At 43.0% G+C, this 72,089-nt stretch overlaps 2 protein-coding genes and 1 long non-coding RNA gene across 5 annotated transcripts; 1 reads left to right on the plus strand and 2 right to left on the minus strand.

Annotated features, from left to right (window-relative positions):
• The first annotated feature begins 11,586 nt into the window (after positions 1 to 11,586).
• On the plus strand, positions 11,587 to 19,001 carry LOC127327091 (uncharacterized). Its single transcript, XM_051353874.2, has 6 exons — positions 11,587 to 11,851; positions 13,516 to 13,897; positions 14,308 to 14,504; positions 14,590 to 14,731; positions 18,203 to 18,362; positions 18,446 to 19,001. Exons 1-6 carry the CDS (start codon positions 11,769 to 11,771, stop codon positions 18,472 to 18,474), a joined length of 993 nt encoding a protein of 330 aa, XP_051209834.1. The 5' UTR covers positions 11,587 to 11,768; the 3' UTR covers positions 18,475 to 19,001.
• Positions 19,002 to 19,328: 327 nt separating this feature from the next.
• Positions 19,329 to 23,600, minus strand: LOC127327090 (polygalacturonase At1g48100-like). The gene is made up of 6 exons (XM_051353873.2): positions 22,396 to 23,600; positions 22,106 to 22,273; positions 20,682 to 20,726; positions 20,307 to 20,514; positions 20,133 to 20,214; positions 19,329 to 20,052 (listed from the first exon to the last, which is right to left on the minus strand). Exons 1-6 carry the CDS (start codon positions 23,590 to 23,592, stop codon positions 19,491 to 19,493), a joined length of 2,262 nt encoding a protein of 753 aa, XP_051209833.1. The 5' UTR covers positions 23,593 to 23,600; the 3' UTR covers positions 19,329 to 19,490.
• A 35,590-nt stretch (positions 23,601 to 59,190) lies between these two features.
• LOC127326978 (uncharacterized) lies at positions 59,191 to 61,089 on the minus strand. Of its 3 annotated transcripts, none has more exons than XR_011755473.1 (4): positions 60,840 to 61,089; positions 60,244 to 60,693; positions 59,627 to 59,958; positions 59,191 to 59,487 (listed from the first exon to the last, which is right to left on the minus strand). It is a non-coding gene; the product is annotated as an uncharacterized lncRNA (long non-coding RNA). The 3 variants fall into 3 exon arrangements; XR_007868289.2 differs by having other exon boundaries at positions 59,627 to 60,452; positions 60,602 to 60,693; positions 60,840 to 61,088; XR_011755472.1 differs by having other exon boundaries at positions 59,627 to 60,693.
• Positions 61,090 to 72,089: the final 11,000 nt, after the last annotated feature.

A 72,089-nucleotide genomic window follows, 5' to 3' on the forward strand; every position in this document is an offset into this window, starting at 1 on the left:
TGAAGTTTCATCAGAAAAAGGAAGTAAAGTTGTGGGAAGTAACCACAATACTCTGAAGGAAGTGTCATTTAAAACTCATGCTTAGCCTCAATAGAAGAGTACTTTAGTACATAAGAAGCATGAAGGTAAAAAAATCTGGTGATTAGGGTGAAGCTGAAGCAGATCCATAGTCAACATAGAAGAGGGAATGCATGAGAAATCACTTCGAATACTATAATCATAGTGTCAGCTAGTGGTTTTCTTGCAACAATAAACCCTCGAAGAAAGAAAGATGACCTATGAACCCATAGCAGATATAAGAAGACCATAGTTGATATCAGAAGACCACAATTGGTATAGGATCAATACTGCGAGATAAAACAGAAGATATCTCGTTCAGTTGATCAGAACCTATAATAGAATCCATTTTTAGATATCAAATAGCCACAGTTGGTATAATAACCACAGCTGGTATTAGTTGGTATTACAAATAGTCCACGATTTAATTACTTGTACCAAGAAGTTGTGAACCAATAAAATTTTGTTAGCCAAATAACAATGACTTATAATCATTTAGTCGAAGGATTCACATTGGATGTCCACAACTGTGTGGATATACCACAAACATTCTTCATGAGATCTTAGAAGAAGTACAAACCAAAGCTAGCCCAGACCAATATTCTAACCATAAGTCCAATGGTTGGAAGAATAGGAGTTGAAGACCATAAGAAAACTCTAAGGGGTAGAGTAAAGATTGAGTTGGATGTACAACAACTCCACACTTTAAGCTAGAAAGAAGCAGAAGGACTAAACTGAGAGGAAGTTCGATCTTATTTTCATAAGATTATCGAACAATACTTTCAGAAGGATGTCAGACCGGAAGTCGAGGTTCATACCTCGAGGAAGAAAGAAGTGGACCATAACTTGAGAAAGTGAGTAAAATTTACTCAGAAGTACGGAAGCTCAAGTAAGCTAAGTATAATGAAGTTGGACGAAGGAAATACCGTAGACCAATAAAGCCCAAGATGGTCAAAGAATGAAGAAGATTGAACATACTAATATCAAGGACTAATAGAATGATTCCTTTCATGGAACCTAAATAAACCAAAATAGTTATAGGCATCAATTATAAACTCTGAATGGATGGACTAAATGAGTCTAATCCATTCCTAGGGAAATAAACCATCACAACCATTTCCATGGTAAGTGCCTTACCAAGTACCATTACTGCACTTTTGGTAGTAAGGGAAAACAAAGACCTATTTTTTCAAATAGGAGATTGTTATCCAATTAGTCCTCAATTAAGACTGTCAGGACCAGAAGAAGTCCTAATCATTGAATATTCAATGAGAAAGGAAACAAGATTATAATAGTTGGAAGAAATCAATGAATCAAAGTAAGAGCCATGGTTCAGAGACAGGTATTATTAGATTCCCGGAAGAAAATCATAGAACTGGAGTTAGAAGCTAATGTTCAGAGACAAACCCTAATGGATTCCAGGAAGAGTCTGGACAAGGGATATATTCAATTATATCCAGTGAGATCACCAAGGAGCTTGAGAAAAGATGTAGTGTGCACAAGTCAGATCCACACTCCGAAACGTGAGAGATATCAAACTTCGAGGACGAAGTTTAGTTTAAGGGGTAGAGACTGTAATATCCCAGGTAATGGGGTTACAGAAATAGAGGAAACAGATGTGTGCATTGCATCCATGCATAGAAAATCTGGGGAATTTTCGCGCTTTAAAGTAAAACAGTCACAGTAACTGAAGTTTCACTTGACCTTGGTGGAATTGAAGTAGCTCATCAAGTCAAGCGCTATAAACCTCAAGGTGACTTTGATAAAACCTTGTTTTGGGTAGAGATGATTTGATCTAAGGACTTAGATCAAATGGAATTACATCTAACACAACAACACTTAAATCAATGATCAACTACTTGATCCTATTAAAGACCACAACATGATATTCCTTGCCATAACATATGAACATTCATTCAATTGGAAATCAAGCAACAATAATTGGAGAAACTAGTCTTCACTTATCTTTTCCATGTCTTAAACCAAACCATGATCCTACCATGAACCCTATGGTATTCGTTCTACTTAATTCTTGGAAACATAACAAGGAGATCAACTCTAGAAATATATCTTTCTCTATACCAAATAGTTAGGCATCAAACCTAGAAAGGTGAGAGTTCTATTATAATTATTAGAGAAGCATTAACAAACCTTGAGTTAAATCTTGGACATACATCCAAGTATTCAAATCATTATCTTTAAGAGTAGCCTAGGATATTATTCAAGACATTCCTAGAGAGAGAGACCAGTTATTCTAAACATAGATATTGATGATCACATCAATCCCCATGGAGCCTAACCTTAGGTTAGTATTAAAGACCTTCCCCAAATAAGAGAGAGACCACTCCTACCAACCTTAGCTTTACCTATTTAAGACTCAAGGACAATCATTGAATTAAAGTTTTAGGTTGAAAACCATTTCCCTTGGAGTGGTGGGACAAACCAATATCACATGGAATAATACCATACCCCTGAATTGATAAGGTGAGGAAGAGACTAACCCAATTAAGTTAGACAAATGAAACCTTAGCCTAGATACCTAAGGAGATATTAGGAGTACACCATAAACCCTAGAATAACCATTCTTAAATGAGAAAGCTCAACCTATGGTGTTATACTCTAGATAATTGAGACAACCATAACCATGCCCATTCAAGAAACTATAAAAGAAAGTAAATATTTAATTGATCAAGACAACACCTGATCTTGGGAGTGAGAAACCCATTCAAGGAGAGATACCTTAGGAAGCCAACCCTTGATCATTATAAATTGAGTGATGATCATAAACCATAAGAACTTGAGGTAGAGATACTAAGAATAAGTTGATCATGCCTAATCCATGATCATGCTATTGAGATATGTGAGGATAAGTTAAACCCTACTAGAATGAGTAGATCTCATCCCCACATAAAATTCCAGGAAGATAACTAGTAAGCAACCCTAGGCTTATATCCTATCTTTAACTTGTGAACCACATGGTGATCATAAGTAGAACCCTGTCACATCTATATCCCAACTAGTCCCCAATTAAAGGACCTAAGAAACCTTAGAGTCAAACTCCATACTTAATATAGTGAGAAACCATCTATTCATATGACCAAAGTTAACTATAAAAAGAACTATAACCAATGTAGTTACTTTAATGATAAATTGAGGATAATAATTGAAGTTAATTGGTAGAAGATAAAACCAATTCTCAAATCCTTAGTAATTAGGGAAGCACATAAAATATGAAGCAAGTAACCATATTACCCTGGTTAGGGGAGATTAAACCCTAGCAAATGCAATATGATGTCATTCCAATTCCATAAACCAGAGTTATATCTCAACCCTAGTTTCTGTATCACTATGGTGATCATAATATAAAACCAGGCCATAATTAAGTTCCAAACCATGCATCATAAGGTGAATATAGTTAGAACTCTATAATTGCTCTCTAGTTAATCCTTATGCTTCAATTATTAAACATAAGAGTCACCTAATGCTAAATCCATAATTAAAACCTATGGTGGTGATCAACCACTTATCATTAAACCCAATATCAAACTATGATGATTGAAACACCTACTTTAGGTATTTCAAGGTGTCATTAAATTATAATACCAGTGCTAACCTTAAATAGGAGTATAGTAAGTCTTACAAGACCTTACTAAAGGAGTGTTCACATTGAATCATATGCCAGGAACCAAACTCTCAATTAAGAGAACAAATCCTAATCATCCCTTCTAAAACACTTGGAGTATAAATATTAACTCTAACCATTCCAAAAGGGAGTGGTGTTCCAAATGAAAAGGGAAATTAAAATGAGTACTTGAATTCTTGCCTAAATGAAAATTACAGCAAAAGCTCCCAAATATTTGTGTTTATTCAAAAACAATACAATAATACAATGATCCTTGAATTAGACCTCATGAAATACAAATTGATGAACATCTGCAAAACAGAAAAGAATTCAAAGCTGAATTAAAACCAGAGATTCAAAATTTGAAAGAAATATAAAACAGAAAATAAAAACAGAAAAGAGAAAAGGAAATAAAGAGAGGAGGAGGACTTACCAGAACAGGCCACCGGAGCCCGTGCGTAGCCCAACAACAATCCAACGACCAGGCCCATATGACAGCCCAATACCCCTTCGTCTTGTTTTCGCACGGTGGAGACCATCGTCTTCGTCCATCCCGCAAGCCGCTCGTGCCGACTCGACGCCGTCCGGCCACGCCAAGATCCTCGCCGCCGCTCCCCGGCGTCTATAAAGCTCAATGCGCCGCCGCCGGACAAACCCTAACCCTAGAATCCCCTCTCTCTCGCTCAATTTTCTCTCTAGGCCGAAACCTAGCTAGCCCGGCAATCTTCAACGCCGCCGGTAGGAACCTCCCCTGGCCAAGCCGTGGCCATCATCGTGACCGCCGTGCTCTTCTCGCCCAACCCACAAGGGGAATTGAACCGAAGCCTCCTGCAACGTCCTCACCAAGCTCGCCACTCCCGACGGCCGGAGGTGTCGATTCCGGCGACTCGGACCATCCCCGACCACGCCGTCACGCCCTGCGTCCTTCTGGTGAGCTGCTGAATCCCCGGACATGCCGCTTTGCTCTCTAGCCCGCCGTAGTGCCGCCGCACCGTGTTCATGTCCACGCCGCCGCTCGGCCTCGCCGGCAAGCAAGCTCCGGCGACCAATTCGGGGCGGCGCCGCCACCATCTGGTCTGCCTCGGCGTGCTGGTTCGAAAGAACCCGGTAGCCCATCCTAGCTCGCCCGGAAACGCCGTCGATCGCCGCCAAAACCACCGGCAGTGAGCTCCTCTGCCAACGTGGCGATTTTGACCCTGGTCAATGCCTGCGTGGTAGATGACCTGGTCACTGGCCCACCAGCCAGTGACTGTTTGGGTAGATAGCCGGGTGTGTTTAGCCTATTCATTTTAAATTTAAATTCCAGAAAATACTGCAACTTCAAATAATTATAGAAAAATCATATCAACTCAGAAAAATAAAAATAAGACATCAAAATTCTTATAGAAGTAAATTCTATCTAATAAAAATATAATATGAAATTTTTATTTTTAATAAAAATTTAATTGTTTAATACCTGTTAATTAAGCCTTTAATTTAATTCAAAATTTCAATTAAAATTCAATAATTAGGAAAACTATCTAAAACAAATAAAAACCAGTAAGGTAAATAAAGAAAATAGTAACACTAATTATCTTTATTTATAACTTATTAAATCCTTATTAAAAGGATTTAAACCCTAATTAATAATTACCTAAATTAGGAATTCATTAAAAATAATAAAATGTCAAATCCAATATTATTTTTATTTCAAAATTATTAATAACTTCAACTTTACAAATGAAGTTATTAATCGAAGAACTAATTGATAATTAGTAAACCCTAGTTCCACAAGGTAGAAAAACAGAAATTCATCATCTCATGTGTGAACTCAAAACCCTAATTCAACTAGAAACCCTAGCTCCACTATTTCATATGAACCCTAAATTATTCCCAAACATGAACCCTAAGTAACATGTGATCATGTTACTTCATTAGTAACCATAGATTCATAGTTAGCAACTAAATGCTTGTTCAAATCCACATAACATATGGGAACCCTATCACTACTAATTAGTATCCCATGTGTTCATCTTAATCAAACCTAGTTCCTATCACAAGGATCTCATCCTTAATTAACCTTAACTAGCATCACACCATTGTGATGAACTCCAATAGCAACCATGCTAATATTGACATCATATCCCATACACACTAAACCCTATTAGTGTGAGATAATTATTAACATCCTATTTAGGAAATCACCATTCCTTACTTAGTGAATCCAATGGCTAATACAAGACAACCTCAACCTTAATTGCAATACTTCTTATTATTTAAGAAGTATGTTCTTCAAAAGTTATTCTTTTGAAGAAAATAAGGAATCATCACCAACCCTGCTTATAAGGACCTATAAACCCTAGCCAGCTATCACTAGCAAGATAAACCAACCTTGACAACAACCTGTATAATGAATTGCTTAGGATACCTAGGATTATCTTAACCTTACAAGCCCTAGGTGTTGATGAATCCCACTTTGTTGGGATCTATCTAATATTTACTCCAGCAACTACATGAAACCATAGTCAACCATAGAAACCCAACCTAAATACCATACTTGTTCTTTATCGAAGAACATGTTCTTCAAAAGTTATTCTTTTGAAGTATATGATAATCAATCATTAACCATGCCATATAGTACTAAAACTGACCACTGTTCTTTACTTGATAACATTATGCCAACTATTATTCTTTGTGTGCTCAATGGATTACTATGCTTTATTATCTACCTGTTGATAATACCAAGTAATCACACCTGAATAAGAACCTTGTATGTGAATCACTCTAAAAGTGCAACACACCCTGAACCAATCATTACAACTCACTGATCCTAAATCATCGGGGTTAGGTCACGCTTAGAGCGATTGCATCTCATTCTTATGCATTATTGCATCCTTGCCAATCTTTTAAACATCGTCCTTACCGGACGATGATGCTATTTCAGAATTTGGAGTTATCACGTATCGAAGACCTTGCCTGCATAATCTTGCAGTCAAGAAAGGCAAGTTCATCACTTGCTCATGTCATTTGATTATTTTTATCAAATTACTTGCAAAGTATTATGGTTATCACTACTGCACAAAAATCAAAACCACTACTTTCATAACTATGAATATGACTATGTGGTGGGCAATGGAACCATGGATTGTGTTGATATGGTGGAGGTTCCATTGCACGGGCTTATATCCATCTAAGATTAAACAACAAATGTCGCCAGTGATTCTTGTGCCGTAATATCCGTGTTAACCATAAGATCCGGAGTGGGACGGAGTAGTCAAAAGTGTTTCCACCTCTCGTTCATCAACGGATGCGCTTTACCGTAGACACTTGTATCTGTCAGGGCAAGCGGTGGGCTGGGGAAGCCTTAAGTCCCCACGGCATAGTCCGTAGACACTTGTCGCTCGAAGTGCAAGCGGTGGGCTGGGGAAGCCTAAAGTCCCCACGGTATTGCGCTCTATGATGGGTTGCAGCTACCGGCGAAGGAGTTTGGTTAACGAGTCCCAAACTGTTGTCGTGGTCGGGGTCCATCCTTAAGTGGTATAAGAGGACCGACGAGGACCCAGGGTCGGGGTATGCAACAAAGGGTGGGTGTTCGAGGTAGCGGAGGAACATGATTGGCTAGACCTTATACCGGGCCTCACACCAAAGGAAGTGTGGACGGGAACAATTGCCCGGTTGGCACCAAGGTTAAGATCTCTTATGGGTAAAGCAACACACCTCTGCAGAGTGTAACGAATCGTGACCGACCACTCCCTGTTCCGGGATATGGAACTGCGAACGCGGCCGGAAAGGAGCTCCATGAAGTTCTAGTAAACCGGTGAAGGCTGACGGACATAGCTCTTCTGAATAAAAGCAACCTTTTGAAGAAATGGTTATGAAAACCTGCATTGGTATTAGACTTTCTGGTCTAATGCTGTAGCTAGTGCATTAAACACCTCTTTCCTATAATGAACTTGTTGAGTACGCTCGTACTCATCCCACTCTTAAATCCCCTGCTTAGATATGGAGGCATCAAAGGAGGATCTACAGTGCAACTCGAAGACCGAGGAGTCAATAATTACTTCACGAGACGGGACGCTGTCAGAGGAGTCAGATACCACAAGGAGAAAACCTAGTTTAGCCATAGAAGGGAACTAGCTTCCTAAACCTAGCTCCTATTTAGCTAGAGTCTATTCTTAGCCTCTGTAGTTAGTGAAATACTCTACAAATAGAGTTCGTGATAAGACTAGACTACGAGTCGTTCTTCTGGAGTTATTTGCAGATTTACCTCATTGTAAAGTAGGAGGCTGTGCTGATCTTATGTAACAGAGCCTGTATGTAATTCTATAGACATGCCTTGGACCCGCATATGTTTCTGTTGTACCACTCTGAGCGATATAATACTAGTGGAACGGTGTTTCATTGGTGTTATATCAGACTTGCATACTACACCATGCAGTGGTATGCCGGGTCACCACAATAATTTGCAAACAAAATATTGTGATATTCACAGTATCTCTACCAACAGTTATAATTCATAATTAAGTTTGTGGAATTGGTATGAGACAACCTTTAGGTTTGCAACGTTGAGGGGGAGTAAAATCCCTTGTTATAACTCGTTGATGATATCTTTTTCCCTTTATGAGTTTTCCCAAAGGTTTCTCATACAAGGTTTTTAACGAGACAATATAAATACAAGTGTGGACATATGACACATGGTTTCTCCTTAATTTTTCTCATCAGGTTTTAAAGGAGTTTTCGGTGGCATATTGTTATAATATTTCTCCTCAATTTTTTCCACATGGTTTTTTTAGGAGGAGTTTTGGATTGCAATATACAGACGACAAATTGATCAAGGGGGAGTGTTAGGAAATATAATATGTAATCAATTGTGTATGGGAGGGATGCATCTAGGAGGTGTCTGTTAGGGAAGAGGTGTCTCTCCAACACACCCCTTCAGCTAGCCTGTATATAAGCGGGTCTTACACACGGGCCACCCTAGCTGGCGCTCGACCGCGAACCATCGTCCAAGCGATCGATTTCCGACCAGGTTGATTTCCATTTCCGGCCTGTTCTCCCGCGCGGGCAGTTTCCGTTCCCGGCTCCTTCTAAGAACCTTTCCGGCCCAGGCCCCTTTCCTCGCGCTAGCAAAAACAAATATGCACCTCGCGAGATTCGAACCCGCAACCACATTCATGTCAAGCACGACAAGAACAGACCAACTCAGCTAGACCGATTTCGTGTCAAAGTAAGAGACGCACCTCTTTTCTCCTGTACAGTCTATATGATAAAATTATAAAAATGAAATTTCGTGCACTAAAAAAATACATACCAATTTCTCCTGTACAAGGATTTTTTCACTACGAGACAAAAGGACCGGGGATTAATGCATATCTTTACCAACTTTTTTAGCTTACAAGTTATCAACCCTATATCAACGGTAAACCCGAAAATTTACCGACCCTACCAACTTATTTATTTAAAATATTTTGTCGAATCATTTGGCTCACAAGTTATCAACCCGTTGCCTCGTTATCTATCAACTATAAATTTGTAAACTTAACGACCCTATCAACTAATTTCAATAAAATATTTTAGCGACCTTTTGAGTTCACAAGTTATCAACCATATGCCGTTATTTATCAGTGGTAATGCAAAAAAGTCATCTACCTAAAAAAAATAAAGTTCGGGTGCCACTAAATTTGTCAACTATATTATGGATATATTTTTAGCTCACAATTTATCAACCCCTCTACTCATTACTTATCAACGGTAAATGTGAAGAGTTATCGATCCAAAAAGCTAATTTTATTTACAATACTTTTGGAAACATTTTTAGCTCACAATTTATCAACCCCTCTATTCGTTATTTATCAATGGTAAATGTGAAGCGCTATCAACCCGAAAGTTAATTTCATTTAGTATATTTTAGAAACATTTTATCTCACAAATTATCGACCCCTTCGCCTGTTATTTATCAATGGCAAATGTGAATAGTTATCGACCCGAAAAGCTAATTTTATTTACAATACTTTTGGAAACAGTTTTAGATCACAATTTATCAACCCCTCTGCTAGTTTTTTTTATCAACGCAAAATATGAAAAGTTATCGACCCGAAACGCAAAAAAAAACTAGAAAATTTTGAGAATATTTTTAGCTCTCAAATTTATCAACCCCTCTGCCCGTTATTTATGAACGGTAAATGTGAAAAGTTATCAACCCGAAAAGTTAATTTTATTTATAATATTTTAGGAATATTTTTAACTCTCAAAAATTTATTAGGCCCTCTGCCCATTATTTATTAACGTTAAATATGAAAAGTTATCGACCCAAAAACATAATTCTTTTAGAATATTTTGTGAACATTTTTAGCTCACAAGTTATCAATCCCCTGTCTGTTGGTAAATATGAAAAGTTACAGACCTCAAAAGCTAATTTCAATAAGTACATCATAAGGTATTTATTGTGAGACAAAAAAGTGCCAAATATTTGAGTTGAAAGTGATATTTATTTGAGTAGCAAGTGGTAGTTCATTAGAGTTGCAAGTGAATTTTTCCACCCACTATTTTTTCCCCCGGAAAAAACATTGTCCCGAAAAAGGGAATAAAAAAGGTTCGTTCAAACAATATAAATTTGATACAAAAGTAACAAAAAAAAGTACAAACAAAATTGCGAAAAGGGAATTGGTAAAAGGGAATTGGACACAAAAATTTGTAACTACACCTATTGTAAGTATAGAAACTTTCATTCATATAGCACCAACGTAGGATGAAAAAGATGGTTAGCATGTTTGTGAAATGTATACATTATATAAATATAAATGGTAAGGTTGTGAGTTCAAATTCCTCTATTGCCAAAATAGTTTTTAGCCTAAAAATGGCAGCGCTGAAAAAAAGGCTCGGGATTAGCGTTTTCGAAATTAATGCTTTCTAAAAAATGCATGGACTTAATTACTGCAGCACCGGAAAGAGAAGATCCACGCACAGAAATGGGAAGACGTAAAAAAAAAAGATCCACGCGGGATTTGTGCTCGCCCGGAAAAAAAATCCGTGCGGGATTTCTGGTCCCCAATTAATACTCCGAAAACGCGTGGAATTAAAGGCTCGTATTACTTACCGCTAAGCGACAAAATAAAAAGAGATGGCGCGGAAGAAACGATCGCTGGCGCGGTCGAACGCTGTAAAGGGAATCTGCTTACACAGTGCAATGAAACAAGAGAATCATTTGCCTCATTTCTTTTTGTCTCTTCTCTCTGTAGTCTAACAGTGCCGTGCCGGGCTGATCCGTCGGCCAGGTTTGATCCGTGGGTAGAAGAAAAAAAGGGTAACGGGCTGTGTAGTGTGTACGGACTGCTTGCGACTTTCAGGGCCTTTGCTGTCGAAGAAAACTTTGAGGGCCTCGTTGTGTGTACTTCCATACGTGTAGCGCGTAGACTCTATGAGCGTGTACGATTCTGCATCGTGGTCGTAGGAAATTTTGGGTCGTCTCGTGGAGAATCTGCGATACGCGGACGTGTTAAATTAAATTAAACCTCGTCTAGAACTAGAAGTAGGTTGACCCACCACGGCAAAGCTGGACGAGAAGCAGGCACGTGGCAGTTGGAACGCCTCGCTGGCCGAGCCTCCCTCGCGTGGAAGCAGCGAGCCCATGACTCAGCCAAGCTCTTCCCATCCTCCGTGACCTTGAGACTTGAGAGCAACCAAGACCGAACTAGCAGCCACACGCCTGCCGCCGCGACTTCGCGGCCCCACCCATGCTGGGCCCCGCGTCCCAGCCCTCGCTGCTATTCGCAAAATCGCTGCGGTGTGCCGACCAAAGGCTGGAAACTTCCAACCCCCAGGTGGAGGTGCCTCCATTACTCCACCAACCCTACACTATTTTCCTTCGAATAATTTTTTGTTGCGCCGCACTGCCGGTCTCCCTCCTCCGCCCTCTACTCCCCCCCCCCCCCCGTGCGCATATTCGCCCGCATCGCCATAAAATCCCGCCGCACGGCGAGAGGGAACTGCAAGCAGCCCAGCCGACCAACAGCGCCGGAGCCTAGTCCTGCCCTCGCCCCAGCCTCATCTCCCGTGGCTGCTGCGGACCCCTGCGCCTTCTCTCCTCTCTCTACCGTGCGTGTATCGGCCGATGGCGGCGGCGACGGCGGCGGACACCACGGATGCGTCCACGGCCGGGCTCGCGCTCGCCGAGGCGAACATCAACTGGGAGAGGTACCCATCCTCGCTTCCAACTTCATTTTTTTTCCTGTATCCATTGCCATGAGGATGTTCGTGTCCTTTCTTACACTATTAGTATGAAACAGAGTGATACTCCGGTTTACCCATTCAGCGCCTTGCCCTTGCGTTTGGCCGTCACTAAATCGGCCTGATGCGGTGCCTGATGTAGGTTTACTCAGGGAAATGGGGATTCCTGGTGGCGGGATTGGTTAAAGGGAAGCCGATTCACGAGCGCATTAGCCATTAATTAGGTTGTTTCCTACATTTTCATGTTCAACTTTTCGGTACCGGAGCAGTCATGAGGATCACGTGCTTACCGCTGCCAGGAACACAAATTTGTACCTTTCTTCAGCACCCTCAAACTTATGTTCTAGGGAACGTCAACTCGCCTACGTCTTCCACCGGCTTCCTTCCTTCCTTTTGTGGACTTCTCTCAACACAAACTAGTGTGTTGAACAAATAGGAATCGACTTCTTTCTACAACATCTAGTGTAAATTTTCAGAGTCCACAAAAGTGAATGGCGGGTACCCAACAAAATAACTCTTTAAACTTTTATCTGTTATAATATGCATGGGTTGTCTTTTCTCTCTACTACCAGAATGATTCTCTAACTTGGCTGTTCCATACATTTTTCATTTTTTGGTGCTGGGTTATGGGGCAGTCATGAGGATCATGTGCTTAGGGCTGTCAGTTTGGAAAGGAACAGAAATTTGTACCCCTACCTTTCAACAGGCTGCAACTTCTTTTGTAGAGAACGCCAACTCGGCTAAACCTTCCTTTGTTCTACTTCTCTAAACACAAAGCAGTGTGTTGAACAAACAGGAATCTACTTCTTGTCACCATCTAATTTAACTTCAGAGTCCATCGAATTTGGAATGGGTACACACGATAACTGTGTAAACAGCCCCAACTTTTGCCTGCATCTTCGTGTTTCCACGGGACTAAATCGGCTCTTCGTGTTTCCTTATTAGTTATGCCCAGGTTACGGTTTCTATTCAAGGCCTTGCCTTTGGCCGGGACTAAATCGGCTCGATGCGGTGCCTCATTGAGGTATAGTCTGGGAAATGGGGATTCGTGGTGGTGGGATTGGTTACAAGGAAGTCGATTCAAGAGCGCGTTAGCCATTAATTAGGTTGTTTAGTACATTTACATTTTTAACTTTTAGGTGCTGGGTTGTGGGAGCAGTCATGAGGAGGGTCACGTGCTTAGCACTGTCAGTTTGGACGGGAACAGAAATTTGTTCCTTTCAGCAGGCCGAAACTTCTGTTATAAGGAACCCCAACTTGGCCACGTCTTCCACTGGCTTCCTTATGTGTACTCCTCTGAACAGAAAGTAGTGTGTTGAACAAATAGAAATGGACTTCTTGTCAACATCTAATGTAACTTCAGAGTCCATCAATGATTCCCAAGAATTCTGTAAACGAGCCAAACTTGTTCCTGTTAATATGCGCGTTTTTTCTTCTCTCACTCTCTATAGTACGATTGCTACCACAATGATTCCCAAGAACTCGTTCCGAAGCACTCACCAAGTAGATTTTATCGCTTTGGCTAGCTATACAGTTTTCTTCATATGCAATTATCCCTTGCTGGATCATGTACAATACCAACTTGTGAGTACATATGCTTACCGTTATAACAATTGATTTCTGTACTGAAGGTTGGACAAGACGAAGTTTCATGTCATCGGAGCAGTCCTGTTCACAGCGCAGCAAGGTGTTCTGCACCCAACAGCTGTTGTGAAGACTAGGATGCAGGTTGCCCAAGGAGGGCTTTCGCAGATGTCTGGTTTTGCCGTTTTTAGAAAGATATTGAGGAGTGATGGCGTTCCTGGTGTTTTCAGAGGTTTTGGCACCACTGCAGTTGGAGCTCTACCTGGACGAGTCTTGGCTCTGACTTCGCTAGAGATGTCCAAGGAAATGGCATTTAAATATTCTGAGCATTTTGATATGTCCGAGGCATCAAGGATTGCTGTTGCTAATGGTGTAGCAGGCCTGGTGTCAAGTATATTTTCGAGTGCATATTTTGTACCTCTCGATGTGGTGAGCATCCTTTCTACTCTTCTTTCCCATCCCTCTAAGCCTCTATCCTTGCACAGCCGATTTTTCTAGGCTTAATGGCATAACTAATATTGGAGGAAAAAGACTGAAAATTTATCGCAAATGTATCCATTTTGAAATTTGATGTATATGGTGCTACCTTTTCCAATATTTGAGGTTTTAAAAGTTATGGACCATTTTTTCTGTATGTCCTGGTAACCTTTATTCACCTGTGTACGTTTTCAATTCCCCTGTAGCTCTTGCGTTTTTTTCTGTATCTGAAACTGACGGGGTTATGGTTTGGTGGAATAAATTACCATTTAAATTAAGCACATCATATTTTATTCCTCTTAACAAGTAGCATTTTTTTTTGCTGTCTAGTTTACATGTTACTGTTTTGTATGTGCTTGTAGATTTGCCAGAGGCTCATGGTTCAAGGATTGCCAGGGATGCAAACATATAGAGGTCCATTTGATGTGATAAATAAGGTTGCCAGGACCGAAGGTATCCGGGGACTTTACCGAGGTTTTGGAATTACCATGTTAACTCAATCACCAGCTTCCGCCCTTTGGTGGAGTTCATACGGTGGTGCTCAACATGCTATCTGGAGGTGTGCTATCTAATATTTCCCTTTTCCTTTGTGTTCAATGTTTGTAGTGTCATATCTTGTTGATATTCTTGCAATCCCTATTTAGGAGCTTGGGTTATGGAAATGACACGCAAAAGAAACCATCTCAAACAAAACTTGTTGTTGTGCAAGCAACAGCTGGAACATTTGCTGGAGCTTGCTCATCGATTATCACTACACCAATAGATACCATCAAGACACGGCTTCAGGTAAAATTATTTTTTTCATCTCAATATGGATTGTTTTCTATGTTGGTAGATTCATCTTTCTCAAATATATAGCCAGTATGCTTGCCTTGCTTTTTTTTTTGGCATTGCAAGCTTCATGTTAGAAAGGCCCATGAATGCTGAGCAGGGCCGTCTTCAGGAATTTGGGGCCCCAGTGCAAAATGCAAACTAGGGCCCTAATTTCAAATTTTTATTGAATATCTTATTTGAGTAAAGCATGTTTTCAATTTATTATTAATATTAATGCTAAAATCGTAAGAAAAAGAAATGAACTAACCTTATATTCTACATGAAATCTTTTACGAGCACCGAATAAGCCGACAAGTACTTTGAATCAGTTGAGTATTCTAGTTTTACAAGAATAGATAATAGGATCAAACCTTGCTCGCCTAGTCGCCTGATCTGTCGTCACAGGGTAGATTGATTTGGTGGTTAGAAGAAACGGACTGAAACGGCGTTGGCAAAACCAAATCGGGGTAGTCTCCTGTCGATTCATCAAATGGAGCATCCTGGTAGGCTGCAGGCAGGGGCGCAGGGCGACCGGCTCTTGGCTGATGGCATCTGGATATTTTTTTTCCGATCTTGTTCTACCGTTCTGGAAGACGTGGGCTAGAGCGATTCATTTTCTTCTTTGGTTTTCAGAATAGATCGATCGCGAAACCTACAATGCGGGTGAGGCTCGTGATTCGAGAGGACTGTTTGTCGTTTCAGAACTGGACTTTTAGGTGGGCTGCTGTTGGACCATCAGGGAAATTATGGTCTGGAAAATTTTGTTGGAACACTGATAGAGTGCAGGCCTGGGCTGGGATTTGGGGGCCCCAAAATTTCAGGGGCCCAGTTCGGTCGCACGGCCCGCACTGCCCCATAGACGGGCCTGATGCTGAGTCTTGATTGTTGTCGTAGTTTTAACCTGGGAAATGAACTCAGCATTACCGCAGTATCCTCTTGGTGTGACCTTTTTATACCTTGTCAGAAAAGTCAGTTTTGTTAGCAGTCCCTTATTGGTAGGTGCAATTACATAGGGGAGGAAAAAATTGTGAGCTCTCTCTTAAGAGGAGCTCTAAAACTAAGTGTACATGGGAGAAGGTGGTTGCACCAGTGGTAATAGGCTGACCCTCCAAATAAGCAACCAACTGTGTCATATGCCCTTTCAACCGTAGGATCGACCACATCTCCTGCAGCTTTCCTTTGCTTATTTCACCACTCTCGAGAAACACAACACCATGGTTTTCCTTTTGCCTCCTCGCTCCTCACGGCCTCCACCTCCTCTATTGGTATTGATATCCTTTGCGCTGCCTCCTCCGCTAGAATGTAACACTTGCTTTCCGCTCTTCTCTCCTTTTTCCTTCAACTACCCTGACCCACCAAAGTTGTTCTTTCTTCCTTCCTCGGGGTATTGAGCGCCACATTTTTGGTCAGGGTTATTAGAGTCTCTTCAAACTTGATAAAGATCCTGCAATCTCAGGATCTCTTGCTAGTGGCGAATTGCCAAACGTTTTTGGTCAGCGGTTGTTAGTCTCTTCAAACTTTATAAAGATCCTGCAATCTCACGATCTCTTGGTAGTGGTGAATTGCCAAATGAGCGATCCTGCCTTTCTGAGTAATGTGATGGCTTATTGTTTGTTTGGATTTCCACTTGGTGATTTTAGTAGCTTCTGCTATTGTTGTGTGGCTGTGTTTGCACTTTCTGTATAGTCCACACAGCTGGACCATGGTTGATACATGTTCTTAGAGCAAGTACAATAAGGTACAATCAGCTGGCTATAAGAGATAAAATATTATAAGTTTGCTTAGTTGGAGGAGAGAGAAGAGAAGTGGGCTCTTATCTAATAGCCAGCTCTAGCACGTGCTCCTAGACACTATGTGAGACTAAAAGGTGGGTCATGTATTATAAAAGTACTACACTTTTATAGCTTACTATTGTACATGCTAGCTATAAATTGACTATAGATGATGTGGCAAATTGTTATAGCTGGCTGCCGGCTACACTATTGTTCTTGCTCTTATGTGGGTTCCAGCTGCAAAACTGGGCAAGGCTAGCTAATGGGTGACCGTGCCCCTAGTCAAATCCGGCCATGGGTGACCATGGCAGGGCTGAGATTGGATCATGACAAGGGATAGCTGACGGTGAGCGGCACACAAGGATTGATCGTGGCCACGAGCACCCGTCACTGATCCTTACTGCATACATTGTTTGCAGTTACAAAGTCCACATAGGCCTGACCCCTGGAACCATAAGTTTGTGGTATTGCCCAGTTGAGAATGTTTTGGCTGAACTCTGATCATAAATATTGTCAATCTTGGGCTATGTGTTATGGACTTTGATCCACGATTAGTAGCTTCAGTGACTGGGCTCATCCTTGACGTGGAACAGAAGCTCCAAGGCATATTAAAACTGTTTATTGATTCTTGTCTAAAATGGTTACACTCCTTAATGGACAAGCATGTCGGAGCCTTGGACATGCTGGCCGGCCTCAGGGCCCTGGCCCCATGACCCTAACAATATTGTGCACATGGAGAAGGCGCAAACTACCCTGCCCCACCTACTCACCTAGTTACGGGCATCGGATAACATAGTTACGTTGCTGCTCCTTCCTGCCCTTCGGTACGATTGATTTGCATCACTTACTGTACAGGTGGTAACTATTAGCTCAAAATGAATTGAGTTTCCTTCATAGTAGGTTTCTTGCAAGCTCATTTGTTTAGCTCTAACATGAGTGAGAAGTCGGCTCATCGTGTTCCCATGCGCAGGCCACTGATACCTAGGTTTCGCCGCAGAGCATATCTAGTGATCCCACACTTCATGTGATACCATAATACCAGCCTTTAAAATTCAAATTTGCAAGTTTTAATTTTTTTAAATATGTGAATGTTCACAGAATGTGTGTCACCATCCCTAGAATTTGGAGAACAAAATTCAACGTGCAGAGAAATAAAAAGACAAATCCAACATGAATAGTGCCAGAAAAGACAAAAACACAAAATGGCACTGTTCACATAGCAATTTGGATTTTTTTGTTTCTCTGTGTGTATTCCAAATTTGACTGAAAATTCTAGGGAATGTAAACACACAACTTGTGAACACCCAGAATTTTGTTTCAAATTTTTTTGGCATATATAAATTTGAATTATAAAGACTGTATCATGGTATCACATAAAGTGTGGGATCACTAGATAATTTTTCGTTTTGCTGTCATATTTATATGTATTGAAAGATATTTTGGAACCGAATAGTTGCTGATGTCAGCACTATTCAGATGAATTTGTCATATCACATATACAGCTTGCCTTGGAACCACGTCTTGGAAGTTGTGTATTCCTTATGATATGAACTGCTTGAGATGTCTTTGCAATGTTGCCAGTCGTCACATGTGGTTGCAGTCACACTATATTTTTCAGAGTTCCCTTGCTGACGCTTGCCAGGTGCTAACAGCGTAACATGTGTTTTCTCAGGTTATGGACAACTACGGGAGTGGAAGGCCATCTGTCGTGAAAACTACCAGGCTGCTGCTACGAGAAGATGGCTGGAGAGGTTTATATAGAGGGTTTGGACCGAGGTTTCTTAACATGTCCCTTTGGGGTACATCAATGATTGTCACATACGAGCTAATAAGTAAGCCTAGTTCTGGAAATCATCATCCATGCCCTCTTTAGTCTACCTGGTTGATTAACTCTTTTTTCCTGTGACAACTGCAGAGAGGCTTTCTGTGAAGCCTGAACAATGAGCTTTTGGGTTCTGCTCCACCCAGTTGGTCATCGTTTCCGTGTTGGCCATCTAGTGAGCACATTTTTTGGTACAGGGATTTGCAATTGGAACAGCGATTGGAAATTCTGATGCAGGAATCCCTTATGAAGCTTTAACATGTTCCCATATGAAGCAATCTTGTAAATACTTACTCTAGCTATGTAAGAGTTGAAGGTGCTCGTTTACGGATGAAATAGCCATGAATGGGGTTGAAATAGCCAGAGGCTTCGTCTGGGTACTGGAGCACGTAGTCGTTGTATGAGTTGGAAATTTTGTATCTTACTCCCTCTGTTCCATTCTATAGTGCCTATTGTTTTTTGGCACGGAAATTAGCGCAAGAGTATATCCTAGGTAGTAAACTCAAGATTGTGTTTTATTGTACTTTTGTAGCTCACATCTTGGGATGAGACGGCATAGCCAAATCAATTGAGCAGATGTATTATCATACTATTAGTTATAAGTTTGTCGCCTTAAATTTTCAATAAGCATACATAGTTTGCTGATGTATCTCTACCTGTGGATGTATTGCCTCTTCAATTTCATGCCCGCTTGTTTCAGTTATCAGCAGGAAGCATTTTGCAAGCATAGCTGTAAGCTTTCGAACTGTTGTGATGGTGCTGCCTAATACATAGTGAGTCAAGGAACAGTGTTGTCTGCTTACATATCTTCTTCTATCTCTGGAGTGTAGAATACAGAGGCTACCTCAAATGGTTGTTTGAATGAACTAGCGAGATGAAACATAAAACTGTTATGAAACAGGTGTTCCCATGTGATGCTCAGCGACAGAGCAAGTGTCGAGCTGATCTTGCACAATGGGGCGCTCCTGAGGTGCTCTAAGCTCTCGAACTCTTGTGATGGTGCTGCCTAATACATAGTGAGTCAGGGAATAGTGTTGTCTGCTTACCTATCTTCTTCTATCTCTGGAGTGTAGAATACAGAGGCTACCTCAAATCAAATGGTTGTTTGAATGAACTAGCGAGATGAAACATAAAACTGTTATGAAACAGGTGTTCCCATGTGATGCTCAGCGAGAGAGCAAGTGTCGAGCTGATCTTGCAGGGACTCAGGCCTGCCTTCTTGCAAGCAGTTAACTGGCGGCACCGTGAGCGTGGCCACCGCCCCGTACGCGTTCCAGCAGTACGGGCGAGCCAGCGTCGCCTCGCTGCTGCTGCCGCCGGCGGCTGGCCGCAGCTCCACGTCGGTCATGGTGATGTCCGTGCAGGCGACAGTGTCGCTGCACGCGAAGCGGATGGGCCCGCCACCGCCGTGCGGCTGCTGTTTGTAGGTGCCGCGGATGTCCTGGTACGTGATGCCGGCGACGCGCACGGCGGAGGTCTGGTTGGCGCAGCCGTTTCCGAGGCAGTAGTACTGGTCGATGACGATGCAGGTCCTGACGTTCTCCATCCGGACGCCGGCGAACTCGACCGCCGACACCGAGCCGGCGCCGCCCTGCCACGTCTTGATGCGGAGGCCGTTGTCGGAGTCGACGATCCGTGTGTTTCTGACCGTCACGTTGGAGACGCACGCCCGCGTGTTGCGCACGCCCAGGCTCCCGATGCTGCACGCACGGACACGAACCCAGCTATCAGCGTCAACAGCAACGATCGAGAAGTGCGACAAAAGCTATGGCTGCTTTACCTGATGCCATGCCCGTGAGCGCATGTCACGTTCTCTATGTGGACGGCGGAGCAGCCGGCTCCAATGGAGATGCAGTCGTCGCCTGCAGCGACTCAAATCACAATCACGGGTCAGGGCTCGGGACGAGTACTGTACTAGTAGTAAATAATGTTCGTACGGACACAGCGTACGCACCGTTGTTTATCCTGGAGTTGTGTATCTGGACGGACTTGGTGTTCTCGACGTGGATGCCGTCGGTGTTGGGGCTGAACGCCGGCGAGCTGATGAAGAGACCGTCCACGCGCACCTGGTCGCAGTTGTCGAACTTGAGGTGGAACTGCGGGCTGTTCTCGATCCTTAGACCCTGGACACTCACGTTGTTGCTGACGAAGAACCGTATGAGCTGCGAACGGGACACAGATAAGTGCAGGAAATCTAGCCATTTTGTTTACTCCAGGCAAAGATATGCATGACAGGGTGCAAAGGTGAAGGAGATTAATGTATCGATGATTGCTGTGAGATAAAACAGAGTGTAATCCAAGTGATTCAGTGATTGGTTGGTGCACTTACTGCAGGGCTGTCACATGGTCCGGGTAGGGTTGATCCGTTCGGGCCCTGAACATGCATAGCAATGTTACAACTTGCTGCTTGCTAGAAGCACAAATCAATTTATGAATAGATTGATTCAACTAACTAATTAAGACACAGTTTACTATGCAGCAGAACAAACCTATCAACTCTCAAGCCTAAACCTTCTAAAAAAAAACTCTCAAGCGTAAACATATTTTCATAAAAGTAAATTTTCCTATGAAAATGTATACAAAAGTAGACCATAGGAAAATTTCTTATGGTTTCAAATCCTACGAACCTAACAGCCTCTATAGGAAAAATTCCCAAGGACTGAAATCCTCCAAAATTCTGGAATTCCTTTGAACTAAACGAGCCCTACGGTCAAATAAGATTTTCTAGCAAGAGGTGAGGCTTGTTGGAAAAAATCCTATATCTATGACAACTAAGACATACACTCAACCCCTATAGTAATTTCCTGCTTTTCTCTGACATGCAGCAAAACAATTCCTATTACTGCTTCTTGCATTTATTCTGTATGATTAGAAATGACATGACATTCTACTCCTGTGTTTTCCCTATTCTCGCGTTTTTCAAACCCTAGGCACGAAGGAGGCCCTTATGCTAGTCTTATTTATGACATACTCACACCTAGTTGGAGAAGGTTCGTCATGTATCTACTTACTCAACATAAGTGGTGCTAATCTTCAAATCATGACATCTGGAGGCTACCATTTACGGACTAAAACTTCTGTTGCAGGGTTTGTCCCTTATGTGTGGGTGCACGGCTTGGTTGTACACACCATCTAAGCATAGATAAAAGTCAACTATTTATAGTTACATCTGTTATCTACATCGCTACTCTATCTGTTTCTCAATACATTGTAAACAAGTTCTAATCATAGAGGGTGGTGGTTTGCCTCCTGGGTGCATTTGCACACGGATATACACTAAAATCACAAAAAATGTTTCAGTTTTATAACATAGATGTATCATACGTGTCTGTGAAGTGTTGTGAAGAAAAGGCATACATAGTATATGATGTATTCTACGCAAAATAAACAAAAAAGGATGTCTCTAAAAAGAAATTATACAAGCACTATATTTTTTAGAGATTTTTTTTAACACGGCCCCAAGCTTGTCTTTACAAAGTTTGATCAAGTATGTGGAAATAAATATCACCAATTGCAATACAAATTTCATTCTATGTGAAAATATATTTTATGATGGGTCTAAAATATCGATTTGATTTGATATCGATATTTTTTGCTGCATACTTAATTATTTAAAGTTTAAAAAGTTCGACTTTTATTAGTACAAGTTATATGTATGCAATGTATTGTGCAACAGAGGAAGTACAGTGTGAAGAATTGATCAATAAAAATAAATATTCTATGTTCTCTTTTCAAAAATGAAGTTTTACGTACCCTATGAGGTTTGCACGGAAGATTCCACCACTCCTCCCCGTTGCCCTCAATGGTTCCTCCTCCCGTGAGCGTCATGCCATCGGTCTTATAGAAGGTTATCCATTGGCGCCGGCTATCCGCCTCCGGCCAGCTCGCTGGCCCGTCCGGTGGCATCAGCACGCCGTCAATCTAGAAGAGGCAACGCACGAATTCCCATTGACAACGTCGACGACGCCAAATTAATCAGATTCAAAACGGGTTCACGGGAGCACCGTCCATATGCAGGAAGCAGGAAGATGTGTGCGGCTTACTTGGAAGGTGAGCCCGGGCTTGCACGGCCCCGTGAACACGGTGGAGGTGACCGTGAACACGCCGTCCGACGGCACGAGCAGCGTGGCGGACTCGGCAGAGCACGCCTCCTTCCACGCCGCACGGAAGGCGCGGGTGTCGTCGGCGGACGAGCCGTTGCCTGACGCGCCGAACGCCCTCACGTCGAATACGTTCCTGCAGGAAGCTGGCGCTGACGGCGGGAGCGCTGAGGGAGGCTTTGCCTCTCTCATGGCTGGAGGTACTGCCGGTGGCTTTGGCAATGGCAGTGGCGGCGGCTGCACTGGCGATAGTGTTGGAGGCTTGGTAGGAGCAAACGGTGGTGTTGGCAACTTAATGGTGGGTGGCTGCGCCGGCGGCGATAGTGTTGGAGGCTTGGTAGGAGCAAACGGTGGTGTTGGTGACTTAATGGCGGGTGGCTGCGCCGGCGGCGATAGTGCTGGATGCTGGTACGGAGCAAATGGTGGGGGCTTTGCTGCCGCGGGAGGGATCGCATGGTGTGGTGCCGTTGGTGACTGTACTGGATAGTGTATCGGCGGCTTTGCAGAGGGGCGTGGCGGTGACTGCGCCGGCGAGAATGCTGGTGGATTGGCAGCAGAAAATGCCAGGCCATTTGAGGCCGCTGGAGGAATCGCGTTGTGTTGTGGCGTCGATTTGGCAGGAGACTGCGCCGGCGATGGTATCGGTGGCTTGGCCGGGGGAATGCGCGCTGGATTGACGTGTGGAAGCGTGGGTTGCTCGGCCGGCGGGAGCGCCGGCGGCTTAGTGAGATAAATCGACGGTGGCTTGGCATGAGAATGTGACGGTGGCTTGGCTAGAGTGGGCGACCTTGGCGCGCCCACAGGTGAGAAGGCCGGTGGTTTGGAAGGAGGGTGTGACAGCGAGCACGGCCTGGTGTTTCGAGAGCGCGGCGGAGGGGCGTCGCGGAACCCCGGAGAAAGATCCGGTGGTTTCACCGGAGAATCGCCATCGACGACGTAGGGAGGAAGCGCCGATGGGGGCTGAGAGATGTGGCTGTGGTGTCCGTGGTGGTGTCTCCGGTGCTTCCGGTGGTAGCGCAGCAGTGTCCTTGCGTTAGCAATGGGGAGGAAGGACAACACGAGGAACACCATCGATATGGCCACCGCGCGGCGCCACGGTGGAAGTGAATGCCGGTAGACCGCGCTTGCCGGTGGCCGCATCGCCCACCCCACCCCTGGCTATCAGTGGCGAGCCGGATGCTGGGAGTCTCACTGGAGCCTGGTAAGACGGCTGGAAGAGTTAACAAGGAAAAAGGAGGCGCTGCATACACGATTACACGTAGGAGTACATCATGTGGTCGCGAGCTAGCTTTAGTCTGTGGTATATATACACATATATTCTTGTTGTGGAGTGATTTCAAGTTGCTAAGATTTTCTTTTGAGAAGAGTAGAGGCAGATTTAATAATCATTGGCATTTTCTATTTAATGCGGTTATTGCCAGTTTGGATTTGAGAGAGCTTTCAATGACATAGAGGTAGTTTACTTGGGCAAACAATCTTTCGAAACCTATTTACGAAAAGTTAGATCACGTACTGGCGGATACCAATTGGGAATCAAAATACCCTATGATGTCGGTACAGGCTCTAGAACGTATAGTAAGATTGTCGAATCATGCTCCCATTCTTTACACTACTGGACTACCTAGACCGCCGTCTATTCCTCAATTCAAGTTTGAAAAAGGTTGAATGGTTACAACGGGAAGGTTTTCAGACTATGGTCAAGAAGGTTTGGGAAAGACCAGTTACTTGTAACTCTCCAATACAGAGGTGGAAATAACAAAATGCATGTTTTACGCAAACACCTGTTTGAATAGGCTCGTCATACAATTGGGTTAATTAAGAAAGAGAAGCATCGGCTTGCGTCTATTATAGATGAGCTTGAAGCTTTTGCGGAATTTAGACCCCCTAACCGCACGATAAATCGAGCTTAAAAGCCAATCGAATGCAGATATAGCTAAGCTTCTGGCAGATGAGTAGCTTAAATGGTACCTACGTTCTAAATCCTAGTTTATTCTTGAAGGGGTTTTGAATAAAGATACTTTCATAGTATTTCCAATGGCAGACACAGGAAGAAATTTATTTGGTCTCTGGTTTAGGATGAGGGCACAATTAAAAGCTATAATAAACTGAAATCGTATATTGCTAGTTATTACAAATTACTGGTCGGCGATCCAGAAGAAGGGAATTTCTCTATGGATGAGTCTAGAATAGATGACCCCCCAATGTTTTTATTGAGGAAAATGGCTTACTTATCGCACCTTATTTCGAGGACGAAGTAAGAAAAGCTATTTTTCAAATGGAACACAATAAAGTCCTTGGTCATGATGGCTTCCCGGCTGAATTTTATCAGTACTTTTGGGAAGTAATCAAGTTTGACATGCTAAAATTGTTCGGTTTGCTCCATTCTGGACAACTAGAACTGTTTCGCATGAATTTTGGTGAGATAATTTTATTGCCTAAGGTTTTGGAAGTAGAACGAATACAACGGTATCGACCTATCTGCCTTCTTAATGTTAGCTTTAAAATTTTCACTAAAGTCGCCACGATAAGGCTGAACTCGGTGGCTGACCATGTAGCGCGGTCTTCTTAGACTGCTTTTATGCAAAGACGTAACATCCAAGGTGGGGTGGTTATCCTTCATGAAATAGTCCATAGACTACATCGTAAAAAGTTGAATGGAGTCATTTTAAAATTTGACTTTGAGAAGGCTTACGATAAAGTTAAATAGTCTTTCCTCCAACAAACTCTCAGAATAAAAGGTTTTTCTAATGAGTGGCGCTCTTTAATTCATACATTTGTCTCGGGAGGAAGTGTAGCTATTAAATTCAATGATGATGTTGGCAAATACTTTTAGACGAAAACAGGGCTTAAGCAAGGCGATCCATTATCACCAATGATATTTAATATAGTGGTTGATATGCTTGCTGTCATGATTGAACGCGCTAAATCTGATGGCCAAATTGAAGGTGTGATTCCACATCTTGTAGATGGTGGATTATCCATTTTACAATATGCTGACGACACAATTCTTTTTATGGAACATGTCATTAAAAAATCAATGAACATGAAGTTAATTCTTTCAACGTTTGAGCAATTATCGGGTTTGAAAATAAATTTCCATAAGAGTGAGTTGAATTTTTTGGCGAGGCTCTAAACTAGGTCGAACTGTATGCTGAATTATTTGACTACAGGCAAGGCCAGTTTCCGATCAGGTATCTGAGTATTCTGAGTCATTATCGAAGACTTACAAACGTTAAATGGATGGTTGAGGAAAGAATACAAATTAGGTTAAGTAGTTGTAAAGGCAAACAATTATTCTTGGGAGGAAGATTAGTTCTTATCGACTTAGTACGAAGTAATATGGTATTATATATGATATATTTCTTCCAACTTCCTAAGGGAGTCTTAAAAAGATTTGATTATTCTTGATTAATATTCTTTTTCCAAGGAGATAGTGAGAAGAAGAAGAAGTATCTACCGACAAAATGGAATGTGGTTTGTCGTCCGAAAGATCAAGGAGGTCTTGGAATCCAAGACCTTGAGATAAAAAACAGGGCCCTACTTGGAAAATGGTTGTTCAAGCTATTAACTAAGGACATAATCTGGCAAATCCTCCTCCGGAGAAAGTATATTGGCCAAAATGCATTGTCTTAGGTTTTTTGGAAACCCGGCGACTCTCACTTTTGGGCTGGTCTTATGGCGACGAAGAAAGTTCTACTTCCCATATGGTTATTTTTCCATTAGGCATGGATCAGAGATTAGATTCTGGAAGGATAAATGGCCAGGAAATACGCCGCTCCGAGAAAAATATCCAACATTATATTATATACTTCGACACAAGAGTGATACGCTCGCTAAGGTGTTGGAATCTTCCCCACCGAATGTGTCGTTGAGACGAAGTTTCCTTGGACCTAGACAAGCATTGTGGAATGACTTGTTACAGCGTCCGAACTCTGTCTATCTGATGCAGTGTTCCAATGTATTTAGTTGAAATCTTACTTAGAACGGATCCTTCTTAGTAGCTTCTATGTATAATGCTCTTATTCAACGTGTTGTTCCGGTCGATAATAATAAGAAAATTTGGAATATGAAGATATCACTCAAGACTAAAGTGTTTGAGTGGTATCTTCGTTGAGGGGTAATTCTTACAAAAGATATGATACGGGGTGGCCTTCGGACACCACCGCCTCAAGACCGATAAGCCCTCCTCGTGGTCCAATGACACGAGCTCGAGCCAAAGCCCTACACCAAGAGGTGAATTCGCTCCTCTCCACGTATGCTTTTGATACCCCTTTGGATGGCTTGCTACTTCATGCAAATACCCTATGTTCAATCAGGTACATCGACCAAGACGCGAGCCATGGAGACCAAGCAAATGGAGAGAGAGCTGGAAATGATGAAGATGGAGCTACAACGCCCAGGCCGGAACTTCCGCCCCCCAGGACCGGAACTTCCGGCCAGATGCCCTCAAGATGCCTTCCAGCGCCCAGGAAAAAGGACCCAGCCGGAACTTCCGCCCCAGAGGACCGGAACTTCCGCCCGCCGGAACTTCCGCCCGCCGGAACTTCCGCCCAAGTTCCGAAAGTCCGCGAAAACCATACTGGATGTTACTGCGGGACAATGGCGGAATTCTGGAACAAGGCCGGAACTTGGCCGGAACTTCCGCCCCGACCGGAACTTCCGCCCCACAAGACCGGAACTTCCGCCCAAGATGACCGGAACTTCCGCCCCATCGAACTTCAGCACAACAGCACTTTTCAGCGTGTAACTTAACTCTTCGCCCCCACCTATAAATAGCCTTGTTGGCTCAGATCTGAGATTAGACTTGATGTGAAATTAAACCTGAGCTTAGCTCACCCTTGTGGGAACCCTACCTAGATCTTTGATCTTGTACCCACCCGGGCTCCTTATCGACTCGTGAAGATCTCTTTGGTGACTTCTACCGTTTGTTTGATCTTTTGCTTGCACTTCTACCAATTTGGTCTTTTGCTTGCACTTCTATCAACCTTTCGGTCTTTTCACCCTTCTAGATCTTGCGAGCTTCGATTTGTCGATCTCTTTGCGGGACTTCTACCGGAAGGTCTTTTCTCGCAACCTCTATCGAGTTGGTGGTTCGGGCCAACGAGGGAAAACCGATTTGTGTGCGTGTGTGTGTTATATCCCCACGATTCCCCTACGTGTTCTTCGTGTTCATCGCGTTCATCCACCTCCCCCCACGAATTCCACCCAAATCCGTAAAGATCGGGCACATCCTTGGGCTTAGCCCTTATCATATGGTATCAGCAGCTCTTTGGTTGCCACGGATTTGACCCCCACAACCCCCAATTCCACCAATTTTGCCCAAAAAAATTTCCCAAAAAATAGCCCGAAATTGGCCTTGGATCGATCTCGCGATTGGTTGAGTTGTTTGTGGTTTTGCTCCAATAGAAACTTGTCTTTGGTGTTGATCTGCAATTCCCCCACCTTACCACAGCTTTTAGTGCCAAATTTTCCTCGAATTCGAAGGATTTCGGCCCGGATTTCTGCCCAAATCGACGAACAGCCCGCAGATCTGATTGCGACCGGAAGTTCCGACCGGCAGGACCGGAAGTTCCGCCCACGGACCGGAAGTTCCGCCCCTCAGGACCGGAAGTTCCGGCTGGCCGAAATTTTGACAGCAACCTTCGTTTTTTCGTTTTGGTACTAACCCCCTTGTGTTTGGACTTCGGTTTGAGTGCCATTTCAGCTACCACAAAGCTTCCGCAACATCGACAACGACGACGGCACCCCGAGGATCCAAGCGGTTCAATTTGACACCTCCACCATAGCAAGTTCAAGATCGTCGGCCACCATCATCAAGTGGTATAACTTGCTCCTAACTTGTCGCCCTAGCCTCTTTTGCATACCTTTCCTATCGAGAGTGGCTTTCTAGTGTTGCGAAGCATTGCACAAGCGTCCCGACCGTGAGGGTGTGCGTGTGTTGAGCAAAACTACGAAGCAAGCTCGTGTGAAAAGATAAGCAAAAGAAGTGTGACATACTTACATAGATAGTAGTATCCTTACATAGTGAGAAAAAGAAAGAAAAATACAAAAAGAAAAAGTGTGTGAGTGAAACCTATACACAAAAGAGTCCAAAGCTTTTAAGCAAAAGAGAGAAAAGAGAAGAGAGGCGTCTTGCGCAAATCTTGTTGCTTCTCAATTTTGCAACCAAGCCACGGTCTCTCTTGCGTTGGCGTGACACCGAGCTAGTAGTCTTCGTTAGGACCATTTTGTTCTTGCTCATTTTCCAAGTCGCGCTAACCCCATTTTGTCCCACGTGTGTGTTCCTCCTTGTGTATGCCTTTTGTGATCACCGCCTTTGACTTGTGACTTTTGGAACTTACCCACTTTTGACAATAGACTTTTTGTTTGGTTCTTCCATTTGGCTTTCCACATCCATACCTAACACCATATAGAGTTTTTGTTTTGTGTGTGTGCATACATATCGGTTGCCCTCCGCCTTGAAACACCTTTTCGATTTTGGTTTGCAAGTTTTGACACTTTTGGTAGTCTTTCCTAACCACCCACCACATAGTTCTTGTTTTAGTTGTAACCATGTCTAGTGGAGAAGGGAACCAACTACCGATGACGCGGCACCAACATTGGATAGCTACTCAAGCCGTCCACGCCAAGCTCAATCAATTTGAAGCCATGCTCAAGGATACCAATGTCCGCTATGAAGAAAGAGCTCAAGTGCAAAGGAATGACCTCAACAATCAAGTTCAAGACCTCAATGAGAAGATTGAAACTCAAGGCAATGAGTTGAAGGCAACACTTGCCATACAAGGTCAAGAGACAAGGGAAATGAAGACGGCGTTGGACAATATCCTCCATACACTCAACCGTCAAGAAGATGGAAGACAACACTCAAGGTATTCGCGCTCTCATAGCTCAAAGTCACGAGCTCCTACACCGTCTCACCATGATTCCAATGAAGACCCATGCCACCATAATGTGGATGTTCAAGTGCTTCACCAACAAGCTCAAGAAGCGGAGCAAGCTCGACTTCGACTTGTCCAAGAACGTCAACGCCTTGAAGAAGAGCGCCTTCACCAAGAGAACCTCAATGCTCAATTCCAACAATAGCAAGAACGCCTTCGACATGATAAAGAGCTAGTTCGAGCAAGGGAACAAGCGCGTCTCCGCAATGAACAACAAGCACTTGAAGAACAAGAGCGGCAACGACAAGTACAAGAAGCTCAAGCTAGAAGACAACACCTTCATGAAGAGGAACAAAGGCAAGCGCGCCAAGAGCGCCAAATCATCAATGTTGTTCATCCTCAACGCCCTCAAGGTCAAGACAATCGCCGCCATCATGATGATCGTCCTCATGCTAGAAGACCTCCTCCAAGGGCAAGAAATGAAGAATCAAGTCATCACCAAGCATCAAGTGAAGAAAGTGTGATGCATCGACACCCCCGCAACAATGATGATCAAGATGAAGGTCATGGAAGACCACCTCCTCGTCAACAACATAGCAACAACAATAGAGATGCTCAAGGTCCACAACATCCACCTCAACAACGTCAAGACCTTGGTGAAGAAAGAACACCTCCTAGACGCAATGACCGCAATGAAGAGGAAATCTTTGGGAAGCTCAAGTTCACCATGCCTAAGTTCCATGGAGAAGAAGACCCCGATGCATACTTATCTTGGGTTCTCAAGGTTGACAAGATTTTCCGCATACACAACTTCTCCGAAGCAAAGAAAGTGGCCATGGCATCACTAGAGTTTGAAGGATATGCAAATGTTTGGTGGGAAGAAGTGAACAAGAAGCGTGACAAGGAAGATCTAGAACCCATTGCTACATGGGAAGAGATGCAAGAAGTCATGCACAAACGCTTTGTACCCAACCACCATAAACGCGACCTCTTCAACAAGCTTACTCAACTCAAGCAAAGCTACAAGTCCGTTGATGAGTACTACAAGGAGATGCATATGACCATGATGAGTGCCAATGTGGATGAGCGAGAAGAGCAAACAATGGCAAGATTCTTGAATGGATTGAACATTCCCGTCAAGAGGATAGTGGAGTTCTTGCCTTACACCAACATGGTTGAATTGCTTCATCAAGCTACAAGAGCCGAGCGCCAAGTGCGAGAAGACATAGCTGAAAGATCGAGATGTCGCCTAGAGGGGGGGGGTGAATAGGCAATTACAAACTCTTGCGGATTTGTCTTGTAAGAATGCGGAATTAAACTATCGTTTAGTTTACAAGCACAAACCCTAAATATGCTAAGCTCAACTAAGTGTAACAATAGCAACTAGAACTAAGCAAGATAGGCACAAGATATATGTAGCACAAGTGATAGCAAGATATATATACTTCAAGCACGATGGCTATCACAAGGAAAGAGAGCTCGGGTATAGAAATAACCGAGGCACGCGGAGACGAGGATGTATTCCCGTGTTCCCTTGCTTTGCAACAAGGTACGTCACGTTTGGAGGAGTGGAGGTCCCACGAAGGATTCCCCGCGCCACGAAGGCTCACCCTATTCTCCGAACCACACCCACGAAGGATAATGGCCCTTTCCTTATGGTTAGCTTTTCCTCCGCTCCGGAGATGGCAAGCTCCACAACCACTGCACAAGCTCCACGAAGGAGAAGCCCGGGCCCCTTCACAATCTTCCACGAAGAGATCACCGGGACACCAACCAAGCCAACTAGGAGGTCACCCTCCAAGAGTAACAAGCTCACGGTCTCTCACTCGAACAAATCGTGGTGGAGAGCTCAACACTATGCAATAATGCAAAGCAAGAACACCGGAGGTGTTCAAGTCCTTCACACTCAAATCCCACCAAAGCAACGAATGCTAGGATGAGATTGGAGAGGAAGAACAAGGGGGAAAGTCAACCAAAGACTCCAAGATCTAGATCCCAAGAGATTCCCTCACTTAGAGAAGAAATGGTTTGGTGGAAGTGTAGATCTAGATCTCCTCTCTCAAATCCTCAAGTATGAGCAAGAATGGTTGGAGGAATCAAGGGAGAGAGCAACTTCTTCAAATGCAACAATGGAGGTGAGAGAAAGGGGAAGAAGTTATTGTCTCAAGGTAGAAGAAAGGTATTTATAGTGGGGGAGGAAGAAATAACCGTTGGGGGGAAAAAGACAAGAGAAAGGGAAGAAAAACGGCTAAAAAAGACAGCCCAGCCGGCCAGCAGGCCGGCCGACCGGAGCCTGGGCCGGAGAGGCCGGTGGCCTGTCCGGTCGGACCGGCCCACCGACCGGGCGCGGTGGAAAGCGCGCTGGGCGGCCGACTCGCCTCAGGCGCGCGGGGGGAGCAGCAGGCCGCGTGGGCTTCGGCGGCCGAAGCGGCCCAGTCCGGATCCCGGTAGGACCGGAGGAGCAGCTGGGCTAGGCCGGCGCGTGGGCCGGTGGCCACCCGGTCCGGTTGGCGCCTGATACGTCTCCAACGTATCTATAATTTCTGATGTTCCATGCTTGTTTTATGACAATACCAACATGTTTTGTTCACATTTTATATCATTTTTATGCGTTTTCCGGAACTAACCTATTGACGAGATGCCGAAAGGCCGATTCTTGTTTTCTGCTGTTTTTGGTTTCAGAAATCCTAGTAAGGAAATATTTTCGAATCGGACGAAATCAACTCCGGAGATCTTATAATTTCAGGAAGCTTCCGGAGCACCGAAGAAAAGTCGAGGGTGCTGTGGGGCCCCACCTCACAGGCGGCACGGCCCAAGGGGGCGCGCCCCTATGGTGTGGGCACCCCGTGGCCCCTCCGACTCCGACTCTCCGCCTATATATTCGTCCCCGACCTAAAAACATCGGGCAGTTCGACGAAACAGAAAACCATCCAGAGCCGCCGCCATCGCGAAAGTCCAATTCGGGGGACAAGTCGTCGTTTCCGGCACCTGCCGGGACGGGGAATTGCCCCCGGAGCCATCTCCACCGCCGTCTTCACCGCCATCTTCACCGCCATCGCTGCCTCCATGATGAGGAGGGAGTAATCCACCCCCGAGGCTGAGGGCTCCGCTGTAGCTATGTGGTTCATCTCTCTCCCATGTACCTCAATACAATAATCTCATGAGCTGCTTTACATGATTGAGATTCATATGAGTTTTGTATCACTATTTATCTATGTGCTACTCTAGTGATGTTATTAAAGTAGTTTTATTCCTCCTGCACGGTGTAATGGTGACAGTGTGTGCATCTGTGTTAGTACTTGGCGTATGCTATGATTATGATCTCTTGTAGATTATGAAGTTAACTATTGCTATGATGGTATTGATGTGATCTATTCCTCCTACATAGTGTGAAGGTGACAGTGTGCATGCTATGTTAGTACTTGGTTTAGTCGTGTTGATCTTTCATGCACTCTAAGGTTATTTAAATATGAACATTGAATTGTGGAGCTTGTTAACTCCGGCATTGAGGGTTCGTGTAATCCTACACAGTTAGCGGTGTTCATCATCCAACAAAAGAGTGTAGAGTAGTCCTATTATGTGATCATTGTTGAGAGTGTCCACTAGTGAAAGTAGGATCCCTGGGCCTTGCTTCCAAGCATCGAATCTCCGTTTGTTTACTGTTTTACTGCGTTACTACTGCTGCGTTACTATCGCTTGTTATCGTCCTGGGCAAAGCACTTTTCTCGGTGCCGTTGCTACTGCTTATTCATACCACCTGTATTTCACTATCTCTTCGCCGAACTAGTGCACCTATTAGGTGTGTTGGGGACACAAGAGACTTCTTGCTTTGTGGTTGCAGGGTTGCATGAGAGGGATATCTTTGACCTCTTCCTCCCTGAGTTCGATAAACCTTGGGTGATCCACTTAAGGGAAACTTGCTGCTGTTCTACAAACCTCTGCTCTTGGAGGCCCAACACTGTCTACAAGAATAGAAGCACCCGTAGACATCAAGCTATTTTCTGGCGCCGTTGCCGGGGAGGTAAGGTAAAAGGTATTCACATCCTCCGACTACTAAGCTATTTCCTAGCACTGTTGCCGGTGTGTGAGTGCTCGAAGCTATCTCCTTTAGATTCTGCAATTGCATCTTTTTGTTTCTTGTTTTTATTTTCACTAGTTAGGCATAATGGAAAACAACAAAAAAATTGGTGAGCTTTTTAATCTTTTTCCTGATTTAGAATTGTTTGATGCGAAAATTAAAAAAACCTATGGAACCTTATTTGCATGCTAGTAGCGATGTTATTAGTATGAATGCAATTACTGCTAATGCTATGGAGAAGTCTAAGCTTGGGGAAGCTAGTTTTTGTGATCTTTTTAGCTTCCCATCTTTAGGGGAGAAAATTTGTTCTGGAAATGCTTTATCTCCCATATGTGATAACTCTAATAATGCTTGTGATACTTTAAACCCACCAAATGCAAGTACTTCTTTCAAGATACCCATGAAAATTATTGAACGTGTTATGGATAACCGCTATAAAGGGGATGGAACTGTCCATCCTGGAGATCATTTACAGTTTTTGCATGAATTATGCGGGTTATTCAAGTGTGCAGGTATCTCTGTGGAAGAAGTGAAGAAGAAGCTATTCTCTTTTTCGCTGTCTGGTAAAGCGGCGCATTGGTATAAATTGTTGGAGAATAGTCATTCTCTTGGTTGGGAGGAAATTGCATCTCTCTTTTATTCTAAATTTTACCCTCCTCATGAAGTGCATACTGATAGGAATTATATTTATAACTTTTATCCTCGTGATGGAGAGAGTATTTCTCAAGCGTGGGGGAGATTGAAATCACTAATGCTCAAATGTCCCATTCATGAGCTCCCCCGTAATGTTATTATTAACAATTTTTATGCGAGGCTTTCAGGACAACACAAGGACTATCTGGATGCCTGTTCGAAGGGATCTTTCACAAGCAAGGAGGTTGAAGCTAGGTGGGATCTTCTTGATCGGATTAAGGAGAACGTTGAAGGATGGGAGAACAATGAAGGTAAAGAGTCGGGTATAAATTATGATTATGAATGCATTGAAGCTTTTATGGATACCGATAAATTTCGAAATATGAGTGCTACTTATGGTCTTGACTCTCAAGTTGCTGCAAATCTTTATAAATCCTTTGCTTCTCATTTTGAATTGCCTAAGAAGAATTTTAATAAGTATCATGAACCTTTTAAAGAGGCTTGCATGAAGAATGAAATTGTTGTTAATTATTGCAATAAGCATGCTCAAACTCCTAAGAATGCTATTTCCTATAAGCATGTTAATTTTTGTGGAATGCATAGACCTTGTGGAATTAATCAAGCCAAAGATGAATATTGTATCCATCATGCTAATGAAAAAACTAGAAAGTGGTTTAGGGCTTTAGATGATCTTGGTAAAAAAGTTTGTGCCCTCTATCCTTTTATTTGTGAAGTTTGCCATGAAGTGGGTCATTTTAATTTTCAATGCTCCTCCAATGATAATTTGAACCCAATGAGTGCTGCAAATTTGTATTGTGATGATGAAATTACTCCTAATCAGCATGATGAACTTACTTTATTTTTGGGGTGTGAAGAACTGTCGAGAAAAATCTCTTTGTTACATATGAGTGATCTTGATATTGATGATGTCCTGCATGGGTGTTTTTCTTATTGCATTGATAATAGCCATACAAATACTTGCATACAAAATATTTTAGAAGATGACACCTTGCCAAAATATGATAGGACCGCTGTGTGTTTTCAGCTAATTAATGAAAAGGAGGGATCCTCCCAAGTTTCTTCTATTGTTTCTGAAAGTAAATCAGGTTATGCGGACAAGCCACCCTTCAAGCCTCTTCCTCCTAAAGAAGGGAACGAGGAGAAGGAAGAGAAGAAGAAGAAAAAGGGAACGAAGAAGAAGAAGAAGGAGAATAAAAAGAAAGAGGTAACGGCGCATCCCCGCGTGAATGAGATAACGCTAGGTAACCGTAAGTATGTTGCTCCTAATGATTATTGTGATAATGAATCTGAATACGATGATCTTCCTATGCCCTTTACATACATTAGCGATCATGATTTGAATGAGCACACTACTTTTGATATTGCAAATCTCTGGGAAACTAATTCTGAAAATGATGATGACAATGATTGCCATAGTGTTAGTGCTATCCATGCTTCCTCCCATAATGATATAGAAAGCTCTAAGCTTGGGGAAGAGGTGTTTGAAAATCCATTAGCTACTGGTCATTATGTTCTTGATACATCTCCTTCTAATAACAATAATGGTGTGAACACAGATAAACCGACTGTGAAAGATAACTATTCTATTTCCTATGACGACACTGTTCCTCCGATCTCTGATGATTATTATAAAGAATGCTATGATATAGGTTCTAACTATCCTTATAAAACTTGTCATAGTCATGATTGGATTACCAAAAACAATTCCCTTAATATGCAACTTGTTTACCATGTTCAAATTCTTGATAATAATCTTACTCCAATTACTATTAATGAGAATAACTCTTCTTATGCCAAAATTAATGATACTTCTATGCATATGAACCATGATAAGAATGTTTTAAGTAATGGGTATATTGTGGATTTCATCAATGATGCTACTGAAAGTTATTATGAGAGAGGGAAATATGGTCGTATGCATCTTAATAATATTAAGTTTCCCCTCTTTATGTTGAGAATCTTGAAGTTACTCGTGTTTTATCCTCTTATGCTTGTCACTTTGTTCTTCATGAATTCATTTGTGTACAAGATTCCTCTTCATAGGAAGCATGTTAGACTTAAATGTGTTTTGGATTTGCTTCTTGATGCTCTCTTTTTGCTCCAAATACTATTTCCTGCGAGTGCAACATTAAAACTGCTGAGCTCATCTTAATGGCTATAAAGAAAGAACTTCTTGGGAGATAACCCATGTGTTATTTTGCTACAGTACTTTTTTTATATTTGTGTCTTGGAAGTTGTTTACTACTGTAGCAACCTCTCCTTATCTTAGTTTTGTGTTTTGTTGTGCCAAGTAAAGTCGTTGATAGTAAGGTTCATACTAGATTTGGATTACTGCGCAGAAACAGATTTCTTTGCTGTCACAAATCTGGGCAAAATTCTCTGTAGGTAACTCAGAAAATTATGCCAATTTACGTGAGTGATCCTCAGATATGTACGCAACTTTCATTCAATTTGAGAATTTTCATTTGAGCAAGTCTGGTGCCTCAATAAAATTCGTCTTTACGGACTGTTCTGTTTTGACAGATTCTGCCTTTTATTTCGCATTGCCTCTTTTGCTATGTGGGATGGATCTCTTTGTTCCATTAACTTCCAGTAGCTTTGGGCAATGTCCAGAAGTGTTAAGAATGATTGTGTCACCTCTGAACATGTGAATTTTTGATTATGCACTAACCCTCTAATGAGTTGTTTTGAGTTTGGTGTGGAGGAAGTTTTCAAGGGTCAAGAGAGGAGGATGATATACTACGATCAAGAAGAGTGAAAAGTCTAAGCTTGGGGATGCCCCGATGGTTCACCCCTGCATATTTCAAGAAGACTCAAGCATCTAAGCTTGGGGATGCCCAAGGCATCCCCTTCTTCATCGACAAATTATCAGGTTCCTTCTCTTGAAACTATATTTTTATTCGGTCACATCTTATGTACTTTACTTGGAGCGTCTGTATGTTTCTTGTTTTTGTTTTTGTTTGAATAAATACTTGTGTGGGAGAGAGACACGCTCTGCTGGTTCGTATGAACACATGTGTTCTTAGCTTTTAATGTTCATGGCGAAGGTTGAAACTGCTTCGTTAATTGTTATATGGTTGGAAACGGAAAATGCTACATGTAGTAATTGGTATGATGTCTTGAATAACTTGATACTTGGAAATTGTTGTGCTCTTGTTTAAGCTCTTGCATCATATACTTTGCACCTATTAGTGAAGAAATGCATAGAGCTTGTTAAAATTTGGATTGCATGAGTGGTTTCTCTAGAGTCTAGATATTTTCTAGTGAGGTGTTTGAACAACAAGGAAGACGATGTATAGTCTTATAATGCTTGTAATATGTCTTTTATGTAAGTTTTGATGTACTAGTTTATGCTTGTGTTTGCTTCAAACAACCTTGCTAGCCTAAGCCTTGTATCGAGAGGGATTACTTCTCATGCATCTGAAACCCTTGAGCCAACCACTATGCCATTCGAGTCCACCATACCTACCTACTACATGGTATTTCTCCGCCATTCCAAAGTAAATTGCTTGAAGTGCTACCTTTAAATTTCTATCCTCTACCTTTGCAATATATAGCTCATGGGACAAATAGCTTAAAAACTATTGTGGTATTGAATATGTACTTATGCATTTTATTTCTTATAAGTTGCTTGTTGTGCGATAACCATGTTCCTGGGGACGCCATCAACTACCCTTTGTTGAATATCATGTGAGTTGCTATGCATGTTCGTCTTGTCTGAAGTAAGGGCGATTTACCACCTTATGGTTAGAGCGTGCATATTGTTAGAGAAGAACATTGGGCCGCTAACTAAAGCCATGATCCATGGTGAAAGTTTCAGTTTTGGACATATATCCTCAATCTCATATGAGAAAATTAATTGTTGCTACATGCTTATGCATAAAAGAGGAGTCCATTATCTGTTGTCTATGTTGTCCCGGTATGGATGTCTAAGTTGAGAATAATCAATAGCGAGAAATCCAATGCGAGCTTTCTCCTTAGACCTTTGTACAGGCGGCATAGAGGTACCCCTTTGTGACACTTGGTTAAAACATGTGCATTGCGATAATCCCGGTAATCCAAGCTAATTAGGACAAGGTGCGGGCACTATTAGTATACTATGCATGAGACTTGCAACTTGTAGGATATATTTTACATGATACATATGCTTTATTACTACCGTTGACAAAATTGTTTCTTGCTTTCAAAACCAAAGCTCTAGCACAAATATAGCAATCAATGCTTCCCTCTGCGAAGGGCCTTTTCTTTTACTTTTATGTTGAGTCAGTTTACCCATTTCTCTCTATCTTAGAAGCAAACACTTGTGTTAACTGTGCATTGATTCTTACATACTTGCTTATTGCACTTGTTATATTGCTTTGCATTGACAACTATCCATAAGATATACATGTTACAAGTTGAAAGCAACCGCTGAAACTTAATCTTCCATTGTGTTGCTTCAATACCTTTTACTAAGAATTTATTGCTTTATGAGTAACTCTTATGCAAGACTTATTGATGCTTGTCTTGAAAGTACTATTCATGAAAAGTCTTTGCTATATGATTCAATTGTTTACTCAATGCATTTACATTGTTTCGAATCGCTGCATTCATCTCATAAGCTTTACAATGGTATGATTAAGATTATGTTGGTAGCATGTCACCTCAGAAATTATCTTTTATCGTTTACCTACTCGAGGACGAGTAGGAACTAAGCTTGGGGATGCTGATACGTCTCCAACGTATCTATAATTTCTGATGTTCCATGCTTGTTTTATGACAATACCAACATGTTTTGTTCACATTTTATATCATTTTTATGCGTTTTCCGGAACTAACCTATTGACGAGATGCCGAAAGGCCAGTTGCTGTTTTCTGCTGTTTTTGGTTTCAGAAATCCTAGTAAGGAAATATTTTCGGAATCGAACGAAATCAACTCCGGAGATCTTATAATTTCAGGAAGCTTCCGGAGCACCGAAGAAAAGTCAGAGGGGTGCCAGGGGGGCCCCACCTCACAGGGCGGCGCGGCCCAAGGGGGGGGGGCGCCCCCCTATGGTGTGGGCACCCCGTGGCCCCTCCGACTCCGACTCTCCGCCTATATATTCGTCCCTGACCTAAAAACATCGGGCAGTTCGACGGAAACAGAGAAAACCATCCAGAGCCGCCGCCATCGCGAAAGTCCAATTCGGGGGACAGAAGTCGCTGTTCCGGCACCCTGCCGGGACGGGGAATTGCCCCCGGAGCCATCTCCACCGCCGTCTTCACCGCCATCTTCACCGCCATCGCTGCCTCCATGATGAGGAGGGAGTAATCCACCCCCGAGGCTGAGGGCTCCGCTATAGCTATGTGGTTCATCTCTCTCCCATGTACCTCAATACAATAATCTCATGAGCTGCTTTACATGATTGAGATTCATATGAGTTTTGTATCACTATTCATCTATGTGCTACTCTAGTGATGTTATTAAAGTAGTTTTATTCCTCCTGCACGGTGTAATGGTGACAGTGTGTGCATCCGTGTTAGTACTTGGCGTATGCTATGATTATGATCTCTTGTAGATTATGAAGTTAACTATTGCTATGATGGTATTGATGTGATCTATTCCTCCTACATAGTGTGAAGGTGACAGTGTGCATGCTATGTTAGTACTTGGTTTAGTCGTGTTGATCTTTCATGCACTCTAAGGTTATTTAAATATGAACATTGAATTGTGGAGCTTGTTAACTCCGGCATTGAGGGTTCGTGTAATCCTACACAGTTAGCGGTGTTCATCATCCAACAAAAGAGTGTAGAGTAGTCCTATTATGTGATCATTGTTGAGAGTGTCCACTAGTGAAAGTAGGATCCCTGGGCCTTGCTTCCAAGCATCGAATCTCCGTTTGTTTACTGTTTTACTGCGTTACTACTGCTGCGTTACTACTGCTTGTTTACTGTCCTGGGCAAAGCACTTTTCTGGTGCCGTTGCTACTGCTTATTCATACCACCTGTATTTCACTATCTCTTCGCCGAACTAGTGCACCTATTAGGTGTGTTGGGGACACAAGAGACTTCTTGCTTTGTGGTTGCAGGGTTGCATGAGAGGGATATCTTTGACCTCTTCCTCCCTGAGTTCGATAAACCTTGGGTGATCCACTTAAGGGAAACTTGCTGCTGTTCTACAAACCTCTGCTCTTGGAGGCCCAACACTGTCTACAAGAATAGAAGCACCCGTAGACATCAGCGCCCGGTGCGGACCGGGTGGGCCGGCGTGCGGCCCGGCAGGCCGGGCGGCAACCGGCAGCCTTCCCCCTTTTTTTCTTTTCTTTTTCTTTTTCTTCTTTTACCTTTTCTTTAATAACTATTGCTCCCGAACTCCGATTGACATGAAAATAATTTCGTTGGAAAGATAACAACAAATGCTATCCAATAGAAAGTGCAAACTCAAGAAACTGTAGGAGGGGATTTTATAATGAATATAAAAGGGTAGAACCTTATATCATGAATAACCGGTAAAATCACCCAACCTCGAAAACGCAATAGAAGATGCATGCGAACTCCGTTTTCGATGAACTTGGGCTTGTTGTAAAGCTAGCAACAAGCTCATGAACCTCACATAGAGAAACACCAAGAAGCAATAAGGATATGCAAAGTATGCAAAGGATTGAGCTCTCTAAGACGATGTGATCAAGTTACTCAACCGAAAGCCCCTCTTAATAGTGCGGCTATCTATCCTATAATCCGGTCTCCCAACATCCACCTTGAGACCGGTAAAAGGAAAACCTAGCAAGGCCATACCTTTGCCTTGCGCATCCCGCTTGATCTTGATGATAACTCTTCAAGCTTCACTCAAGCCGGAATGCCTCACTTGACCAATGTTGCTTCGTGAAGACTCACAAATGCTCCCCATACACTATGATGGGAAAGCTCCATTGATGCACATCTTCACTAGTCCATTATCACCAAATGGATGGCAAGCTTCAAGCATGTGATTCACTTGAGATGCTCATCTTGAACTTGCCCAACTCAACCTTGTATCTTCTCATACTCACATAAGATAGAGCATGGCTGATATTGAGTTCCACATAAGAACTCCATCTTCGTTTCTTCTTCTTGATCATATCACATATATATCTTCATACCGATGATCTTGATGCCAATACACAAGGTATACCTTTATCTTCATGGCATCCATACTTGAATCCAACACATGGAGAGCAAGTAGTACCTATGGAATATTCCTTCATATAAACTCAATGAAAACATTAGTCCATAGGGGTTGTCATTAATTACCAAAACCACACATAGGGGCAATGTACCCTTACAATCTCCCCCATTTTGGTAATTGATGACAACCACAATAAGAGGGTTTATATAATAAATATTGGTGACAAGTACGCAACTTATCCGAGAATAAGTTGTATACAAGAGGTTGTGTTTGATATGGTCAAGTAACACAAAGCTACTAGCCCATATCAAAACCGGCTCTACTCACACAACTACAACAAATGCAATGGATGTGAGTAGAACCAATATATATAGAGAAAACTCCCCCACAATGTATGCACGTGTGATGAACATGAATTCATTGCATACATTGTCAAGATTAACCTTTGGGATAGTTTCCACTATATATATACAACCATGCAAGACATATAAATATGGAATGCATGAGAGGCAAAACACTTAAGCACAGACCACACTTAAGTATAAAACCATTCCCTTAAACCCTCTAAACTTCTCCCCCATTGGCATCGATTGTCAAAATGGGTGAAAAATTTAGAAGGCCAATATAATGTGAGTTCCTCCCCAAAGTGTGCACTTCTCATAATTTGAGTGGAATCAAGTGCACATATCCAATGATGAATACTTGAAGGAAGACAAACTATATTGAGGATCAAAGATTGCAAAAAGATAACATGGTGAAATGAGCTTCAACAAGTAAAGCAAGCAATCAAAGATCCAATTGGACAAACAAAGATATCATGATAAGAGAGATATAGTGCTTCTAAAAATAAGAAAGCTCCCCAAGGTTCATGCACAATTTATAATGTTTGCATTTGAATACAATATGCACAAACATGGAATCCTCACTCCCTATATATCATTTAGAACACAACTAAGATAAAGAGAGTATGCTTATCAAGAACAACTTTAGTCCAACAATTACGAGATATGAGTGCATGAAGAAAATAAATAAACCAAGCACTCATAAATTTTCTTTACCAACCCACTAAAAACAAAAGGGGTAAAAGATGGTCGGCAAAGAACAAGGATATCAAGATGATGGATTAACGCTCTTATGTATATGAGTTTCTAAAGTGGACAAAGTGATCCATAAAGAAACACGCACACACAAGAGGTTAACAAAATAGATAAGACAAGATATCCAAGATGAAGTCATATAATATACCAAAGGATGTTTGCTTAAGAAGCATATATAGCCTATGGCTCCAATTTTCACTTATGGTATATGAATGAACTTCAACCAAGTTAAACCTCAAAAACATCACAACTAACAATAAGGGAAATAGAGCTAGTTGGAGTGTTTTGAGAAAGGCAACAAGTATCATAAATATGGATTTATTTCGCAATTTCATCAATATTGCACATAAGAGCTATTTGAGGAATTGATATGCAATAAATTGCTAGAGGGCATGTGTGGGTAGGTGTATTCCCAACATATGCATCTTCTCAAATTACTCAAATGTACAATAAGAAGTTTTACTTTAAAAATGATTTTTCAAGAACCGCAATATTTTCGAAATAAATAATTTCATTCCAAGATACAACCTACAATAGGTTGGATGCTATATGAGAGTGCATGAATAAGATACTTGTTACCGAGATGGCAATGGCTTGATGTAGTAGATAAGAGTTCATCGATCATCCTAGCTTGACTCCAATCTTCATATGGTGACAACACCTTCCTTATAGATGAGACAAGCCTCCATTGCATATCCAATGTACCTAAAACATCATTCAAGTACATCTTAGTCCCCAAACTTATTGGGTCCAATATGGTTAGACTAACCACAATATATAGGACACACTCCATATAGACATGTGCATATTTAGATGAAATTTGAATTTCATGCACATCTTAGCCATTTAGGATTTGATGGAGTATATCCTACATAATGGATCAAAGAAAGCAAGCATGCTACAAGTATAGACAAATTACATATAAGCATGCACCAAAACTTTTAAAGATCCAAGAAAGATATACTTTGGACAAAACACCAAAAGAATTAAATAAGGCATAGAGGTGTCACAAAACAAATCTGTTGTCCAAATTATATCTAAGAAGCGAATCACAAAAGATTTGTTCAACAAAGTTCAACAAATGGACTAAGAAGAAACCATTGAGCATAGAGGATGAAATAAAGCAAACATGCTCAAAGACTTATCTCATTCACCAAATAACACATAGAAGAAGGAATGAGATAGCAAAACTCCCAAAGGAGCAAGGTTCGAACAAATAAACCAAACCCACTACACTTTTCACAATGGCACAATGTACCGTAAGGAAAAGGTATGTATTCCAAAACAAACACTTGATATGAATCAAGGGGATTTATCAAAGATTTTTCAAAGGGACAAGGAAGACATATGGGAGCTACAAAGATTTCTTGGAAATAAAATAAGGAAGTAAGAAACAATCCAAGGTGAAAATGATCCAAAAATTCAACCACATACAAGGTTATCAATTGTCAAAGACAATGAGTATATTGGAAATAATTTCCGGTGGAGTATTGACAATGATAGTAGGGATCAACTTCACAATAAAAGGCATAGGATAAGTATATAGAATTAAGCGCTATGCACGGATGAAGATTCTTGATAACTTCAACTAGTCAAACAATCACGCACGGCAATGATTAGAATAACTTGAAGCAAACGGTGTCCCAAATAAGATATAGAGATATGTATTTGAGGAAAAACCGCACCAAGAATTTCTTATTCAAACAAGAACCCACAAGATGAGTAATAAAAGATTTTTATTAGGAATGGAGCTTGTTTGAGCAAACATGCCACCTAGGAACAAGATAATTAAGAGCATCAACTCTAAGTGGCATAACCTCATATGTTCACATTTTCTAGGCTTGTGATATGTACAAAACATATTACTCCCCCATAATGTGATAAAACATTTCTTCTAAATAAGAGGCAACTAAAATTCAACTAGAGATGATTAATGAATATTTAGAATTTGAATTTCTCATGAGTATGACACACCACATAGTGACTAGATAATCTTGCAATATCAATACTAAGTGGTGGTACTCATGTACACTCATTTTAAAGAAAGAGAGATGCACAAAGCATATCACTCCCCCAAAATGGGATGTTCCATTAATCACTTCAAAGAGAGCCAAATAAGATATCATTAAGATGCATTAGGCTCAAAACAATACACAAGTATATGATGAGACAAACAAACATACTTGAATACACAAGATAGGCAAGTAAGACACAACACATACATACACATATTTGGTACAAAACCAAACATGCAAAGGGGCAAGTAACTTACAATAAACATGAAGAGTTGAAGTATAAGTTACCGCAAAGAGGAACATTGGATATAAGATATAGACGATAATCCATATGACTTGGCTTGGTAAAAATGTAATATATGAAGATCCCTTAATTCTTCATGAAGTAGCCAAGTCTCCAATGACCTCCACTTGTACCTATTGATCAAGTTTGAGATTGTTGGTCCCCAACCAAGTTGGGTCCTAAGAGGTTAGTCACAATAGGCTTGGCAACCCAAATGGTTCTTTTCTTGAAACCACTTTGAGTTCCAACAAACTTGGCAAACACATTGCCATCCTTATCCTTCCCTAGAGAATAATCATCATCAACAATTATAGGGTTAGATAAGGTACCACCTAAGCAAGAAGAAGCAAAGTGCCCCTTCTCACGGCATAAGTAGCAAGTGTTCCCCTTTCTCTTCTTTATTGATTTCTTCTCTTGGGGAACAATATCTTGATTCTTCTTGGGAAGTGGCCTATCTTCAACTTGAGGTCGAGCATGAGCTTGACCTTTACCTTGTGGCCGTTTCCCTTGTTGTTTCTCACTCAAGTGCTTCTTCTTTTTCTTCAATGGGCATGATCTAACATGATGCCCTTCAACCTTGCACTTGAAGCAAACCAACTTGGCCGGATCATCGATTTTATCTTGGCCCTTCTTCTTGTTGCTCTTGCTCTTGGACTTGTTCTTGTTATTGGAGTTGAATCCAAGTCCACTCTTGTCATTGGGGGATTGTTGCGCACTCAACATCTTGTCAAGTGCGGATTTCCCTTCATGACGTTTTTCCAAGTCTTTCTTCAAAGAAAGGACTTGGGCCTCGAGCTCTTTTATTTCCTCTACATGGTTAGTAGAAATACAAGTAATAGAGGAAGTAGAAGCTTCATTGTTGGAGCAACAAGGCAAAGCAAGTAATCCAACACAAGGTGTATCACTAGTTTGACTAGATGGATCACAAGGACTAGCACATGGCAATATAGCATTTGTAGTAGAGATTGTGCTAATGTCCACATGAGACTCACAAGATATTACCTTAGTGATACTAGCCTCATGAGCTAACTTTAGCCCATCATAGGAAATTAGAAGATCATCATGAGAGCTTGAGAGCTTTTTATGACTTTCTTCCAATTCCCTATAATTGCTAGTTAGCAACTCAAGTTGAGCCCTTAGCTCAACATTCTCCTCTAAGGTAGATGCTTCACAAGAATTAGAGTTAGTAGCACAAGCATCAACAATAGTTTTCTCATTTTCATGCATATAGGATTCAATTTTTTGTGTAAGCATAAAATTAGTATGCTTCTCATCTTTTAGCTCATGCTTGAGGAGAGTGAATCTCATTTCCCCATTTTCAACATGGGACTCCAACTCCACTATGGTTTCCCTATATTTATACAAGGTATCCATAGAGTGTTCGAGATTAGCACGAGCTTCTTTATTACCACGAAGAGAAGCATAAATCATTGCCATATTATGCACCAAGGTATTATATTCTTCATCATTATCATCATCATCATTCTCATCATTAGAGAACGTGTTAGGAGTCAAAGTAGGAGATACCTTTGATCCATTTGCCATAAGGCACATGTGCATACCGGAGGATGAAGACGAAGATATTCTTGAATCCTCATTTGAAATCATGTCTTGATCCATAGAGTGTTCGGTTTCCTCTACATTGTTAGTCAACAAGCAACTAGAGGAAATAGAAGCATTTTGATTATGGGAGCAAGACAAGGCAAGCATATCATCATGAGATCTATGTAAGCAATTTACACATGATATGCAAGGACTATCAACACAAGTATGTAGATTATTTTCAATGCTCGATGTGTTTAAGTCCAAAGAGGAAACATTACAATGAGATAGAGATGAAGAGTCATCACTATTGAGCACAATATCAACGTTGCAATTTCCCTCACCACTCACCATATCATTACCTTGTGTCTTGCAACACGTTGGTGAAGTGGAAGTAGATGATATATCATCACGGCCGGAGGTGGAAGCAACTTGGAGCTCTTCATGATGTGAAGGGGAAGAGAGCTCCTCGGAGACACCACCAACCAAATGAGAAATGGATCCACCAAATATTTCTTTAAGCTTGATCCACATCTCATGAGACGACTTTCGCTTTATATATATCAAGAACCTATGAAAATCGGGTCTCAAGGAGAATAAAAGCTCATTAGATACTTGAGCTTCAAGATGTAAGTTTTTCTCATCCTCTAAAGATAGATTTTGAGAATCCATCGGAGGAGAAAAACCTACATCTAGAAATTGCTCTATATTTGGACACAAGGTCCGAAGTTTATAAAGCAAGCAATTTCTCCATAAAAGATAATTTGTGCCATCAAAGATAATTGTGTCATTGTGCACTAAATTACTAGCCGACATCTTTACTCTCAAGGCGGTGAAGCCTTAAACAAGGAGAGACCTTGCTCTGATACCAATTGAAAGATCGAGATGTCGCCTAGAGGGGGGGTGAATAGGCAATTACAAACTCTTGCGGATTTGTCTTGTAAGAATGCGGAATTAAACTATCGTTTAGTTTACAAGCACAAACCCTAAATATGCTAAGCTCAACTAAGTGTAACAATAGCAACTAGAGCTAAGCAAGATAGGCACAAGATATATGTAGCACAAGTGATAGCAAGATATATATACTTCAAGCACGATGGCTATCACAAGGAAAGAGAGCTCGGGTATAGAAATAACCGAGGCACACGGAGACGAGGATGTATTCCCGTGTTCCCTTGCTTTGCAACAAGGTACGTCACGTTTGGAGGAGTGGAGGTCCCACGAAGGATTCCCCGCGCCACGAAGGCTCACCCTATTCTCCGAACCACACCCACGAAGGATAATGGCCCTTTCCTTATGGTTAGCTTTTCCTCCGCTCCGGAGATGGCAAGCTCCACAACCACTTCACAAGCTCCATGAAGGAGAAGCCCGGGCCCCTTCACAATCTTCCACGAAGAAATCACCGGGACACCAACCAAGCCAACTAGGAGGTCACCCTCCAAGAGTAACAAGCTCACGGTCTCTCACTCGAACAAATCGTGGTGGAGAGCTCAACACTATGCAATAATGCAAAGCAAGAACACCGGAGGTGTTCAAGTCCTTCACACTCAAATCCCACCATAGCAACGAATGCTAGGATGAGATTGGAGAGGAAGAACAAGGGGGAAAGTCAACCAAAGACTCCAAGATCTAGATCCCAAGAGATTCCCTCACTTAGAGAAGAAATGGTTTGGTGGAAGTGTAGATCTAGATCTCCTCTCTCAAATCCTCAAGTATGAGCAAGAATGGTTGGAGGAATCAAGAGAGAGAGCAACTTCTTCAAATGCAACAATGGAGGTGAGAGAAAGGGGAAGAAGTTATTGTCTCAAGGTAGAAGAAAGGTATTTATAGTGGGGGAGGAAGAAATAACCGTTGGGGGGAAAAAGACAAGAGAAAGGGAAGAAAAACGGCTAAAAAAGACAGCCCAGCCGGCCAGCAGGCCGGCCGACCGGAGCCTGGGCCGGAGAGGCCGGTGGCCTGTCCGGTCGGACCGGCCCACCGACCGGGCGCGGTGGAAAGCGCGCTGGCGGCCGACTCGCCTCAGGCGCGCGGGGGGAGCAGCAGGCCGCGGGGGCTTCGGCGGCCGCAGCGGCCCAGTCGGGGTCCCGGTCGGACCGGAGGAGCGCCTGGCCTCGGCCGGCACGTGGGCCGGTGGCCGCCCGGTCCGGTTGGTGCCCGGTGCGGACCGGGTGGGCCGGGGTGCGGCCCGGCAGGCCGGGCGGCAACCGGCAGCCTTCCCCCTTTTTTTCTTTTCTTTTTCTTTTTCTTCTTTTACCTTTTCTTTAATAACTATTGCTCCTGAACTCCGATTGACATGAAACTAATTTCGTTGGAAAGATAACAACAAATGCTATCCAATAGAAAGTGCAAACTCAAGAAACTGTAGGAGGGGATTTTATCATGAATATAAAAGGGTAGAACCTTATATCATGAATAACCGGTAAAATCACCCAACCTCGAAAACGCAATAGAAGATGCATGCGAACTCCGTTTTCGATGAACTTGGGCTTGTTGTAAAGCTAGCAACAAGCTCAAGAACCTCACATAGAGAAACACCAAGAATCAATAAGGATATGCAAAGTATGCAAAGGATTGAGCTCTCTAAGACGATGTGATCAAGTTACTCAACCGAAAGCCCCTCTTAATAGTGCGGCTATCTATCCTATAATCCGGTCTCCCAACATCCACCTTGAGACCGGTAAAAGGAAAACCTAGCAAGGCCATACCTTTGCCTTGCGCATCCCGCTTGATCTTGATGATAACTCTTCAAGCTTCACTCAAGCCGAAATGCCTCACTTGACCAATGTTGCTTCGTGAAGACTCACAAATGCTCCCCCATACACTATGATGGGAAAGCTCCATTGATGCACATCTTCACTAGTCCATTATCACCAAAGGGATGGCAAGCTTCAAGCATGTGATTCACTTGAGATGCTCATCTTGAACTTGCCCAACTCAACCTTGTATCTTCTCATACTCACATAAGATAGAGCATGGCTAATATTGAGTTCCACATAAGAACTCCATCTTCATTTCTTCTTCTTGATCATATCACATATATATCTTCATACCGATGATCTTGATGCCAATACACAAGGTATACCTTTATCTTCATGGCATCCATACTTGAATCCAACACATGGAGAGCAAGTAGTACCTATGGAATATTCCTTCATATAAACTCAATGAAAACATTAGTCCATAGGGGTTGTCATTAATTACCAAAACCACACATAGGGGCAATGTACCCTTACAATAGCGAGTGCAAAAACAAAGTCCTTCTTCGCCGCGCGAAATGCAACAAACACCTCCTCAAGCATCAAGACCACAAGTGCTATTGCTCCAAAGGATCCTCCTAAGCAAACGAAGAGTGCCTTCAAGACAACAAGCTTCAAACCGGATCAATCAACTATGTCCTCCAAAGCTTCCACAGGATCTAGTAACATCACTTGCTTCAAGTGTGGAGCTCAAGGACATAAATCCTTTGAATGGAAGAACACAAGAGTTATGATAACTCGCGATGATGGAGATGTGGAGTACTTGAGTGAAGGTGAATATGAAGCCTTGGTACAAGCCGCAACCAATCATGAGGATGATGACTTGGAAGACCAAGATCAAGTCTTATATGTGCATGATGCAAGCCCATCTCTTGTGGTGACCAAAGTTTTGACAACCCATGCACTTCCGAATGAAGATCAAAGGTGCAACATCTTCCAAACAAGAGCCGGAATCAATGGCAAGTCAATAAAGGTTATCATCGATGGAGGGAGTTGCCACAATCTTGCAAGCACCGAACTATGTTCCAAGCTCAACCTCACACTCCGGAAACACCCCCATCCTTACCATGTGCAATGGCTAAGTGACAATGGAAACGTCAAGATACAACACACCGTCTCCGTATCCTTCAAGATTGGCGCCTATGAAGACACCGTTGATTTTGATGTAGTGCCCATGACGGTGTGCCACATGCTACTTGGTCGCCCTTGGCAATATGACAAACGAGCAAGCCATGATGGCTACACAAATGCTTATAGCTTCAAGGTCGGCGACAAGACATTCATCCTACGCCCAATGACTCCTAGCCAAGTAATTGCGGACAATGCAAAGGCTTTAGCGAGGGCTAAGGAAGCTACCATCACTAGTGAGATGAGTGGTGAGAGAGTGACCCACCAAAAAGAAAGTGAGCGCCACAAGCCATATATGAGTGAGATGAAGAGTGTCCTCATAGCTACCAAGAGTGAGATGAGAGAATTGCACCACAACCCATCCACCATATTGCACTATGTGCTCATTTGCAAGGGGCCCTCCACGGAGACTAACAACTTAACAACACTTCCTTCGTCTTTGTTGTCTCGTTTGAAGGAGTTCCAAGATGTCTTCCCCGACGAGCTTCCTCATGGACTCCCACCGCTTAGAGGAATTGAACACCGCATCGACCTCATACCCGGCGCCCCTCTACCAAACCGCGCCGCCTACCGCACCAACCCCGAAGACACAAAGGAGATTCAACGCCAAATACAAGACCTCCTCGAAAAAGGGTATGTTCGTGAAAGCTTAAGCCCTTGTGCGGTTCCCGTGATTCTTGTTCCTAAACCGGATGAGACGCAACGAATGTATATGGATTGTCGCCCCATCAATGCCATTACCGTTCGATACCGCCATCCCATTCCGCGTTTAGATGACATGCTTGATGAATTGAGTGGTGCCACGATTTTCTCTAAGATTGATTTGCGTAGTGGCTACCACCAAATTCGCATGGCAATAGGTGATGAATGGAAGACGGCATTCAAGACCAAACTTGGTCTCTATGAATGGCTTGTCATGCCATTTGGTCTTTCAAATGCTCCATCTACTTTCATGCGTCTCATGAATCACATCTTGCGACCTCTCATTAGCAAGAGTGTGGTTGTCTATTTCGATGATATTCTCATTTATAGCAAAAATCTCGAGGACCATGTGCAACATGTGAGAGAAGTCTTATGCATCTTGCGTCATGAGAAGCTTTATGCAAACCTTCCCAAGTGCACCTTTGCTCAAAACAAGTTGGTTTTTCTTGGATTTGTGGTTTCCGCCAATGGTATTGAAGTTGATTCTTCCAAGGTTGAGGCCATACACAATTGGCCCACTCCTACCAATGTTGGTCAAGTTCGAAGTTTTCATGGACTTGCCGGTTTCTGCCGCCGCTTTGTGAAAGATTTTAGCACCATTGCTTGCCCTTTGAATGAACTCACCAAAAAGAATGTTCCGTTTGTGTGGGGAAAGGCCCAACAAAAAGCTTTTGATGAATTGAAAAAGAGACTCACCGAGGCTCCACTCCTTGTTCTTCCAAACTTTACCAAAACTTTTGAGATTGAATGTGATGCGAGTGGACTCGGTATTGGTGGAGTCCTTATGCAAGATGGAAAACCCATGGCATACTATAGCGAGAAGTTGGATGGCGCACGCCTCAACTATCCTATATATGACAAGGAACTTTATGCTTTGGTTCGTGTTCTTGAAGTTTGGCAACACTATCTTTGGCCAAAAGAGTTTGTTATCCACTCCGACCATGAGTCTTTGAAGTATTTGAAAAGTCAACACAATTTGAACAAAAGACATGCAAAGTGGGTTGAGTTCATTGAGTCCTTTCCATATGTAATAAAATACAAAAAGGGCAAGGACAATGTAGTTGCGGATGCTCTTTCCCGCAAACTCACCTTATTACTCACTCGTTTGGATATCCATGTTTTGGGTCTTGATGAAATCAAAGATTTATATGCCTCCGATACTTTCTTTGGCCCAATCTTTGCAAAGTGTTCTAGTGAGAAGGGCATCGATGATTTCTATTTGCACCAAGGATTCTTGTTCAAGGGCAACAAACTTTGTATTCCCATGTCTTCGCTTCGCCTTTTGCTCTTACAAGAATCGCATGGTGGTGGTCTTATGGGACATTTTGGACGAGAGAAGACATATGCCATGCTCTCCACTCACTATTATTGGCCAAGAATGTACCGCGACGTGGAGCGCCTTTGCCGACGGTGTACAACATGCTTACAAGCTAAGTCAACTTCCAACCCCTATGGTCTTTATACACCATTGCCTATTCCTCATGCTCCTTGGTCCGATATAAGTATGGATTTTGTGCTAGGATTGCCTAGAACCAAATATGGTCATGATTCAATTTTTGTAGTGGTTGATCGATTATCTAAAATGGCTCATTTCATACCATGCTCCCGAACGGATGATGCTTCACACATTGCCTCCTTGTTTTTTAGGGAAATTGTGAGACTCCACGGTGTACCAAGAAGCATTGTGTCGGGTCGAGATGTCAAGTTCATGAGTTACCTTTGGAAGACACTAATGGCCAAGTTCAACGTCAAGCTTTTGTTCTCGTCATCCTCACACCCACAAACCGATGGGCAAACCGAAGTGGTGAATCGAAGCCTCTCCACACTACTCCGCATCCTTGTCAAGAAGAATTTGAAGTCATGGGAAGATTGCATTCCGCATGCGGAGTTTGCCTACAACCGCACCAAGCACTCTACAACAATGAGAAGCCCATTCATGGTTGTCTACGGGTTTGAACCACCTACGGTGATTGACCTCCTTCCTCTTCCACTACACGAGCAAGTAAACATGAACATCGACAAGCGAGCACAATACATGAAGAAGCTACATGAAGATACAAGGGCAACAATCGAGCAACAAGTTCTTCGCCAAGCAACACGCCTCAACATGATGAAAAAGGCACGGATCTTCAATGAAGGCGACCTAGTGTGGATACATCTTCGCAAGGACCGTTTCCCTCAAGAAAGAAACTCCAAGCTCAAGCCCCGAGGCGATGGTCCCTTTAAGGTCCTCAAGCGCATCAACAACAATGCTTATGTCATCGACATACCAACATCCAAGTACTTGGTGAGCAACACATTCAATGTGTCCGACCTCTCACCCTATCATGGCGATGAGGAGAACGTCGAGTCGAGGACGACTCTTTCCTAAGGGGGGGGGGGAGATGATATGGGGTGGCCTTCAGACACCACCGCCTCAAGACCGACAAGCCCTCCTCGTGGTCCAATGACACGAGCTCGAGCCAAAGCCCTACACCAAGAGGTGAATTCGCTCCTCTCCACGTATGCTTTTGATACCCCTTTGGATGGCTTGCTACTTCATGCAAATACCCTATGTTCAATCAGGTACATCGACCAAGACGTGAGCCATGGAGACCAAGCAAATGGAGAGAGAGCTGGAAATGATGAAGATGGAGCTACATCGCCCAGGCCGGAACTTCCACCCCCCAGGACCGGAACTTCCGGCCAGATGCCCTCAAGATGCCTTCCAGCGCCCAGGAAAAAGGACCTAGCCGGAACTTCCGCCCCAGAGGACCGGAACTTCCGCCCGCCGGAACTTCCGCCCAAGTTCCGAAAGTCCGCGAAAACCATACTGGATGTTACTGCGGGACAATGGCGGAATTCCGGAACAAGGCCGGAGCCGGAACTTCCGCCCCACAAGACCGGAACTTCCGCCCCTGACCGGAACTTCCGCCCAAGATGACCGGAACTTCCGCCCCATCGAACTTCAGCACAACAGCACTTTTCAGCGTGTAACTTACCTCTTCGCCCCCACCTATAAATAGCCTTGTTGGCTCAGATCTGAGATTAGACTTGATGTGAAATTAAACCTGAGCTTAGCTCACCCTTGTGGGAACCCTACCTAGATCTTTGATCTTGTACCCACCCGGGCTCCTTATCGACTCGTGAAGATCTCTTTGGTGACTTCTACCGTTTGTTTGATCTTTTGCTTGCACTTCTACCTATTTGGTCTTTTGCTTGCACTTCTATCAACCTTCCGGTCTTTTCACCCTTCTAGATCTTGCGAGCTTCGATTTGTCGATCTCTTTGCGGGACTTCTACCGGAAGGTCTTTTCTCGCAACCTCTATCGAGTTGGTGGTTCGGGCCAACGAGGGAAAACCGATTTGTGTGCGTGTGTGTGTTATATCCCCACGATTCCCCTACGTGTTCTTCGTGTTCATCGCGTTCATCCACCTCCCCCCCCATGAATTCCACCCAAATCCGTGAAGATCGGGCACATCCTTGGGCTTAGCCCTTATCAAGATAACCTTGCAAAACGTAATTGGCAGGGAAGTAAAACGTGTGTCTTCTGTCACCATGACGAGTCTATTAAGCACTTATTCTTCTAGTGCAAATTTGGTAGATCTATATGGGCATCCATCCAGATAGGTTCTACCTTATATCCACCATGTAGCATTGCGAACATATTCGACAATTGGCTTAACGGTGTAGATCATAGATTCAAGCTACTTATTAGGGTGTCATTGATTTTCGTCATTTTGTCGCTATGGCTATGTAGGAACGACAATGTTGTTAATAATAAAAATGCTTCTCTTATGCATGTCATCTACCAGTGTACAACTACGCTTCTTTTGTCCTCACCTCTTTAGCGTGTGGAGCATCACGACCTCTTTAGGGAGGTGTCTACACGCTTGGAGAACACAGTGAGGGATATATTTTTTCCAACATGGATGGCAACGTGATTTGAGAATCGACCTTCCGACATCTTAGTCATTTTATCTTTTAATTTCTTCGAGTAGAGAACTATAAGTTTTTGGATGTGACTTGCTACGGCAGTGTGCATCCTAGCTATAAGTAATAAAGTGCTCATTATCTGGAAAAAAATCCAAGGGAACAACTTGCATATATGTGAGAGATACCATAGATACACCCTGAGGTTGTCGCCTGATATATTTGCATCTGCATGAATGGGCATCTCTCTGTCGGACGTAGACGGAGAAGATCGAGTATTGCACTAGGGATGGGCGGTCGGTCATGACCGACAATTTTATCTTTATATTTCGATCTATTTTAAAAAAAAAATCATCTAAAATAAAGACAAAATATACTTGTTACTTTCACTACCCGACAGATTGGTACCCACTAATTCAGGCTCGGGTTCGGCCATGATGGAGAACAGTGTGGCCGATGTTGTCAACATAAAACTTCGAAATTATTTAATAAAAATGGTAGCGTTTTGGCTGTATTTTAGACTTTTTGCAATGCATATATAGTTATTTATTGGCAAAAATAAATGTTCACTAATATCAAACAAAAATAAGACCACACTATAGCAGTTTAATCAACATACAACGATACCACAATTCATGCACATCACACAATTATGGAGATTCGGGCAGTCTCATGTATTGTTCGGTCAGTTCGGTCTATTCGATTATTAGGAGATAATTACCGAATTGAACGAACTAAATTCAGTCTGAAACTTTTTCTAACTATTTTGATTGGTCCTTTCGGTTTCGGTCTACTCGGGTTTGGTCTCGGTCTCGATATATTTTGTTTCGGTGTTTAGTTATCGGTTTTTTTACCTAATTCTATATTGCACTAGTAGCTTTTTTATATTAATAACTGCATTTGATACTGCTCCCACCGGTTTTTAAATACTTCTCGCATTCAGGCAAAATATAGACTAAAAAAATTCTAGTTCATTTAATTCGCGGCAAGTATTTAGGGCCCCAAAGGAAGTTTCTATGGTGATATTTTCCCCATGCGGTTGATTAAATATACGTATTGAACTTTGACTAAACCTAAAACACATGGTAATTAAAATTAAAGAGTATGCGCACCATGTGAATGATGTACTTTATTAGGTTGATATCCCCGCCCCCCATTCCATATATGAAAGCACGACATAAATTATGGAAAGGAGGAAACATTATTTACAACAGTAGCACACTAGGAGTACCGGTGATTAATTGAACTTCTTGGTAATATCATCCAACTATATTAACGATTGTTATTTATCCTTGTATAAATACTACAATGCCTTAGGAAAATCATCCTGCAATAGACCATAGGGACAACGGAGAAGACATAAAAATAAGGTTAGGAGATAAAAAAGAAAATCTTCTCTCATTCAAAGCCGTCTGCAAGTGCCTTTTTTATTCTTTCCCAAGAATATATAGATGGACCAACTATAGGTTAGTGTTTAGCCAAGATAAGCATGCGATTAAATGTATTCAAATTCAAGACTTTCTCTGTTCTAAATTGTAAGATATTTTGGATATTTGAATGTGACTGAAAATGAGTGAGATACATACTATACATAATAAGCTAGAACACAGATGACCAGCAACATCTCATAACATCTTGTTACCCAACAACTCAGATTTGACATGGCAGAGAAATAGCAAATGATTTGGTCTCTATTTGTGGATCAGCGTGCGTGCCGATGGAAGGTTTTGCATTGGAAATTTGTAGGATTAACTTCTACGAGAAAAATAAACTATGGTTGTTTGATTTGTAGGATTGATTTCCAAATTCTTCGCAATGGATATCATAGGAAATTTAATATCCGCTCATATCTCTATTTAGGGCTCCTTTGATTCATAGGATTTGTATAGAAATCGTGTAGGATTTAGATCCTATGGAAAATTTTCTACATTAGCTATTTGATTTATAGGAACTAATCATGTAGAAATCTTGTAGTACAAATCCTATAGAAAAAACAATAGGTCATACCTCATAAAAATTCCTTTGGTACAATTAAAGAGAACTCAGCTTCCCATAAGATTCAACCATACATGACATCTAAAATTTTCAGTCCTATGTTTTTCCTATTCCTATGCCTTTTCTGTCTTATGAAGTAGAGGAGCCAAATATCTTTTGCCTTTCATGTGAGAGAATTAAACAAATTTTGGTTTCTATGAATTATGTAGGTTTAAAGTCGGTATGGTATTGTACCTACATATTTCCTATTCCTATATTTTTCCTATGCTACAAATCGAACATGTGTTTAGTGTCTTCTAGTCGGACCACAAGGGGCCGCTCGAGCCATCACCTATGCTGCAACCACACCTTTCCGATAAGTGTGCCTTGTCTCAACTACCAGTAGGGAACTTTACTCGACGGTAGCTAGGAGGGAGACGCGAGGGAGGTGGTTAGGGACACCCGGATCGCCCTAGTACAACCGGGCAAAAAGAAGATGGAAACGGTAGAGAATATTGTCAACAATTCCTCGGTAAAATGGTAACGAAGATGAATCATAGAAATGGAAACAGAATTGCAAACACATAAACAAAACATAGAGCGGCGTTTTCCGGTGGAACACTTGCAGAAAACCGACTTTCTTCATCCATGCACAAAAAAAAAACTGAGTTTTATTTTGTCTATATGTAGCTCGTTACCTTTTGTCTAGCCTAATCCAACACAAACCTTCACATAAACTTAATCTCCTGATCTATCATAGTCGTTGGGTTGTACGTCGCAGCTTTGAACCGCCCGATCGACCAGATATAATTATATCCTTAATGTGTTTGAAAGTAGTTTATTTTTTTCATTTGGCGTCTTGGCGACTGATGCTTGTACGATTGCTTTGGGTAAACTGGAATTCTCCATTTCTCTTTTTGTTGCGCCGTCCATCTGCGTCGTGGTCTCCCTAAGTACCATCAAATGCATCTAATGTAAACAAACTTACCTACCTAATGCGACGCGAGACGGTACACTACTCTCCTGAAAGCAAGAGAATATATGGCATCTCCACATGCACATGCATATGCACAAGCATAAGCCTCCCATCTCGTCTGTTGATTGGAACAGAGAGATGTGATGCACTTACTATATATACCAACTAAAACGGATAGAGATCCTCATTCCGGACCCGTGAACACCGTCACTTTGGTTTTGTGTTGGCTAGAGCTCTGAGCCTCTGACACATTTTGTTACGCACACAAAATGGTTCGACGAAATCTGCTGACACATCAAGGGAACTCTGCTTCTCCTGTCGTTTCATTGTATAGTTCAGTACGACAGAAGAAAGAATACGAAAGAAGATGGATACAGGGGGCGAGCAATGAATCCTGCGTGCCACAAAAACAGGGAATGGTTTTGTCTGTCCTTTGAAAGTACAGATGAAGTGATGCGCGGCCGGTGATGCAAAGTGCTAGGTTGCGTAGTTTATCTATTTTTCTGTTTAGCTAATTACTAGGCTGTTTACTGCCTCTAAATTCTTGTTGTCTCATGGATCTCCATACTAAATTGACCTGTCAGTCGACTAAGCAAAGTCAGCACTTAACAAGAGTACAACTGTACAAGACACACTGTTTGCAGCCAGATTATGTAACGCCGTCTACGTTTTTGAAAAGACATACCCACTGGCTGCTTTGTGCTTTGTATATCTCAAGCACAATCAAGGTAAACTGATACTAGTGTAAGGTGACAGCGCGCCACAGACTCTCCGTCCTAGTCGTTTCTTGTGTTTACATTGGGAGCATCTATACGTGCACTATGTCGGAGATTCAGACCACATGGGACACAAGAATGGCCTTTTCCTGATTAATTGTCTAAACGTAACCTCTTTGGGATTTGTACTGTCGAACAACAGTGTTTTTTAACACGTGAAATCTCTACGAAGTCCGGCTGCAAGAACTCTGTTTTCCCAAGGTATGAAAAGAAATGGAGGAACTTTTTTGTAAGGAACATCTCCTTGTTTTTTCATCCTTGAAAAACGTATATGTTCTTATAGTCAGATTTATTGTAGCTCCAAATAGTTTATTAAGTACTAAAGATTTTTCTGCCCTTAGCAAACATCTGCATTCGTATGTAAGCTAGTTTTTTTTTCCGAAAAGAAAGCAAAGCCTATGGCCTTTGCATCAATGGTTGCACCCAAGCACTTGTATGCAAAGTATATCAGGTTCAAAGTGTTAAACAAATAATAGGTACACACGGGCTTCACCATGTAGAAATAGTGACACGCAACACGCTTGTGCATAACTGATCCTATTTTTAACCACTAGTAATGCCGATGATTAAAATTTTAGAGCACACTTTTTATTTTCCTGAACATTTTGGATAATAATATGCATCTATGGTTAACAATAAGGAAAATACTAACGTGGATAGAAAAATTAGGCTAATACGATAAATTGTGTTGATATAGCATATGCTAGAGTTAAGGTAACAGGTGGGAGTGCAGCAATGGAACAGAAGGCTGTCATAAGCTGGTGTAATATGATTCAGAATGCATCTAAAAGAAATGCAATAGGTGCATGCCCTGCAAGGTGCTCTATCAAACCAGCAACAGCATAAGAAATCTTTACATCCTGTTGAAATGGGTGTAAGCCTTCCAGTACATCATATTTATTTATAAGACCCTTTTTTATTTTATGGCAGTCTGCTGCTAATGATCACCAAAATATAAAAAACCAAGGATTATGTTAATGACCAGCTGAAGAATAAGCAATAGACTACATGTGAGCTAAATCCTGCACACACTGAGAGTGCTCAACAGTGTCGCCACGGACACAGAGTGCCATGCTTCAGGATCTCAGTGCAGTCTTGTACCCATGCAAGCCATATTCCTTCAACCGATCTCGCCTACATCTGATGTAAGATAAAAGTGAGAATATTTGAAACTCTGTTAGTGAACTCTGAAAGAAAATCATGCATAAGCTTTGTACTTTATTTCTTGACCATGTAGAAGAGAACATAATACTACAATATGATAATTGTTTTGCTATACCTCTGAATAGATGAAAAGTAAAGTCGAAATCATCAAGTTACTGCAACAGAAGTCATATGGTGCTCTCTGTTGGACAATAGTGGAACATATACAGCAGTATCTGAAAACAGAAGAACAATAAGTAAAATTTGATATACCAAATGATTCGAATGGATCATCAGCTAAAGCTGAAGGGATTATTCATTTATGAGGTATATAATCTAGGCAGAGGAGGATGGCATCTGAGAGGGGAGAGGAAGGCAGCGCCATGGAGATGGAGGTGAATGTCCTGCTAGTCACGGAGACGGGGAGAGGAGCACCGATGCGGCTTGCGAAACCAGCGAGTACGATCCCTGCGGCATGATACGACAATGCAAGGCAACAGAAATGTAGTGAGCATATGCAAAAAGAGCCTTTCAACGGCTTATATGAAAACTAATACCTTTAGAAAATGCATGGCAATTGAAGTGAGCACTCATGTTTAGATAGAGAAAAATAGTAGCATATACTTAAACGACAATTTAGTTCGTAGTCACAGGGATACGTTAATCCATTACCGTACACTGCATTATCCTGCTACAGACGGCAGGATTTCTCTTATGTGCATGTTTTTGGTCTCTAATTTTAGAAAATAATACCTCATGCATTCAACAACAATGCAGCAAAGTTGTCCGGTGCATTGATCTGCACATGCAAATCTCCACTCAGAATTGAGACATTGTGGTGGACCTGGATGTGCTATATTCAGCTGCCATATGGACATATGGTGTATGGTGAAAAGACAATCATTCCAAGGATTGGTCCAAACTGCTTGAACTCATTTCCAGAATTGGTAATCTTTTCGGATCTGAAATGAAACCGCATCGATGAAGAAAAGGGAAGGTCAAATTGAAGACTAACTTTGAAAGAGACATGCGCTCCAGTATCAACTGAAAATTGTAATAACGGAAGCTGCTATCGATTGAAGACAAATCGATGAAGTTGTATAAAACGAACCTGTTTGTCCCGCCTCTGCCTTACCGGATAGCTACGATGACAGTCCAAAGCGGGCTGAACAATCATTTTCAGAATTGGTTGTCGATTGGGATCTGAAATTGAAGCCACGTCGATGAAGCAAAGGGAAGGTCAAATTAAAGACTAACTTAGACATGCGTTCCAATATCAACTAAATTTGTAATAATGACGAAGCTGCTATTGCTTGAAGCTAAATCGATGAAGTTGTAAAAAAACGAACCAGTGCGACACTCAGATCTCGACTCGGGGATGGACGGCGACGTCGGCGGCGCTGGTGGGGCCCTGTCATCGAGCGGCATACGTTCCAGCGATGAGAGGCAAGGGGACGGGAAGGCCGCCGGCGGCCGGGCGTGTGGTCGCTGTGGTGCGGGCCGGCAGGCGTGCGTGCAGTGGCAAGGTAGGAAGGGACGGTGAGTTTCACGTTCACCTGCTTCCTTCCGTCCTTTTCGAGCTTTGGTCATTTACTCTAAATAGGCTTTCGCCCCGCTTTATAAATAAAGCAACCGCATCCATATAAGGTTCAGATACAACACCAGGAACACTCCACACACAACCACAGTCTGCTGGGGCAACAGCACAACATGCCCAGAAGAACTAGAAAAGCGATACAACCCTTAAGAGAAGGGTCACTCAGAGGCTGGACGACGTAGAAAGGCGACGGGCAGCCGCAAGAAGATCCTCCAACATGCCGTCCAGGCGCTCCCTGTCCCGCTGCCTACACAACGGGTACCACTGCTGCAACAAAGCCAAGAAAGAGTATAAGGAGTCAGAAGCGCGTCAAGGTAAGGTACGCTCAATGACCATCTTATTTCGCACAGTCCACAGAGTCCAGGTTAAGGCCGCGAACACCAACCAGAAGAGGCGCCTCCTCCTACCGGTGTTGTTCGCATGGGCCTCAATGAACTCACCGAGGGCCGAGGCCTGCCACTCAGGCCCCAGCGCCTCCTGGAGGACGCTCCAGAGGAAGCGGGCCGCGGGGCAGGAGAACATTATGTGGGTCGTCGTCTCCGGGACCACACATAATGGACAAAGCCCGTCGCCCGGCCCGTGTCTCTTCGCAACCTCCACCCCAGAGGGGAGGCGATCCCTAAGCAGCTGCCATAGGAAAATCTTCGTCTTAAGCGGGATAGGCGCTTTGAAAAGAGGGGCCGTCCAGAGCAGCGGGGGGCCCCTAAACAAGGCCCTATACGCAGTCCGCACGGAGAACGAACCGGAGGGCGTCAGGCGCCAAGAAGGCGAATCTAGTCCTCCCGGCAAATCGTCCGGGAGGAGGTTCCGTAGCCGGGCCAGACTCAGGGCCTCTCCCTGGGTAAGACCGCGGCGGAACAAGATATCCCAGCCCCCCTGGGCGACGTCGGCGACAAGAATAGGGGGTCGGCGCAAATGGCGAACAGGTCCGGGAAGTCCAGGCAAATGGGACTAGCGCCCAACCACGGGTCCAGCCAGAACATGGTCCCTCTACCATCGCCTATGGAGAAGGATAGTCCCGCTCTAACCTCATGCTTAACGTCCTGGAGGGCTCTCCAAAACTGAGATCCCTCCCGACGGTCGCACGCCAGCAGAGGCCGGCCCCGTAGGTATTTCGCCTTAATTAACTTAAGCCACAAACCCCCATCGTCAGAGAGGATCCTCCAAACCCATTTCAGCATGAGGGCCACATTCATGTGACGAGAGGAGATAATCCCTATGCCCCCAAGATCCTTGGGGGCGCACACATCGGCCCATTTGACCATGTGGTATTTTTGGCGGCCTGACCTGTCCTGCCAAAAGAAGCGAGAGAGCTCTTTGTCGAAGGCCGCATGTACCCCTTCAGGAAGGATGTACAGGCCCATGATATACATGGGAAGACTAGACAGGCACGAATCAATGAGAACCGTCTTGCTACCCTTGGAGGTGAACCTCCCGCACCACGGTTCGGCCTTCGCTCTAACTCGCCCCACTAAGGGGGCGATGTCTCTAATAAGGATCCTAGAATCCCTAACAGGTACCCCCAAGTAGTTCACAGGGAAGGTTGCCAACCTGCAATTGAGGTTGTCAGCGATCCGCTGTTGAGTTTCCGGAGGGTACCCCAAGACCACTACCTCACTTTTGTCAAAGTTTATTTTGAGGCCTGACATGGCCTCAAAACAGAGGAGAAGGAACTTGGTGTTCTGGATGTCCAGGTCCGAACCCTCGAACATGATCATGGTATCGTCCGCATACTGGAGATGGGTCACCCCTCCCCCAGGGATGAGGTGGCCGACCACTCCAGTAATATGGCCCGAGATCCTAGCCCTCTCCAGGATCTCGGCCAGGGAGTCAACCGCCGCGTTGAAGAGGATAGGGGATAGGGGGTCACCCTGTCGCACTCCACACGCCGGCCTAAAATAGGGACCCACTTCCCCATTAATGTTAATGGCCGTACTGCCAGTCATCACCGTCTGCATAATCCAGCCAATCATCCGGTCGTCAACGCCTCTCCTCTGAAGGACCTGTTGGAGGAAGGACCAATCCAAACGATCGTACGCTTTCTGGAAGTCTAGTTTTAGGAAGACACCCCTCTGGTGTCGACTCCTAAAGTCGTGCACAATCTCATGCAAAGCTAGAATCCCATCATGGATGTGGCGGCCCTTAAGGAAGGCAAACTGGTATTGATGCGTAATCCGCTCCATAACCGGGGCCAACCTCACCGCACACACCTTGGAGAACAACCGCTGGATTACGTTGATGACCGTAATTGGCCTGAACTGGCGTATATTCGTGGCCCCCACTACCTTGGGGATCAAGGTAATAACACCGTAGTTCAGCCGCCCCATGTCAAGAGTTCCAACGTAGAACTCTTGAAACATTGGCATGATGGTCTCCTGGAGTTTCGCCCAGAATTTCTGGAAGAAGACAACCGGAAGACCATCGGGGCCAGGGGCCGAGCCAGCCTTCATGCCCTCAAGCGCGCTCCGGACTTCCGTTGGGAGGAACGGAAGGGTGAGAGCGGCGTTCTCCTCGCCTGAGACCCAGGCCCTAGCTGGCCATAGATCTGCCGCGAGGGCAACCCCGGTTCTGGGGCCAGCCGCGAAGAGACCTTTATAGAAGGAATAGATATGGGTGGTGATCTCCCCGGCCTCCTCCAAAAGGAGATCACCATCCCAAAGACAGGGGATGGAACACTTCCGGCGACGGCCATTGGCAATCGCATGGAAGTAAGCAGTGTTCGCATCCCCCTGGAGGAGCCAATTCTGGCGACTCCGTTGTCGCCAGAAGACCTCCTCCCCACGGTAGATCTCCATGAGCGAGTGTTCAAGGGCGAAGCGCTGAAGCCACTCCTCAGCGGCTAAGCCCTCCTCGTCCGCGGCGCGATCTAACTCCTGGATACGGCGGAGGAGAAGGTCCTTCTGTAGGCGAACCTCCGCCCCGAGGTTAGCCCCCCAGCCTCGCATAAACTGGCGAGCAAGCTTCGTGCAGTGATGCCAAACATCGACTGCGTTGAAGACTCGCGGCGGGGACTCCGCCGCCCGCTCCCACTTGTAGCCAACCGCCTCCACAAACCCTGGCTGATTAAGCCAGAAGTTTTCAAAGTGGAAGAGATTTAACCTCGGGGGGGTAGTGATGTCTACGGGTGCTTCTATTCTTGTAGACAGTGTTGGGCCTCCAAGAGCAGAGGTTTGTAGAACAGCAGCAAGTTTCCCTTAAGTGGATCACCCAAGGTTTATCGATCTCAGGGAGGAAGAGGTCAAAGATATCCCTCTCATGCAACCCTGCAACCACAAAGCAAGAAGTCTCTTGTGTCCCCAACACACCTAGTAGGTGCACTAGTTCGGCGAAGAGATAGTGAAATACAGGTGGTATGAATATATATGAGCAGTAGCAACGGCACCAGAAAAGTGCTTTGCCCAGGACAGTAAACAAGCAGTAGTAACGCAGCAGTAGTAACGCAGTAAAACAGTAAACAAGCAGCGATAGCAGTATTTAGGAACAAGGCCTAGGGATCATACTTTCACTAGTGGACACTCTCAACATTGATCACATAACAGAATAGATAAATGCATACTCTACACTCTTTTGTTGGATGATGAACACCATTGCGTAGGATTACACGAACCCTCAATGCCGGAGTTAACAAGCTCCACAATTCAATGTTCATATTTAAATAACCTTAGAGTGCATGAAAGATCAACACGACTAAACCAAGTACTAACGTAGCATGCACACTGTCACCTTCACGCTACGAAAGGAGGCATAGATCACATCAATACCATCATAGCAATAGTTAACTTCATAATCTACAAGAGATCACAATCATAGCCTACGCCAAGTACTAACACGGATGCACACACTGTCACCATTACACCGCGCAGGAGGAATAAAACTACTTTAGTAACATCACTAGAGTAGCACATAGATAAATTGTGATACAAAACACATTGCAATCATAAAGAGATATAAATAAGCACTTCACTATGCCATTCATAACAGTGAATAAGTATTCTGTGAAATATAGCCTAAGAGACCCACACGGTGCACACACTTTCACCTTTACACACGTGGGACAAGGAGTCTCCGGAGATCACATAAGTAAAATTCACTTGACTAGCATAACGACATCTAGATTACAAGCATCATCATATGAATCTCAATCATGTAAGGCAGCTCATGAGATTATTGTATTGAAGTACATAGGAGAGAGATGAACCACATAGCTACCGGTACAGCCCCGAGCCTCGATGGAGAACTACTCCCCCCTCATGGGAGACAGCAGCGTTGATGGAGATGGCGGTGGTGTCGATGGAGAAGCCTTCCGGGGGCACTTCCCCGTCCCGGCGGTGTGCCGGAACAGAGACTCCTGTCCCCCAGATCTTGGCTTCACGATGGCGGCGGCTCTGGATGGTTTCTTGTACCGTGGCTTTTTCGTATCGAGGTTTTAGGTCGAGGACCCTTAAATAGGCGAAGAGGCGGCGTCAGAAGGTCAACGAGGCGACGACACCATAGGGGGGCGCGGGCCACCCCTAGGCCGCGCCAGCCTATGCTCTGGTGGGCCTGTGGCCCCCCTCTGGCCTCTCTCGTGTGTTCTGGATGCTTCCGGGGATTCTAAGATCTTCGGCGTTGATTTCGTCCGATTCCGAGAATATTTCCTTACTAGGATTTCTGAAACCAAAAACAGCAGAAAACAGCAACTGGCCCTTCGGCATCTCGTCAATAGGTTAGTTCCGGAAAACGCATAAATATGACATAAAGTATGCATAAAACATGTAGATATCATCAATAATGTGGCATGGAACATAAGAAATTATCGATACGTCGGAGACGTATCAGCATCCCCAAGCTTAGTTTCTGCTCGTCCCGAGCAGGTAAATGATAACAAAGATAATTTCTGGAGTGACATGCCAACATAACCTTGATCATACTATTGTAAGCACGTGTAATGAATGCAGCGATCAAAGCAATGGTAAATGACATGAGTAAACAAATGAAACATAAAGCAAAGACTTTTCATGAATAGTAACTCAAGACAAGCATCAATAAGTCTTGCATAAAAGTTAACTCATAAAGCAATAAATTCATAGTAAAGGCATTGAAGCAACACAAAGGAAGATTAAGTTTCAGCGGTTGCTTTCAACTTGTAACATGTATATCTCATGGATATTGTCAACATAGAGTAATATAATAAGTGCAATATGCAAGTATGTAGGAATCAATGCACAGTTCACACAAGTGTTTGCTTCTTGAGGTGGAGAGAAATAGGTGAACTGACTCAACATAAAAGTAAAAGAATGGTCCTTCAAAGAGGAAAGCATCGATTGCTATATTTGTGCTAGAGCTTTGGTTTTGAAAGCAAGAAACAATTTTGTCAACGGTAGTAATAAAGCATATGTATCTGTAGGATAACGTTGCATAGAAAACAAAAAATTTCCTACCGCGAACACGCAATCCAAGCCAAGATGCAATCTAGAAGACGGTAGCAACGAGGGGGTATCGAGTCTCACCCTTGAAGAGATTCCAAAGCCTACAAGAGGAGGCTCTTGTTGCTGCGGTAGATGTTCACTTGCCGCTTGCAAAAGCGCGTAGAAGATCTTGATCACGATCGGTTCCGGCGCCACGAACGGGCAGCACCTCCGTACTCGATCACACGTTCGGTTGTTGATGAAGACGACGTCCACCTCCCCGTTCCAGCGGGCAACGGAAGTAGTAGCTCCTCTTGAATCCGACAGCACGATGGCGTGGTGTCGGTGGTGGTGGAGAAGTCCAGCGGAGCTTCGCTAAAGCTACGCGGGAGTTATGGAGGAGAGGGGGGCGGCTAGGGTTTGGGAGGGGGTGGCCGGCCACTTCAATGGGGCGGCCAGCTTGTAGTCTTGGGGTGGCCGGCCCCCTCCCTTGGCCCCTCATTATATAGGTGGAACCCCAAGTGTTGGACTCCAAGTCTTCGAATAAGACCCGAAACCAAAACCTTCCATATGGAGGGGAAACCTAGCCAAGCTAGGACTCCCACTAGAGGTGGGAGTTCCACCTCCCATATGGGGGGGTGGCCGGCCCCCTAAGGGGGAGTCCACTTGGGACTCCTCCCCCACTAGGGTTGGCCGGCCATGGAGGTGGAGTCCCATGTGGACTCCACCTTCCTTGGTGGTTTCTTCCGGACTTTTCTAGAACCTTCTAGAACCTTCCATAGAACCTTCCGCGACATTTTAATTCACATAAAATGACATCCTATATATGAATCTTATTCTCCGGACCATTCCGGAACTCCTCGTGATGTCCGGGATCTCATCCGGGACTCCGAACAAATATTCGAACTCCATTCCATATTCAAGTTCTACCATTTCAACATCCAACTTTAAGTGTGTCACCCTACGGTTCGTGAACTATGCGGACATGGTTGAGTACTCACTCCGACCAATAACCAATAGCGGGATCTGGAGATCCATAATGGCTCCCACATATTCAACGATGACTTTAGTGATCGAATGAACCATTCACATATAATACCAATTCCCTTTGTCACGCGATATTTTACTTGTCCGAGGTTTGATCTTCGGTATCACTCTATACCTTGTTCAACCTCGTCTCCTGACAAGTACTCTTTACTCGTACCGTGGTATGTGGTCTCTTATGAACTCATTCATATGCTTGCAAGACATTAGATGACATTCCACCGAGAGGGCCCAGAGTATATCTATCCGTCATCGGGATGGACAAATCCCACCGTTGATCCATATGCCTCAACTCATACTTTAGGATACTTAATCCCACCTTTATAGCCACCCATTTACGCAGTGGTGTTTGGTGTAATCAAAGTACCTTTCCGGTATAAGTGATTTACATGATCTCATGGTCATAAGGACTAGGTAACTATGTATCGAAAGCTTATAGCAAATAACTTAATGACGAGATCTTATGCTACGCTTAATTGGGTGTGTCCATTACATCATTCATATAATGATATAACCTTGTTATTAATAACATCCAATGTTCATGATTATGAAACTAATCATCCATTAATCAACAAGCTAGTTTAAGAGGCATACTAGGGACTTCTTGTTGTCTACATATCACACATGTACTAATGTTTCGGTTAATACAATTATAGCATGATATATAAACATTTATCATAAACATAAAGATATAAATAATAACCACTTTATTATTGCCTCTAGGGCATATCTCCTTGAGTCTCCCACTTGCACTAGAGTCAATAATCTAGATTACATTGTAATATACCTAACACCCATGGCATTCGGTGTTGGTCATGCTTTGCCCTAGGGAGAGCTTTAGTCAACGGATCTGCTACATTCGGATCGGTGTGTACTTTGCAAATCTTTACTTCTCCATCTTCGATGTATTCGCGAATCGAGTGGTAACGCAGCTTGATATGCTTCAGCCTCTTGTGTGACCTTGGCTCTTGTGCATTGGCGATGGCACCCATGTTATCACAGTAAATGATTAATGGGTCCAATGCACTAGGAACCACACCGAGCTCTACAATGAACCTCTTCATCCATACCGCTTCGATGAAGCCTGCGAAGCTGCTATGTACTCGATTACGGTTGAAGACTTCGCCACCGTGCACCGCTTCGAGCTTGCCCAGCTTATCGCAGCACCATTCAATATAAACACGTACCCAAATTGTGACTTAGAGTCATCGGGATCGGTGTTCCAACTTGCATCGGTGTAACCACTTACAACGAGCTCTTGGTCACCTCCATAACAAAGAAACATATCCTTAGTTCTTTTCAAGTACTTCAGGATATTCTTGACCGCTGTCCAGCTGTTCCATTCTGGATCACTTTGATATCTGCTAGTCAAACTAACAGCATGTGCTATATCCGGTCTAGTACATAGCATGGCATACATGATAGATCCTACTGCCGAGGCATAGGGGATTTTACTCATCCTTTCTCTTTCTTCTGCCGTAGCCGGTCCTTGAGTCTTACTCAAGACTTTGCCTGGTAACATAGGAAAGAACCCTTTCTTACTTTCGTCCATTCTAAACTTCTTTAGAATCTTGTCCAGATATGTACTCTGTGATAGCCCTATTAGGCGTCTTGATCTATCTCTATAAATCTTAATGCCTAATATATACGATGCTTCACCAAGGTCTTTCATTGAAAAACTATTATTCAAATAACCTTTAACACTGCTTAATAGTTCTATATCATTCCCGATCAATAATATGTCATCTACATATAATATCGGGAATGCTACAGAGCTCCCACTCACTTTCTTGTAAATACAGGCCTCTCCATGACCTTTGTATAAACCCGAAGTCTTTGATCACCTTATCAAAGCGTCGGTTCCAACTTCTTGATGCTTGCTTCAGTCCATAGATTGAACGTTGAAGTTTGCATACTTTGTCAGCATTTTTAGGATCGACAAAACCTTTGGGTTGTACCATATACAACTCTTCCTCAATGTCTCCATTAAGGAACGCCGTTTTGACATCCATCTGCCAAATCTCATAATCGAAAAATGCAGCTATTGCTAACAAAATCCTCACAGATTTTAGCTTCGCTACAGGTGAGAAAGTCTCATCGTAGTCAACTCCTTGAATTTGTCGGAAACCCTTTGCGACAAGTCGAGCTTTATAGACAGTAATATTACCATCAGCATCTGTTTTTCTCTTGAAGATCCATTTATTCTTGACAGCCTTTCGGCTATCAGGTAAGTCTACCAAAGTCCATACTTTGTTATCATACATGGATCCCATTTCGGATTTCATGGCTTCTTGCCATTTGTTGGAATCTGGGCTCATCATCGCTTCTTCATATGTCGCAGGGTCCTCATCATTGTTATCCACAATCATGACATTTAGACAAGGATCATACCAATCAGGAGTGGTACGTTCCCTTGTCGATCTGCGAGGTTCTCAGTTTCCTCGTTCGAAGTTTCATGATCATTATCATTAGCTTCCTCTTGTTGCCGGTGTAGGCGTGCGGTACAACTTCCCGATCGCGCTACTCTGATCAACGAGTATAGATTCATCAATCTCATCGAGTTCTACTTTTCTTCCAGTCACTTCTTTAGTGAGAAATTCTTTCTCAAGAAAGGTTCCGTTCTTAGCAACAAAGATTTTGCCTTCGGATTTGTGATAGAAAGCATACCCTATAGTTTCCTTAGGGTATCCTATGAAGACGCATTTCTCCGTTTTGGGTTCTAGCTTGTCTGGTTGTAACTTCTTTACATAGGCTTCACAACCCCAAACTTTCAGGAACGACAGCTTAGGTTTCTTATTAAACCATAATTCATACGGTGTCGTTTCTACGGATTTTGATGGTGCTCTATTTAAAGTGAATGCAGCTGTCTCTAATGCATAACTCCAAAATGATAACGGCAAATCAGTAAGAGACATCATAGAACGAACCATATCTAAGAGAGTTCGATTACGACGTTCGGACACACCGTTTCGTTGAGGTGTTCCCGGCGGTGTCAATTGTGAAAGTATTCCGCATTTCTTTAAATGCATGCCAAACTCATAACTCAGATATTCACCTCCACGATCAGATCGTAGAAATTTGATCTTCTTGTTACGTTGATTTTCTACTTCACTTTGGAATTCCTTAAACTTCTCGAAAGTTTCGGATTTATGTTTCATGAAATAGATATACCCATATCTACTCAGATCATCTGTGAAGGTTAGAACATAACGATAACCACCGCGCGATGCTACGCTCATTGGTCCACACACATCGGTATGTATGATTTCCAATAAGTCAGTAGCTCGCTCCATCATACCAGAAAATGGAGTCTTTGTCATTTTTCCCATTAGACATGCTTCGCATCTATCAAGTGACTCAAAGTCAAGTGATTCAAGTAATCCATCAGTATGGAGTTTCTTCATGCGTTTCACTCCAATATGACCAAGACGACAGTGCCACATATAAGTAGAATTATCATTCAATTTAATTTGCTTAGCATCAATGTTATGTATATGCGTATCACTACTATCGAGATCTAACAGAAATAAGCCATTCTTTTGTGGTGCTCGACCATAAAAGATATTATTCATAAAAATAGAACAACCATTATTCTCAGACTTGAATGAATAACCGTCTTGCATTAAACAAGATCCAGATATAATGTTCATGCTCAACGCGGGTACAAAATAACAATTATTTAGGCTTAAAACTAATCCCGAAGGTAGATGTAGAGGAAGTGTGCCGACAACGATCACATCGACTTTGGATCCATTTCCAACGCGCATTGTCACTTCATCTTTCAGTAGTCTTCGTTTATTCTTTAGTTCCTGTTTCGAGTTACAGATATGAGCAACCGAACCAGTATCAAATACCCAGGTACTAGAACGAGAACCAGTGAGATAAACATCTATAACATGTATATCAGATATACCTTCTTTCTTCTTCTTGACAAGGCCGCTCTTCAGATCAGCCAGATACTTGGAGCAATTACGCTTCCAGTGTCCCTTCTCCTTGCAGTAATAGCACTCAGCATCAGGCTTAGGGCCGTTCTTAGGTTTCATAGGAGGCGTGGCAGCTTTCTTGCCACCCTTCTTGAATTTTCCCTTAGACTTGCCCTGTTTCTTGAAACTGGTGGTCTTGTTGACCACCAACACTTGGTGCTCTTTCTTGATCTCAATCTCAGCAGCTTTTAGCATGCCAAAGAGTTCAGGTAACTCCTTGTTCATGTTCTGCATATTGTAGTTCATCACAAAGTTCTTGTAACTTGGTGGCAGTGATTGAAGGACACGATTAATCCCCAGTCTGTTAGGAATCACTATTCCCAAGTCACTGAGTTTCTTCGCATGCCCGGTCATGGCGAGCATGTGCTCACTAACGGAGCTGCCTTCTTCCATCATGCAACTAAAGAATTGTTTCGATGCTTCATAGCATTCCACGGCCGCATGAGTCTCAAAAATAGCTTTCAGCTCTTTCATCAACTCATGAGGATCGTGGTGCTCAAAACGTTTTTGAAGATCGGATTCCAGACTGCACAGGATGGCACACTGAACTTGAGAGTACCGAATTTTCCGAGTCTCGTAAACAGCTTT

The sequence above is a fragment of the Lolium perenne genome, chromosome 3 (genome assembly GCF_019359855.2).
Source record: "Lolium perenne isolate Kyuss_39 chromosome 3, Kyuss_2.0, whole genome shotgun sequence".
Lineage (NCBI taxonomy): Eukaryota > Viridiplantae > Streptophyta > Magnoliopsida > Poales > Poaceae > Lolium > Lolium perenne.

Excerpts from the sequence above, each read along its gene's own strand:
- LOC127327090 (XM_051353873.2), bottom strand. The coding sequence starts at position 23,592 with ATGCGGCCACCGGCAAGCGCGGTCTACCGGCATTCACTTCCACCGTGG. Across the intron at positions 20,727-22,105 it reads TTCCGTGCAAACCTCATAGG|GGCCCGAACGGATCAACCCT; the intron begins GTACGTAAAACT and ends ATGCATGTTCAG. Across the intron at positions 20,053-20,132 it reads GCTCACGGGCATGGCATCAG|CATCGGGAGCCTGGGCGTGC; the intron begins GTAAAGCAGCCA and ends CCGTGCGTGCAG.
- LOC127327091 (XM_051353874.2), top strand. The coding sequence starts at position 11,769 with ATGGCGGCGGCGACGGCGGCGGACACCACGGATGCGTCCACGGCCGGG. Across the intron at positions 13,898-14,307 it reads ATTTTGTACCTCTCGATGTG|ATTTGCCAGAGGCTCATGGT; the intron begins GTGAGCATCCTT and ends ATGTGCTTGTAG. Across the intron at positions 18,363-18,445 it reads TGTCACATACGAGCTAATAA|AGAGGCTTTCTGTGAAGCCT; the intron begins GTAAGCCTAGTT and ends TGACAACTGCAG.